This window comes from Vigna radiata, unplaced genomic scaffold (assembly GCF_000741045.1).
Source record: "Vigna radiata var. radiata cultivar VC1973A unplaced genomic scaffold, Vradiata_ver6 scaffold_86, whole genome shotgun sequence".
NCBI classification, from domain to species: Eukaryota; Viridiplantae; Streptophyta; class Magnoliopsida; order Fabales; family Fabaceae; genus Vigna; species Vigna radiata.
Genome location: NW_014543269.1, coordinates 1,331,302 through 1,403,390, shown reverse-complemented (window position 1 = coordinate 1,403,390; position 72,089 = coordinate 1,331,302). Strand labels below are relative to the sequence as shown.

The window sequence follows — 72,089 nt, the reverse complement described above, 5'->3', positions numbered from 1 at the left end:
AGCTCTCCTTGGAACATGCAACTGAAATAAATTAGCCAAACGTAACAATATCAGACAACAATAAAGTATTTAAGGGTGTTTCAAAGTAGGATCGGTATAACAAGTTGTAAATGGTAAGTACAAGCATGTATGAAGTAGTCAAAGATGACATGATGGTAGTTATAAAAATGGCAATAATGTCAGCAAAGAATGTGAGTAAATGATTTAAAAAATAGACCTTTTATTAAGGAAAACATAAAGTAAAAAAAAGTCTACAACCCCTTCATGTCAACCTAAATTTCATAATCTCATTATGAGTTTCAAACAGGGATTAACACAACCATAAAATTCATAACTTAGTATTACTTGTAATGAGCTTCTAAGAGTCTATGAGATCAATGGGCTTTGTTGGGGCCCAATAAGTTAACATGTTCAATCATTTTCTTGAATAACTTGCACTCAACAAGCTTCAGTCTTCACTAAGTGAACCATCCCAATATTTGAATTCATCTTAACACTAGCAATTGTTTTCAAGCATTTCAATGAGTTACTTTTCTAAAAGAAAACAGGAACGAAACAACACCCACAGATGTTTTGTCTTACAGTTAAGTTTTTGAAAAGGATTACAACATTTACTTGCAGGAACTATTCCTAAAATACCATATTATATTTTGTGACATTTGCAGCTATATAAGTGTGTATTAATCTGGTCATGGACATGTTTAAAGGGTTGGAACTTGCCGTAACCGAAATCACGATGGGACGGCAAACTTAGAAAAGGTTTAAAAACGAGTTTGAAGTCCCCTCAGTAGTTTAGTCTAAAAAACTATAGAAAATCATAAAAAAAAAAAAAATCAAGGTTTGCAAAAACTGAATTTTAGGTTTTGAAATCGATTACATTGGAAAGATGTAAGCACCATATATTGTCCGCCAAAAGGCGATACCTTTAATTAAATTGCAAAATGGATGTAATTTCTCAAAATGTTTATTTTCCCTGGAAATGAAATGAAAAGACTAGACAAAAAAGAGACAAATGTGGACAAGGATAAACTTCACTCGTACATTTCAATCAAAATGGAATATCACCATAGTCCTAAATGAAAATATGTTCGAAAATGATTAGGACTTTTTTGAAAGTAAACCCGAAAAGGATTGAGCTTATTCCTATATATATCTATTCACAATGGCACAATGAAGAATCAGGACACATAGTTCTTATGAAAAAATTGTTTGTTTGAAAATGGTGATATTTAAGTATTGAAACTTTTATATTTTTTGGTAGTTTTTTAGAAAAGAAAGATCTAAGTAATAGGACGATACAGAGAGCCACACAAGTACTCATACTTTTATTTTGGGACACCAGATGACACAAGCAGCCATACAAGCATCCGAAAGAAAAAAGTGAAAAACTAAATTTTGAATTATTTTGAAATAAAAAATAACAAATACTAAGACGACACATACGGTCAAAAGAGTACTAGTACTTTTATTTTGGGGACATCAAACGGCATCTGTAGAGACATCCCAAAGAAAGAAGTGAAAAGCACATTTTTTATTATTTGAAAAAAAGGAAAGGTATTAAGTATTAGGACAAGTGAATGATCACAAGAATACTTATACTTTTAAAAAGCATAATTTTAATTAATTGAAGAAAAAATATTAATACTAAGACGATGCGAACTATTGTACAAGTATCCAAAATTTATTTTAAAACATGTGAAACTAACATTTGGTTAAAAGTCAGATTTTAAAATTTCAGCAAATACACATTTTATTATAAAAATAATCCGGGGCATGTCCTTACATGCGGTTGGGCCAAATATGCCAACATGCAAAATAAGTTCAGACAGAGGCAAAAAATGAAACATACATAAAGGTTTCCACAAGCATATTCCCACCATCCAAAAAATATTAATTATTCAAAACCAATAACAGATTTAGCAATTCAACATCAACAATTAAACACAATAAGCCCAAAAATTTCCCAAGGTTTCGAATCAATGTTTCCCTCCCATCTCTGTTTTCCAGGATGCAAACTCATAAATGAACCCAGAATCAGATATGCCTAATCACACTCAAAACATGATAGTAAAAGAAACAGCAAACTCAAGTTCACATTCCATTAATCCAGCCTTCACTAACCATCGAAAACGTGAATTTCAAAACGGGAACAATGTTCAAACACCATAACGGGTGAATTATTCACCACAGCATCCTCAAAATCTATCATGAACACAACTAATTGGTCTACTTTGTTTACAGATTTATCACCTGGGAATCCCACGCTGCTCAACCACAAAGTTCAGCAAACCAGGAAAAACAATCCACAAATATTACAGTTCAAACCTAATCAAATTACTCTGAGCGAGCAAGTTTCAAAAGCAATCTACTCCAAATCAAACACATGAACCACAGAAACCTTACACCAAACCAATCAAGCAGCATACACAATACCCACGCAGAACCAATTAAATACTGAATAATATTGAATCCCCCAGAGAAGCCATGACTACCAAGCACGAATGACATCAATCAAAGCAAAAAACTCAAGAACGAGAGAACAATACAAAACAAACACAACAATTCCACTGACTCGATTAAATACAAATGCACAAAAAGAGAAGCCTCGCACAGGCTTAATCAAGGGAAATAGAGGCAAACCAAATACATCTCTTCAACCAGAATCAAAACGAATCACAGGTGATTTTTAAAATTACCGAAAATAGGTTAGGCTCAAGGACCAGCTTTACTGCAAATCATAATTCGATGTGAGAACCAAGCAGTGGCAAAGGGCGAAATCTAGCGGTGAAGGGTGGGGAAGAGCGGAGGCAAATCCAAGCAGAGCAAGCACGCTGCAGTTCAAACCCTAGCGGTTGCGCAACAAGGAGGTGCTCGTGATAGCTAATGCAGAAGAGGAATATCCAACAGCAGACGCGCGGCGGTGGTGGCCATGGCAAAGTCTCTATCACTGATGCCGTTGATGGTTGGGCATCACCGGAACTGTGTGCTCTGCATGTGTGATGATGGGAAGAGATTGGATGTGGGTTTTTGGTTTTTAAGTGTTTTGTGTGAGCGGGAGCAAAGCTTACGAGTGAAGGGGAAAATAGAGCAGAAATGTTTTATAATAATAAATTTCAATTAACCTATAAATAAATTATTCATAATTTAGTATGGATAATTGAAATAAAATCATTAATAGATCAAGTATGTAACAGGGAAAACATGTTTCCAATAATTTCATAATAGGAAAATTACAATTGCAGCTTCCAACTCTAATTCTCATAACAGGGGATTTGATTTTCATTCAATGCCAATTAAATGCAATTAAAGCATAAAAGAAAAACAAATCCAAACAACATAACAGTGTCAATTTTTGAATTACTTTCAATAAACTTATCCACGCCATTTTAATTTACAATGATAAATTAATAGCATAATGGAGCGGAATATAAACCAACCCTTAAATTTTACCATAAGCATAGGAAATGATAAAATCCCTAAATCGTATCATTAAGGTTGTAAATAATTTGGGGATAAATTAGGGTTATGCCAATTTCATAAAATAATCCTTAAAATCATTATTAGAATGCTTTGGTAATATATAATTAGGGGTGGGCAAATCGAACTGAATGTACTGTCAAAAACTGAACTACATTTAAGACAAACTGAACTGTAAAACAGTTCGGACAAACTGAACTGAACAGTTTTTTGTTTTATCAAACTGAACTGAACTATACTAAATTGTACTAAATTACCGTATGAACTGAACTATTAATTGAATTGTAAACTACACTAATTGAACTATTAACTGAACTGTAAACTGCACTAACTGAACTGAACTATTAACTGAATTATAAATTGCACTAACTGAACTATTAACTAAATTATAAACTACACTAATTTTAACTAAACTACAATATAAACTGAACTGAACTACTAATTATACTAATCTTAAACTGAATTGTACTAACTTTTAAACTAAATAATATAATAATAAATGTTTTTTTTAATTAAAATTTATTTTAATATTTATTTTATTTTATTTCTAATAAATTGATTTTTAATTATTTAATATTATTATTTTCTATTTTATTTATATTTCTTTTATTATTAAAAATTATTTTATTTTTTTATTTATCTATTTTATTTTATTAATAAAAAATAACATCATACATTAATACAAAATAAATAAATAAATATATATATATATATATATATATATATATATGTGATGTTCGGTGATGGTGGTGAGTTTTCTATGTTTTTTTATGGTGAGTATTGGGTCTGATTAATGGTTTTTAGTGCTCTCTTGTGGTGATGATCTTGTGCTCTCTGTTGTGATGGTATGTTCTTATGATGGTGTGCTCGTTTTGTGATGGTTGTGTGTCTTCAATGCTCTCTGATCCAATCCTCTTTTTTTTTTTATTATCAAAATGTGGTTCTTGGATGACCCAAAAGGTGAATGCAATTGACATAATAGAGGTTCCCTTTCCTCTGGCCGTGAGGTCTACTTTTTGAATGATCGAGATCAAAACCATTTTGAAAACCACCAAGCTCTTTTTCTGCTGCACTGCTTCGTGGGAGCTCTGGCATATCCTCTGGCACCAAGCTCTTTTTCTGCTGCACTGCTTCGTGGGAGCTCTGGCATATCCTCTGGCGTAGGATTTTCTTTGTCTTTTTTCCTTCTTCATGTTTTCACTTTGCAATTGGCAGAAGCTCGTTGAAGACCCTTTCCCCTTCGATGTATGGTGGTTGCTACTGCTTAAGAATTTTTAGCAAAAAAAACAAAGATTTTTTCACGCTGCCAACGTATAAGCCTATTCTAAGCATTCCTTGTATCGCCTAAACACTGCAATTGTTCCTTCAGGAGGAGGGAACTGAGTTGACCTTGGAATTTCTATTTTTTTAAAAAATAGAAATTCCAAGGTCAACTCAGTTCCCTCCTCCTGAAGGAACAATTGCAGTGTTTAGGCGATACAAGGAATGCTTAGAATAGGCTTATACGTTGGCAGCGTGAAAAAATCTTTGTTTTTTTTGCTAAAAATTCTTAAGCAGTAGCAACCACCATACATCGAAGGGGAAAGGGTCTTCAACGAGCTTCTGCCAATTGCAAAGTGAAAACATGAAGAAGGAAAAAAGACAGAAAATCCAACGCCAGAGGATATGCCAAAGCTCCCACGAAGCAGTGCAGCAGAAAAAGAGCTTGGTGGTTTTCAAAACAGTTTTGATCTTGGTCATTCAAAAGGGAGACCTCACGGCCAGAGCAAAGGGGACCTCTATTCTGTCAATTAGATTCACCTTCTGGGTCATCCAAGAACCACATTTTGGTAATAAAAGAAAAAGGATTGGATCAGAAAGCATTGGAGACACACAACCATCACAGCACGAGCACACCATCATACCAAGAACAGACCATCACAATAGAGAACACAAGATCATCACCACAAGAGAGCACTGAGCACCATTATTCAGACCCAATACTCATAATAAAAAAAAATAGGGAACTCACCACTATCATCGAACATCACCACCACCTGGGAAGAAGGGACCTCACGGCCAGAGGAGAGGTGAACCATTTACCTTTCCCATTTTCTTTGAAAGCAGCGGAGGTAAGTTGTCTTTCCCGGCCCTTGGTCGTATGTGAATGTTGTTGATCTGTTACATGTCTATGTTACTGGAATTGAAATGAATGAAACATGTCTTTGTTACATATGAATGAAATATCCGTGTATATGGTTGTGTTCTCTTACTTTGTGATATCCTCTATCAATCAAAACTGCACCCAAAATGCAGTTTCAATGCCTGCAAAGTCTATCATATTTAATTGACAATGGAACATAGGCATGTATCCCCAACAAAAAGACCTCAATACCCTATTTACTTACATCCAGAAAATGCCTAGAAAACACACTACAAAGCTGTAAAGCAATCAAAAACTAAGAAATACAACAACACTCTATGCCAAATCCTCCTTGAAACCAAGTGATTCATGGCCTGTAACCTGTAAACGCCCAAACAAGGAAAACGGCAAGAACACGTAAAATCTCATCAAGGTGAGATTCAAACCTAAATTAAAATGAGTGTGTGTGGTAGAACAAAGTGTAATTGAGAATAAAACAGGAGATTTGTGTGGTGATTGTTGTGGCTGCGGCGATTGGAGTTTGCGTTGAATTCTGGAGGCACGGTGGTTGCTCAGTGGTAGTCCGGCGAAGGGTTGTTGTTTCTGTGACGGCGGCTCGCGGTGGTGGTCGACTGAAGGAAAGAAGCACGATGTTTCCCTGTTTTCGCGCGAGGAAGGGAAATGAGGGATTTCGCGTCTAGGCTGGCGACAACTTTGGTGGAGTTTGGTCGCCGGCGGGACCTTGGACGGAGTAGGGGCTCTGTCACAGTGGCTGGTCCGTTAGGGTGACGACAGTGTGCGCATGGTGGCGGAAGATGTAAAATCGTGGTTCTCTCTCGAAGGGTGTGGTGTTGCTGGCGACGCCAAGGCTGGTCGGGCGGCGCGGTGATGGATACAATCGGAGGTGAAGACGGCACGGTTGCCGATGTTTGAGTGTCTTAGGGTTTTCTGTTTTTCTGCAGGGAGGAAGAGACACGTGTCTCTTAGTTGCTGAACGCGCAAATGGTGAAATAAGAGGCTAGGGAGAGAACCCCTAAAACTTCTGATGAGGAAACTTGGGCCTGGGTTATGATGCCAACTTTTTAAAATAAGAAAAAAACACAAACCTCCCTTCCAATCCGCACCCCCATTTCTCATCTCTGCACCTCATGTCTTTTTTTGTGTGTGATTTGGGCTTAAGCCCATTCCGTTTCTACAAACTTTTTTTATTATTATTATTATTTGTTTTACTTACTTTGTGCACCCCATAGTTATTAGTTCTACCCTTGCATTATATATTTTAGACTTTTATCTACTTGTTTGCTTAAATATTATTATATTTTTATATTGAGAAAAAGTAATAAAAAATTTCAGAAAATATTCAAAAATAATAAAAATATATTTTTAAAAGGTTAAAGCACACGTGCGACCGTTCACATAGGCCTTGTGCTAAAAGCCTTTTCTTCTTCTTTTACAAAAACAACAAAAACATGTTTCAAAAGGTTAAAGCACACGTGCGACCGTTCGCGTAGGCCTTGTACCTTTTCTCTTTCTCACACAAAAATACTAAAATACAAAACGTCCTTTTACAAACAACAAACAATCTTTCAATCAGAACTACATGATCCTTGATTCTCCATCCAAAGTGGAGATACGTAGGAGCAAGGCTAGTCCTTGTCAGGTCACTTCCCAAAATCCAAATCTTTTCTAAACAAATTTTCTCAACAATTTCTCAGAAATTAAAAAATATATTTTGTTTCTTTATATTGTCATTTTCGGGGATGATTAAACATTTTGAAAACCACATCACATTCACATATTTAATTAAAGGTACTGCCTTAGGACAGGCGTTGCAGGGTGCTAATACCTTCCCTACACATAACCGACTCCCGAACTTGGAATCTGGTTTTCACAGACCTTGCCTTATCATTTTATGGTTTTTCCGTAGTTTTCCAGAATAAACTATGGTGGCGACTCCAAAAAAACTTTTTCAAACCCATTTTTCTTTTTGGATCGTCGTCCCGTCGCGATTCAGGTTGCGACAGATGGCGACTTCACTGGGAACGTCTAAAGAGTCAGGCCATTTAATTAAATATGCAATTTGATGTGGTTTTACTTTGCGTTTTTCTTCCCTTTTTCTATGTTTGACGTTTGAAATAATTGATGTGAATTGTTTTGATATTGAACCCTAGGGTAGAAAACATGTTTATATCTGCCTGGGATTTTTCTGGTTGTTTTGCAGGTGAGGGTTTGGGTATGCATTGCATTCTCCCTTCACACACACACACATTATGCATATCATGAGTGGGCCCTATACCCGAGTCTGAGTGCAACATAGAATTAGAGGGGTTGTGTAGCGGTGCCACTTGGGACATACTTCCTGTTTGGTCATCGTGAGAACCCCAACTCGAGTTTGTTCTCTTCATTTGTATTTTCACACCTAGTTGATTAATCGATTGTTGTGGAGATGCTGTGGAGGGGGCCATAGCTCTAGTGACCATCGATTCTTAGGCTCAGGGGAACATCCTTGTGAGATTGCATATACCTGACCTTGAATCTAAAATGTTGAACCTTCACTAGGGTACAAAGGGAGATGTGTGCAGTCTTATAACCCCCATTGTTGCTTAATAAAATCAAGCACTTTGTACATATCATTACATTTTTTTTCTTTCTTTCTTTGTTGCTCACGTTTTTATGGTCTTGTCAAATTTTGTGGGTTCTAGTCAAGAAATTATAAAGTCGTGATTACTTGAACCCTTAACTTTTTTCATTTAAATATTTAATAAAAGTTCCTCGATGGAGTCGACATCTGTCGCAACCGACGTCGCGACGGGACGACGATACAAAAAAAGAAACGAGTTTTGAAAAAGAGATTTGGAGTCGCCACCATAGTTTATTCTAGAAAACTACGAAAAAACCATATAGAAAAGCACGGTTCACAAAAACCAGATTATGGGTTCGGGAGTCGGTTACATGTAGAGAAGGTATTAGCACCCTACAACGCCTACCCTAAGACAGTACCACTAATTAAATACGCGAATGTGATGTGGTTTTCAAAATGTTTAATTATCCCAAAAACAAAATTCTAAAGAAACAAAAAGATATTTTTATTTTTTTGTGCCCGACAAGGACTGGCCTTGCTCCTACGTATTCTCAAAATGAGAAATCAAGGCTACGTAGTTCTAGCTGAAAGATTTTTTGTTGTTAGGAAAAGGATGTTTTATGTTTTGGTATTTTTATACGAGGAAGGGAAAATGTTCCCAGCACAAGGACGACACGTGCGGTCACACGTGTGCTTTAACCTTTAAACATATTTTTGTAAATTATTTTTTTAAAAGAAAAGAAAAAGGTTTCTAGGACAAGGACGAAGCGTGCAGTCATACATGTGTTGTAACCTTTAAAAATATTTTTGATTGTTTTCAGAAGAAGGAGAAAAGATTTTAGCACAAAGCCTACGCGAACGGTCGCACATGTGCTTTAACTTTTTAAAACATACTTTGATTATTTTTGTGAAAGAAAAAGGGAAAAAGACTTTTAGCACAAGGCCTACGCGAACGGTCACACGTATGCTTTAACCTTTAAAAAAATATTTTGATTGTTGTGAAAAAAGGGAAAAAGGCTTCTAGCACAATGCCTGCGCGAACGGTCGCACGTGTGTTTTATCCTTTTAAAACATATTTTAATTATTTTTGTGAAAGAAAAAGGGGAAAAAAAACTTTTAGCACAAGGCCTACGCGAACAATGGCATGTGTGCTTTAACCTTTTAAAACGGGTGTTGCTTCCTCCACCTCCCCAAGTGGGACCTGCACCTCCCCACTATTTTAAATTATTTTAAAAATATTCTACACTTCCCCACTATATTTTTTTATTCCAAACATACCCTACACCTCTCCACTATCTTTAACAATCTTTCTCTTTCTCTCTCTACATTAATAGAGCACTTACATGGCTCATTGATGGAGCACTTACATGACTCAAATTTGAACTTGTGATATATTTTCTTAAATAAGTTTGATTCAATCTAATTTTTGTTGTTGAATATATTTTTTTCTTTTCAAATTACTTAATAAATGGTAAAATTTTATTCTAAATTTCTAGAAAAATGTTATATGTGTTTTTTTTACATATAATATCTATAATTTTTAACATAAAATTCAAAGAAAACTTCAATATTAGTACTTCCATCATTTCCATTTTATAAAATTAAAAGTTAGATACAAATACAAAATAATGAACATAATAATATTAATAGTAAATAATTATATATTATTATTATATACTAACTTTATAATGATGAAAGAACTAAATAAATTCTAAATCTTTAACAAATAACTTTTTTTTTATATTTTAAGTATTTAATAATATTTTTATATTATTTATCTAATAAATTAAATATTTTATTCATGTTATTTGAGTCAAACATGTCGGTGAGTTAAAACATAATATAATGTTAAAAATTATAGATATTATATGTAAAAAAAACACATATATATAAACATTTTTCTAGAAATTTAGAACAAAATTTTACCATTTATTAAGTAATTTGAAAAGAAAAAAATATATTCAACCATAAAATAAGATTGAATCAAACTTATTTAAGAAAATATATCACAAGTTCAAATTTGAGTCATCTAAATTCTCCATTAATGAGCCATGTAAGTGCTCCACTAATGTAGAGAGAGAAAGAGAAAGATTGTTAAGGATAGTGGGGAGGTATAGGGTATTTTTGGAATAAAAGAAAATAGTGGGGAGGTGTAGAATATTTTTGAAATAAATTAAAATAGTGGGGAGGTACAGGTCCCACTTAGGGAGGTGCAAAGAGCAACACCCTTTTAAAACATATTTTGATTATTTTTGTGAAAGAAAGAGAAAATGCTTTTAGCACAAGGCCTACGCGAACAATCGCACGTGCGCTTTAACCTTTTAAAACATATTCTTATTATTTTTGTAAAAAGAAGGAAAAAAGACTCTTATTACAATGCTTACTCGAACGGTCGCACATGTGCTTTAATCTTTTAAAAACATAGTTTTGTATTTGTATATTTTTAAAAGAAAGGAAAAAAGAAAGTTTCCAGACACACGTGTGCTTTAACCTTTTAACCTTTTATTGTTTTTGACATTTATATTCTAGAAAAGTGGATAAATATTTAAAATGGAAACAAAACAAAATAATAATAAAAACAATAAAATAAAAAGATGAATAAATAAATAAATAAATAATAATGAAAATAAAATAAAAAGGAAAATGATAAAATAAAATAAATTAAATAAAAAGGGGTGCGGAGGTGCCTAAATAAGAAAATGGGGTGTCTAAACTATTTTTATAAACAGATTGGGCTTAAGCCCAAACTGGATGGGGTGAGATTTAGCAGAAATAGGGATGCAGGGAAGAAAGGATTTTTCAAACAGGATGGGCTTAAGCCCAAAGATAATGGGGGTGTAAAATGGGAGCGATGGTGCAGAAAAAAAAAAGATATATTTTTTTATAATTTTTTTTGGTTTGGCCTAGTAACTGAAACCCAAGGCTTTTCCTCAGAAACAGGGGTTCTCTTCTTCCCATCTCATTTCGCCCCAAATCTAAACTACGGAACCCTAAGGGGATTTGCCTCCTCTGCGCGCACCTCACCACCTCTGCCACGGCCTCCACCCAGCCAGACCAGCTGCCGTGACGGACCCCTGCTCAGTCTAGGGCGTCGCCAACGACCAAGCGCCACCGGAGCTACTGCCGGCCGTGGGGTTAAACTTCTCTTCTCTTGCACGAGGGAGAACGATCCCTGGGACGCATGTTCCCCGTCTCTGGCGAGACCAGCCACCGTCGTTCGGCGACCAAGACGTTGTCGTCACCATCACTGAAACTGGCCGCCGCCGTCTCCAGATCAGGAACCAGGGTCGCGCCGGCTATGCAACTCGCTGTCGGAGTCGTCGCCACTCGATCCAAGGCGTCGCCGGCGACACCAACCATCAACAGGACCAGTCGGCGGGAGAGAGAAGAATCGTTGCTTCCCTGAGTCTAGTCTCCACCACCATGAACGGATCCAACCATCGCCGCCGGCGCACGTGACTCTTTTCTCCCTCTTTTCCTATCGTGGTCGCCACCACCACAGAGGCGGAAACTACCGCCACCGAGGCCACCACTAGCGTGGTTCCACGGTTTGTATATCAGACAAAACAACCACTGAGGCTTGTCGAGACAATGCTTGGGGGTTTGGGATTTTTGTTCTGATGTTGTGATTTGTATGTAATTTTTGTTCTGTGTGTCTATTGTTCAGGAAGGTTAACTCATTTGTTGGTGGCTTGAGGTGAACAGAGGCAAGGGGACCCAATTTCATGATCTGACTTGGTTTGTGGGGTTTTTGGTGGTTGGTGGGTGAACATGGACTGTCGGCATTGACAGAGAGTGGAGGAATCGGAAAAGCTGTTTCAGTTTGTTGGGATGATGATTTATCTGCAGGGGGTTACCGGAACTTGGACTATGATGCAGGACTTTAATTCGCAGCTTTGGGTTACGCAAAGAGAGCACTGGTCTCTAATGGTTCATAGGTTTAGGATATGCATGGAAAGCACTGGTCTCTAATGGTTAAAGGTGGTGAAACGTGTTTTTGTTGTTGGGAGGGAGGCATAACAAACAATGTACAGAAGCACATCATGCACATCATGTATATTCAATATAATTACATGTTCAAGCAAACAAAGCTGTTCAATATAATTGCATGTTCAAGCAGAAAAACCCAGCATCACCAAATCAAAACCAGAAGCAGAAACGCAATCTAACATTTATAACTTGTGAGCGATGAAGCTAAGGTGAACTTACCTTCTATGTTTATGTCTTCCTTTCGTAAGTTCTTGTATCCCTTTTCCTCAACGGCCTTGGCAGTAGACTAATGAAACATCGTTTTTTGTAATTTCAAGGGAGAGTGGCAATGAGGAAAAAAATGGCTTCTGTTTGATGGCGGAGGTGAATCATTGGGAATGAAAGGGAAATGTTGTTGGGTATGTGAATGGAGGAAGTGGATTCTGTTGAGTAGAGAGTGAATGGTGAAGTTGAGAGTAGTGTTTTTTTTCAATACTCAGGCTGCCCTCTCATAACTTGGAGATGCGTTTTTGTTTCTTTTTTTTCTCTGCTCTCTCTGCCAAAGGCGACTGCAATCACTCTTCCACCATCTTTCATGCTCCCATGCTAAACCAGTTCAAAGCGCCGGTCCATACACAGTATTCGCACCCAAAAGGGGATATGGCGTGCCTGTGGAATGGTTGCTTCCTGAAACCCAGCCAAGCCATCCTGCTTGTTGTATTTCCTCTTTCAGGTGAGCCAGCTAAAGATTCTAGGTTCATGCATAAAGAAAAGATTTGCACCAGAATGGGAGATAGCGTCATGGAATGAAAAAGGAAAAGCAGCTTACTCAAATTGGACCGGATACCGTTCTTTTGTTTTGTTTCATCAACGTTTACCATAAAAATTAAAGTAAAAGAATATAAAAATAAAACTAAACAGCAAAAACAAAACAACGGAAAAAAATAAAATAACTCTAAATAATAAAAAGTAAGATAAAATAAAAAATTAATGAAAAAGAAAAAGGAAAAAAAATAAAATAAAATAAAAATTAAATAATATAAAACGAAATAAACTAATAAATTTACCATGATAAAAAGACATAAAGTAAAAAACAAAAAAACATATATTATTTAGCTGGTAAACTCTGACCAATTTAATCACATGCCACTTTTATTAAATATTTATAAAATAACCAAGTTTCCCTTATAACTCAAACATTTAATGGTGTGTACAACTGGGATCTTACAACAAGAGCGAAATATGTATGGTGCATGCGAATCATAAAACAGTATGAGAGTGTCACGCAATTGGCCTACAGGTGACACCAAACCTCTAGGAAAGTTTGCTGATAAAAAATGGCTACGACGGATTTAGATACAAGAACAAACAGAAATTACATGATGGAGCTGTAAGGAAAGACCAAGGATCTAAAATTAGGTTTATTGGATGATCAGGTCACTAGGTTGAGTAGTGATTTAAACCAGGAACAAAAACAAATGATAGTGATTGTACTCTAAAAGAATAAAGACTTGTTCACATAGACATAAACCAACATGCTCAAAATACATTCAGAGTGTTCTCTACCAAGTTGGTCATCTTCAAGTAGACTTGATCAATATCACAAAAGAAATGTCAACTGGTAGAAGAAAGGCAAAAAGCGAGCAAGGCCAAAGTAAAAGAGCTATATGAAGTGAGATTCATTCAGGATGTCAAGTACATTACTTGGCTCTCCAACGTGGTCCTAGTAAAGAAGTCGAGTGGTCAGTAGTGGATGTGCACCGACTTAACTGATCTTAATAAAGCATACCCCAAAGATGCATATCCTCTCTCTAATATTGATTGATTGGTGGATAAAGCCTTGGGCCACCAAGTGTTAAGTTTTATGAATGCCTACTTAGGGTATAATTAGATACCCATGTATCATCCAGATAAGGAGAAAACCATGTTTATCACCGAGCGACCTTTAAGTTAAGATGGAAGGGATTTTATCTCTCATCCGCAATCTAGTACCAAAACTGTCGCTAACAAGTGGGGCCGATGTCTCTCCACCCTAGTAGTTGCACTTAAGAAAGTAAGTGGAAGTAGATTGTTCACCATGCTTCCTCTTACAATTCCTTCTTTGGGCTTCATCCTCCATATCGATAGGAGCAATGAAACGATGGTAAGGGGAGGAATCTTGGGAACAGGTGCCTGGGAGGTTGTCACCCCAACCATTGGGCCAACCAACACTCCTTCCTCTGTTGTTCTAGCCTAGGGGCCCTCTTGCACACCTAGAGCGATCCCAGAACTGCTCACACCTATCGAGTACCTGTCCAACAAATTTTTGAAGAAGTCGAGGTTTTGGGGGTTAGCGTGAGTCGTTATAGTTGTAACACAAAAGAAAATTTAGCTAAGTTAAAAACCAATCATAAGTTAATTGCACAAGGAAATATTACTTACCATAAACGTCCTAATAAAGATTGCGGGACTAAAAACATTTCAGATGTTCTATGGTAGGGAGTTTGTGGGGAAGCTTGCCCAAATTCTCAATAGCAAAGCATTCTTCAAGGGTCATCATTGTCGACTGCCAAAGGTCCGATTGATTGTGATTACGAGTCCAGTACAAGGGAAAGTTCGATCAGTCGTCCCCATCAAAGAAGAATTTACGACCCTTGGCCATGATAACAATCTTAAAGAACCCCTTTAAAGCCCTTATAAGAAGCGACAAAAAGCTGGAAAAGGTTCCTATTAGTTTAATGTAGGGTTAAATATGTTTTTAGTCCCTATACTTTCAAGTGGTTTTGGTTTTAGTCCCTCCTTCAAAGTAAGGTACATTTTAGTCCTCCTCCTATTGGAAACCTTAAAAACTAACACCGTTAAAAACCAGCTGATGTGGCTAACGTCTGTCCACGTGTGTTCACAACTTTGCTTCCTATCTCTTGCCACGTGTGATTGATTGTTTGATGACATGTGTTAACTGATTTTTTTACTGGAATGAACTTAGGATTGTTGTACTTAGAAATTTAGGGATTTTTATTCGCGAATCAAATTAGGGTTCTTACACTTAAAATTAGAAACAACTGTCTTCGAAATACTTAAGGTTCGTGTTCGTGTTTGTGTTCGTTCTTTAAATTTGCTATCATATTGTTGTGGTTCCATTGTGTGTGCATTTTGTGTGAAAGAAAGGCAATTCGTTGAAGAAGGTAATTATCTAGTTTTAGTTTAATGTGGCTTGTTTGTTGTGCATTCTCTGTGTAATGTGGTTAATTTTCATTTTACCATGTAGGAAGAAATGATTTTTGACGTTTCTCTGCATCGTATGGGGAAGTTCATGAAGAACAAGAGACTAGAATATGTGGGAGGAAAGATACATGTTATTAAAGGAATTGGTCCCAACATGTGGTCATACTTTGAAGCAGTGGGATTTGTTAGAGAATTCAAGTATGATGGAGAGTTCAAGCAATGGTGGAAGGGGTCGAAACAAAAGGCAATGAACAACCTCAGACCACTCATAGATGATAGTGAAGCAATGTTGTTGGCAAACTATGCAGAGCCAAATAAGGAGAAGTTGAAATCTATGTTCAACATCTCCAACCTAGTCAGCCAGTTGAAGTTAATTTTCTTACATTTGGTGAAGAGGCAGACGAAGTACAAGTACAAGAGATGAAGGAAGAGGTTATTATGGATGAAGAATGTGGTTATGTTGTTGAAGAAGGTGAAGTAGTGGATGAAGAAGATTTTGGTGGGGTGGAGGGAAATGTGGAAGTAGAAGACTTCCTACTAGATGACGAAGAGGAAGAGGGGAATGTTGAGGGAGAAATGGTGGAAGAGTAAGAGGAAGAGGGCAATGTCGTTGAGGGCGAAGGGGTGGAAAATTTTTTATGACAGTGAAGAGGAGAAAATGGAAAATGATGATAATGGGTTTGGGATGGACAATGAGACGGTGGAGGAAGAGAGAAGAAATATTAATCCTGTTTTGGATAGGTGGAAGAGAATGAAAAAGAAAAAGAAAACTGTTAGGAGCAGAATCAAAGATAGTGAGGGGGCATTTATGATTAACGAAGAAGTTAGAGAGCATGAGATAAATGAAGATTACAATACATATGAGTTGTCTTCAAATGTAGATAGTGATAAGGATGTGAAGGAGAATAAGAGGTAGTTTACAAAGTATAGACCAGAAGATATGACGAAGGGCTTCAAATTTAGATTAGGAATGAAGTTTAAGTCTTTGAAAGATTTTAATTGTGCGCTACAGGAGTGACTTGAAGAGAGTGGGGGCAGTTTGTAAGAAGGTATGTGGTTTTCTTATTATGGCTAGCAAGGTAGGAGGTAGCCAAACCTTTAGAGTAAAAACTCTAGTTGGGAACAAGTGTGGAAGAGTTTTTGGTAGCAAAAGTACAAGTGTACAATGGATTGCACAAGTATTGGTTGACAGGTTTGTGAATGTAGGAGGCATGACAGTGATCCAAATCATAGATGAAATAAAAAAGTCATATAGTGTTGGAATAACTCATTGGAAGGCTGGAATAACTAAGAAAATTGAAATGGATTCTTTAGTGGGTGATGGAGAACGACAATATGGTCATCTTTATGATTATGTGGCTGAGTTGTTAAGAGTGAAGGCTGTCACCTTCAAGATTAAGGTCAATCAACCCCAACCCACCTTGCCACCAAGGTTTGGGTCATTTTACATGTGTTTAGATGACTGTAAGGAGGGGTTTTTAAGTAGTTGCAGACCATTCATTGGGGTAGATGGTTGTCACGTGAAGACAATTGTTGTAATCTGGGATAATATTTTCCCCTTTTTTCTTGGGTACGGGATGTCTGAAGAAAAAAGTATTCCTTTGGGTGTACAAAATGACCTACAAAATAAAGGAAGTACCTCGTGGTTGGATGGTCAAAATTACTTACAATGGAGCCAATTTATTTTAAGGATTCTCAAGAGTCGTTCAAAACTTGATCATATACATAGAGGAGGACCAACACTAGACGAAAAAAAAAATTTCAATTTGGGACAAGGAAGATTCATTAATTATGACTTGGATGTGGCAATCCATGGCTTCTGAGATAAGAAAAACTTATATGTTTCATTCTTCTGCAAAAGAAATATGGGATGATTTACAGAGTACTTTTTCTCTAAAAAAGAATCTTGTTGCTACCCATGATATCAAGAACAGGTTATTTAATACAAAACAGGGCTCCCTTTCCGTATTAGAATATTACGGGATCCTGAATGACCTTTGGATGGAACTCGATCAGATCCAAACAATGAAGCTATGTAAAAAAGATGTTGTCGTTCTTGCTGAATTCATTGAAGGGGAAAAAATCTTTAAATTTCTCTAGGGCCTTAATCATGAGTATAACCCAATCTGGGTTCAAATTTTTGGAAGAGAAAAATTACCACCCTTGTCAGAAGTTTTTTTTATGGTAAGAGGAGAAGAAACTCGAAGATCTGTCATGCTTCATGGAGGGATCTCCAACACAGGCTCTACCATGACAATTGGAAAGGAGTCCACAAGGGAACAAATGCTGGGGGAAAAACGTTTGAAAGAGGTACTCATAGGGACTATTGTTCATACTGTAAAAAATATGGATATACCAAGGAAATATGCTTCAAACTCCATGGAAGAAAGAATGTTCTCGAGCACATGGGAAACAACAAAGGGCCTACTAAAAAATGGGTAAATCATACTACCTCAGAATGGGAAGTTACCAACCAATCTAGTCCGTCCCAGTCTAATCCACCACCACCACCACCAGATCTTGATATGAAAGCTTATAAGGAGAAACTCGAGCACTTGGAAGCAATGATTGAATCAATGAGTAAGCCCTTTGGATCATGTACTCTGACCATAAAAGGTAAGATTTCTCTCAATACTGTTGGTCATGTGTCTCAAGGTATTTGGATCCTTGATTCGGGTGCAACTGATCATATGACACCTTTTAATGGGTATTTCGACTCATATGGCTAGAGCAATAAAGAACAACTTATTACAGTTGCAAATCGTCAGGGTGTACCTATATGTGGCCCTGGGAATATATTTTTGGACTCATATATTATATTGAAGGATGTTTTACATGTTCCTCAATTAGCTAATAGTCTTATCTCAATGCAAAAACTCACAAAGGATTTAAATTGTTCAGTAATATTTTTTCCAACTTATTGTGTTTTTCAGGACCTTGCCATAGGGAAGACGATTTTAACTGCTAAGGAGCAAAGTGGGTTGTATTTTTTAGAGTTTGATGACCAAAGCAACACACAAATCATGAGTCAACAAGCTACATCTAAGACGTGGGCAAAATCTCAAATATGGTTACATCATCAGAGGCTTGAGCATCCGTCATTTAGTCTTATCAAGTCCTCGTTTCCCCATTTGTTTACAAAGGAGTCTATTGAGTCTTTTAATTGAGATATTTGTCAATTGTTAATACACCACCGTGCATCTTATCCTATTAGTAATAAAAAGAGTATTTCTCCATTTGATTTAATTCACTCTGATGTTTGGGATCCTGTCATAGATTCTATTTCCGGAACCAAATGGTTTGTTACCTTTATTGACGATTGTACTCGTGTCACGTGGACATACCTTATGAAAAATAAATCTGAAGTTTTTCAAATTTTTGTTAATTTTTTCCGTCTTGTCCAAACTCAATTTGGAAAAAAAATATCAAAAGAATTAGGTATGATAATGGTACTGAATATGTGAATCATGAATTTCTCAATTTTTTGTCTCATAATGGTATTGTTCACGAACTAACCTGTGTTAACACCCCTCAACAAAATGGGGTTGCTGAAAGAAAGAATCGTCATCTTCTTGAGGTAACTAGAGCTCTTCTTTTTCAGATGTTTGTTCCAAAAAATTATTGGGGATAAGTTGTGTTAACTGCCACATATCTCATCAATAGGTTACCCACTCGTATCTTAAATGGCATTAGTCCTATAGAGTCTCTATTGTCTCTTGTTCCTTCTTCTTTCCTAATAACGAGTCTACCTAGTCGAGTCTTTGGNTGTGTTGTTTTTGTTCACTCTCATCCTCCTAATCATGGTAAATTAGATCCCAGAGCTCTTAAATGTGTCTTTATTGGGTATCCTTCTAATAAAAAAGGGTACAAATGTTATCATCCTCAGAGTCGTCGCGTCTTTATCACCATGGATGTCACCTTTCATGAAACAAAATCCTTTTATTTCAGTCCATCACTTCAAGGGGACAAAGCACTTGAAGTGGATGAACTCCCCTTCTTGTCATTACCATGTTTGCCTTTGCAGGATGCCCAAGACCTGAGCAATGAAGCTACCATAGTCCACAGTGAGGAAGAAGAGGAAGACAAATTTTTTGGCAAAAAATATGAAAGAAGAGAACAACCCACTTCGACTCTAGAGTAAGAAAAATTGTCTGATCCGGAGGTGAGGATCCCTGAAGATATCAATAAGGAGGAGGTAAGTATTACTAAGGATTTACCCATTACATTGAGAAAGGGAAGAAGATCATGTGCTAAATATTCTATTTCTCAGTATGTTTGCACTAACAATCTCTCTGATAAGCACAAAAGTTTTATTGTTGCCATTGATTCCACGGAAATTCCTACCTCAATCCAGGAGGCCATGAAACTTGAACATTGGAATCAAGCCATGAAAGAAGAGATGAATGCATTAGAAAGAAATTCAACTTGGGAGATTGTTGATAAGCCAAGAGACAAGAAGGTCGTAGGGTGTAGATGGATATTCACAGTGAAACATAAGGCAGATGGGACAATAGAAAGATATAAAGCTAGATTGGTGACAAAAGGATATACCCAAACATATGAGATTGATTATGAGGAGACATTTGCCCCAATGGCAAAGATGAATACAGTTCAAGTTATTCTCGCTTTGGCTGCCCATTTTGGATGGGACTTACACCAGCTGGATGTGAAGAATGCCTTTCTTCATGGAGATCTAGATGAGGAAGTGTACATGGAGATTCCCCCAGGTTTTGAAGTGAAAAATGAAAGAAACAAGGTATGTCTCATGAAGAAAGCATTGTATGGTCTTAAGCAATCCCTTAGAGCATGGTTTGGAAGATTTACAAAAGCAATGGTTTCCTTGGGATACAAACAAAGCCAAGGAGATTATACTCTATTCATAAAGCACTCCTCTACAGGTAAACTCACTCTATTGCTTGCCTATGTGGATGATATGATTATTGCAAGAGATGATGAAACAAAAAAATTGACATTAAAAGAAAAATTGGCAGCTCAATTTGAAATGAAAGACCTAGGAAAACTCAAATATTTTCTTGGGATAGGGGTTGCCTACTCCAAGAATGGAATTTTCATCTCCCAAAGGAAATATGTACTTGATCTTCTTAAAGAAACATGAAAGTTAGGATGTAGAACCTCAACTGTTCCTATAGAATAGAATCACATAATTGGAAGCGAAGAAAGTGCTCCTGTAGAGAAGGCCCAATATCAGAGATTGGTGGGAAAATTGATTTATCTATCACACACAATGTCGCAACCGGAATCGCGACGGGACGACCCAAAGAGAAACAATTTGAAAAAAAGGAGTTTGGAGTCGCCACCATAGTTTATTCTGGAAAACTACGGAAAAACCATAAAATGATAAGGCAAGGTCTGCGAAAACTGAATTTCGGATTCGGGAGTCGGTTACGTGTGGAGAAGGTGTAAGCACCCCACAACGCCTGCCCTAAGGCAGTACCTTTAATTAAATACACGAATTTGATGTGGTTTGCTAAATGTTTAATTATCCCTAAAATAAAAATATAAAGAAACAAAAATATTTTCTTAGTTTTTTGGGCCCGATAAGGATTGACCTTGCTCTTACGTATTCTCATTCAAAATGAGAAATCAGGGTTACGTAGTTCTTTTTGAAAGACTGTTTGTGCTTTGAAAAATGATGTTTTGTATTTTGGATATTTTTATGTAAAAAAGAAAAGGTTCTCAGCACGAGGACGATGCATGCGATCACACACGTGCTTAAACCTTCAAAACAATTTTTATTGATTTTTTATAAAAGGAAGAAAAGGTCTCAGCACGAGGACGATGCGTGCGATCNATTTTTTATAAAAGGAAGAAAAGGTCTCAGCACGAGGACGATGCGTGCGATCACACACGTGCTTAAACCTTCAAAACAATTTTTATTGATTTTTTTCTAAAAGGAAGAAACGGTCTCAGCACGAGGATGATGTGTGCGATCACACACGTGCTTAAACCTTCAAAACAATTTTTATTGATTTTTTTATAAAAGGAAGAAAAGGTCTCAGCACGAGGACGATGCGTGCGATCACACACCTGCTTAAACCTTTAAAATATTTTTGATATTATTTTAAAAGGAGAAAATTTGTTTGTGATATATTTAGGATTTATATATATATATATATATATATATATATATATATATATATATATATATATTTTATTAACCAATGAATATAACAAACCAAAATAAATTCTAAGCTAAAGAAAAAAACGCAAAGACAAATAAAATAAAAAAACATTATAGTCCAATAAACTCAACAAGAGTAGGGTGCAGAGATAAACCAGGAGTGCAACATGAAATTTATTGGCCCAGGACCAAAGGTAGGGGTGCAACAGCGCAATCTGAGGGGTGCCACTGGATATTTTGTTGACCAGGCCCAAGGCCTCTTTTATTGTTTGCCAGAAACAATATGGGCTTAAACCCATACGGAAGGAGGTGCGAATGGAGAACAGGAGGTGGCCGACAGAGAGACTGTGGCCCAGAGCCAGGCCCAAAGCTTCCTTTTGTATGCAGATAGGGAATGGGGTGTGACTAACGTTGCGCGTGGTGCCAGAAAGAAAAGGCGGCCCACCAGCCAAGCCCAAAGCCTCTTAACCTAATTTGAAAAATTAGGGGTTCTATCAGATTGCCCCCATTATGTGCAATTGACGCCTCAGACCCAAGGTCCCCTTCTCCAGTCAAAAGAAGCTAGAGACACTCATCTCCACCGCTCACGGCCGCAACCAACCTCCATCCAACCAGCCATCGCCTGTCACAGGCCGTGGCATCGTCAGCGACGCCGTTTGTCGTCGGGGCCAGCGCCACTACTAGGATCATCGCCAATCGCCTAACAGCGTCATCCACCTCTGACTGACCGAGGCCGTTCCCCGACGGCATCGTCCTTTCCAGTCGAAGTAGTGTCACCTTCTCTTCTCCTTCCCGCACGCGATGGAGAAAACCTCTTGTTTTGCGATGTGTCATCACCGTCGTGAACAACGCCGGCCGCTTGCGAAAACCACTGAAGACGAACCTGCTTCCCCATCAAACCACTCCACCATTTACTCCGACAACAAACCTCAGGAAGAAAGATCCCCCTCGTCAATTTTTGATTTGGCTCGGCTCGAAGACAGGGGCTTCCCCTTCCTCTCCTTCTCCTTTTCACGCACCGCCTAAACTCAGCGCCGACACACGCAGCTGATGCCAGATGCTGTCACCACCAACGACTTGGGATGCCAACACTGACGCTAATTCGTCCTTTTCTCTTTCGAGTTGGGAAATAGTTTCGGATAGCAATGGGAAGCGTGATGGAGAAGGAGGTTAATTTTTCCTTCTCTGTTTTTTTTTCTGTTTGTGGAAATGATGATAGACAATAGGGATTTGGGGGAAGAATTGGTGTAGGAAAGGTAGAGCCGCAGTTCGTGACTGTCTGTTCAGTGGTGTTGCCGGAGATGGTAGAAGTAGATGAAGAACACAACATTGGCCAGTGCAAGAGGCGACGGTGACGATGCGAAGCTCACCTATCTCGAAGCTCTTCGTGTTGCCCTCTTGTTCTATTGTTTTCTATTGTAAATGAGTGATGGACTGAATGGAGGGGAGGTATGGTGATTGGTGAATAACAATTGTTAGTATTGACAGAGAATGAAGGAACCCTTTTTTGCTTTTCCGGTGAGTGGTGGTTATGGGTAAGGAGAGAGAGGAGTTGTAAGTCAAAAGGGAATGTTGTCTGCGTGGGAATATAGGAATTGGAGGTCGTAAGAGGTGAATGATGGATGCTCTTGAAGCTGTGATGGTCCGGTGGAAAATGGTTTTCTCCTGTGCTTGATTTTTTGTGTTTTTGCTGATAGAAAACCCAAGATGAAGAAGGAGCATGTGGTGTGTGATGGTTGCCTCATGGAGGACCCATTCTGTTGGAGATGAGGAATTGGGCAAGAAAAAAGAACCAATCTAATTGAGTCGTTACGAGTGTCTGATGATGGTGAAATTCTTCCCTTGTAACATGATGAGTGCTTCCTCTGTGTATCATCTTAGAATATTTTTTTGCAGGGCCATTTTTCTGTTGAGCATGTAGTGAATGCCACCTGAGAGAGTGATGGTTGTTGCATATGCTAGAGGAACCATTTCTGTTAGGTCGCCTCATCCCTCATTCCAAAACGTGTCCCCCTCTTTTTTTTAACAAACTTTATTTTTTTTTCCACGTTTTCTTTTTCTCTTTCATTTTTGTTTTCTATTTTTATTATTTTTTTCCTTTTTAAAAGACTAATACAAGAAATCAAATAAAATCAAATAATAAAAACAAAGTAAAATAATAATAAAATAGAATTAAAATAAGACAAAAATAAAAACTAAATCCTATTATTTAATCACCCGGACGAAATTGGGTGTTGACACACAAGACCAAACATTTCTTATGCAGTTAGTGTAGCGAGCCAATTTATGCATGATCTAAGAGAGAGACATATGCAAGCAGTTGACAAAATTCTCCAATACTTGAAGTCAAGTCCAGGAAAGGGGCTATTATTCAAAAGGGAAGACACATTGAATATGAAGATATATATTGATGTTGACTATGCAGGTTCTATTACTGACAGAAAATCTACTTCTGGGTATTATGTATTTCTTGGAGATAGTTTAGTAACATGGAGAAGCAAAAAACAAGATAGAGTATCCCGTTCTAGTGCAGAAGCTGAATTTCGAGCCCTTGCTCAAGGAATGTGTGAAGGACTCTGGATGAAAATCATCTTGGATGATCTTAAAGTCAAAGTGGAGCACCCGGTGCAACTACATTGTGACAATAAGTCTGCTATGAGCATAACCCATAATCCAATACAACATGACAGAACCAAACACATTGAAATTGACAAACATTTCATCAAAGATAATCTTGACAGACGCTTTGTGATTACATCTCATGTTCCTACAGAAATTCAAATAGCAGATATTTTCACAAAAGGGCTTCCTTCGGGTAGATTTCAAGATCTTGTAGGCAAGTTGGGTATGATTGATATTCATTTACGAACTTGAGGGGGAGTGTTGTAATATGGGATAATATCTTTAGAATCTTCCTAATTAGAGGAAATAGATACATAATATTTTATTTTATTTTATTTTTTCCTAGGTTTCCTAGTTTACCTATTTCTCTTTTTAGGAGAACTAGATTATTACAAATAGAAGGTTTGAGAATGTATTTTTCATGATTGAGAATAATAATAAGTCTCATTTTCAACTACAACATATGGAGGTCAGTTGTTAGTGGTAGTAGCAGACCCTAATGACCAATATTTCCCACTAGCTTTTGCTGTGGTAGAAAATGAATGCAAAGACACGTGAAGGTGGTTTTTGACACTGTTGCTTGATGATATTGGAGGCATAAATTGTCAAAGGTGGATCTTTATTTCGGATCAACAAAATGTACATTCAAATTTTAATTTAGTTTAAAATTTCATTTGATTATGTAATAATGGATGATGTAATATGCTTTCAGGGATTAATGACAATTTTTTATGATATCTTGAATGGAGTGGAGCACAGGTTGTGTTTACGTCATTTGTACAATAATTACAAAAAGAAATTTGGTGGAGGCCTGCTCATTAGAGACCTTATGATGGGGGCTGCCAAGGCAACATTGTTAAGCCACTGGCAAGTGTACCAGATCGTTATCAAGTAATATAATTGGTAAACCCAATATCGTTCTTCCCAAAGGACTCTTAGGCCTTACTTTTCATGTAAAAAAAATTGCGTAAGACTTGAGAAAAGAATTAAGTTGGTGGTTGTATGCAAAGAACAAAAATAAACATGCAAATGTAGTTGATTCAATTGGTTTTAAGAAACTATGGATGAATGGTGTTGTTGGGGTTTACAATTTCATCTTATCCACTCTCATATATTTACTTTTCTTATTTACTTCACTTATTTATCCAATTGCCAGGCAAACTTTCTAGCCTATCCTTAACCCAATCCCTTGGTGAAAAGAGCCTATTATTAATTATCGGCTTGCTATCCCTAGCCTCCCCTAGTAACCAATAATGCAATGTGAATAGAAGCAAAATACAATTGATCATCCTACCCCTATCCCTAGGTGGTATTAGCATAATCAAGGAATTTCTTACCAGTTCATGACATTACCGTACGTCCCCGTATCAATAAAGACAAACAACGTTTATTGAATGAGTTAAACAATAAAAGCATTAAGCATAGATGAGAACCCAACAATTGATAAATAGGTATATGACAAGCATATGAAATAAATAAGAATTTGGATATATTAGAGTTTCAAAAGATTACATTGTTCCCCAACAACAAGGGGTTTAGTTCATCATTGTCATGGTGAAACTAGATGAAAATAATGAAAGAATGGAAAAGCAAACCCTAGATTTGATAAAAAGGAGCCTAAGCATCCAAGAAATCTTCTCCAAGGAGTGTGGAATGGCTCTGGGTGTTTCTCTCTGCCAAAAGAATCCCCTTTTGATTCGCACTGGGGCTATATATAAGCCTAGAAAGATAACAGAAATATTGCAGAATCTAGCTAATAAAAACAGACAACCACCCAGGCGCCTAAGTTCACCGCTCAGTGGTTTCCTTCTTGCCGTTTTGACCGCTCAGCGGTTAGTTTTGTCGCTGAGCGGTTTCCCTCTGAGCGCTCAACGGTCCATTCTGGCGCTCAGCGGCTCTCTTGACCCTTCTTTTCATCATTTTTCTCCTTCTTTCATGGGTCTAAGTCCACCTTACCTTACTTCCACCTTCAATTCACCTAAAAACCCTGCAAAACAATGTAAAAACAAACATAATATCTCTAAAACCAACTTTTGACTCTCACAAGACTCAACTAAGTGTTTTACTTGATTTAAAGCTCATTCTAAGCCATAAAGGGTGTGTTTTAATATCAAATTTAAGCATGAAAATAACGGTTTTTAGACCGTTATCAAACATACTTTAAGGAATGGGAAAAAAATGGGTGAGTTAAAGAATGTGAATCTTGATGCTTTTAATTTTTTTAATGACTATACCAACTAAATCTTGGTGTAAACATGCTTTTAGTGCTTATCCTTGGTGTGATGTGTTGATCAATAACATGTCTGAGTCATTTAATAGTACCATTTTAATGGCAAGAGACAAACCTATAATTACAATGATGGAATGGATTAAGTCATACATAATGAGTAGGTTTGCAACCCTTAGAGAAAAAGTTGACACATCCTGGTGATGTTATGCTTAAACCAAGGAAAAGGTTGGATATGAAGGTTAAAAAGAGTGGGAATTGGCTTCAAGTTTGGGCAGGGGATTCACAATTTGAAGTAACTCATGGCTTTACAATGGACAAGTTTGTAGTTGATTTAAGTAATCACACTTGTAGTTGTTACTTTTGGGATTTGGTAGGAATACCATGTAGACATGTTGTTGCTACTATTCATTACAAATTAGAAAACCCATAACATTATGTTCATCCTTATTATAAGAAAGATGCGTATAGAACTTGTTATGCACCTATTATAACTCCTATCAATGGACAACAACTTTGGCCTACATCTGACTTTGCACCACTACTACCTCCCATTTATAAAACACCTCTTGGGAGGCCAAAATAAATATTGGTATGAAGTGTATCAGGTGTAATGAATATGGACACAATGTTAGAAGTTGTAAAAAGGGACAGACAAGCAAGGTAATTATTCATCCTGATGTTAAATATGTTTTCATTAATTTACAAGTATGTTATTTGTAACTACCTTACACCTTTCATAGAACACAAGGGGAGCATCTGCAAGAACATCTGCAACAAGTGGAAGATCATCTAGAGGAACATCAAGAAGACACACTTCAAGTGTTGGACCATCAAGGAGGGTAGTTACAACACATGGAGGGGCAGCATCAAGCTCACAAGGTCGAAGAAGATCAACAAGGGGAGCTGCCATAGATGCAGCGGCAGCATCAACTTCACAACCTGGAGGGGCTGCAAGTATGCGTGAAGGGGGTAGAAGATCATCTCGAAGACTCTCTGCACAAATTGTAGGGTCTCAAGCTAGTAACAATTGAAATTGTAGTCTAGGAATGTCACTTTTTTTAAAGAAGTATTTAATGTACTAAATGTGACCTACTTAGGCAAACCATTTGTAGTGGGCATAATATTTGGGACCACTTCTTTGTCCTGTAGTAGCACATGCAGTGTTAATTAAAGTATGCTGGGATCACTTTTTGTACTACTTTTTATTATTGAATGCAATGTTCAGTTTTATTGTTCAGGGACCACTACAATGACCAGTTTTTTTATTGCTGATTTGTTATACATCACAGTCCACACACCTCTCTTTAACTTAAATACATGAAACACTTAAATTTGTTGCACCATCTCCATGCTTCTGCCACTTTGTTCAAACGCAGTTGTTGTGTGATTCCAGAATAACTCTTTCATTGTTGTATTTTCAGTTTATACATGTTAAGCCTTATAAATGTAGGTTATTTTTGTGCATTCAAACTGTCATGGACTATTTTACTGCATAATTTCCCATACTAAGGTCTAATCTGTGTTGATGAATTTTTTGTGCTATTTGGAAGCTGCAACAACTTTAGAATAATGTTTAAAAGTTATAATCACTGTGCATTTGGTCATTTCTTGGCATATTCTTTATTTCATTTCTTAAGTTGATTTTTGAAGCTCAAAAGAACTTACCATCTATGCAACAATTAGCAAAAACTGCTTTTCTTGGTTTTTCTAATATAGTTTACCATGTAATCATTATTGAAGATCTTATATTTGTGCTTCTACCATATGCGCAGCAGTTAGCCGAAACTACTTTAGTGTTCAAAGTCTATTTTGATATAACAACAAGCAGATTGGGTGGTAGAGTTGCCTATCCCAAGTCAAATTTTGAGATACTGTGATTATATCCCAAAAAGCACTACAAACAAGTTTATTTTCATGATTTAAACATGTTAAGATAAAGAGAATTTGATATTTAATCATCCTCTGCATTTTGACTACCTAGACCACCAATTTTAAGGCTTTTTTTTTTCTGAAAAAGCTACTGAATCAGTGTTTTTATGTCTTAATTCTGGTTTGGTGCATTCTTGGTACAATGTGTTTGAGCTACTGTGACATCTGTTTTGGTGCATCCACAACCACAAGGCTAAACCTACTAAGCTACCCTCATACCAAGTGAAAAGGGGTTACAGATGGAACACAAACAAGCCTTTGTACCAGTTTCATTATTTGTTATTCCAGCAGCTTAAAAATGTTGTTTCAAATTTTCATTTGATAGCTTCTATATTTAATTCGCTAAGAGGCTTGGGAAAATGCTCTTGAAGCAATTCCAAGTTCACATTTCAAATTTGTAATAGCTTAATTATATACGTCACATTTACATTTTGCATTTGTTGCATTGCCTCCTGAGCATTTACATTTTGCATCTTTAGTGCATTGCTTAATTGCATCTTTACTGATACAACACCAATTATATGTTTAAACTCATTTATTTCAAATCACAGCAATAAGCTTCATACAAATTAACATAACACATACATAATGGCATAATTCAACTTCAAAATTCTACTAGATCACAACATTATGGATCTTATTACAATTTATCTAGAACACAAACATAATACATAACATCACTGTCAATGCCCATGACAATACAAAGAACACCAACATCATTTTGAAAATTTTACTCACTTGCTCTAATTTCCTCTTCAACTTATCCTTCTTCTTCCTTAGATCCAATACAGTTTTTTCCATACAAACTTCAACTTCTTCACTCTTCCTTTGTAAGCTTCATTTAATTTCATTATGTCCTTCATCAACTCATTCAAAGTAGTTACAGCCTGCATTACTCTGCAAAAGAAATTACAAATCAGTAATACAAACTTCATCACAATAAGTAAAGCATTTTTTTCTCACTTACTGCCTAATTTCTATATCTATAAAATAGTCTCGCTCTATTCTGAAATGTAGTTTCCTTCAACACCAACAATCTTTCCCCACAACCACACATTTTTGAAGCTAAGTGAGAGGAGGATCCACATGTTTGGGACAATCCTGAACCAATGCTCCTTCGTGTGCAACCAATTCCTCCACCGTCATCTTTTATTTCCCTTCAAAAGTAAATCAAGAAAGAACCCTTTAGTCCCAACCAAAAACCTAATTCGAAAACTCCATCAATTTATTCACACGAAAGAGAAATATGAACTTACGTGACCAACTACACCAATGTTCAACAAGATATAATCTAACCTTTTGCTCTTGAATCTCCTTTTCACCTTAAATGATGATCTCGTCTTGATCTTGTGTTTGCTCTTCACCCTTTCACAACACACTTTCAAGTAAACTTACCAATCAACCTAATAAACCAATTTTCTCACTTTGCATTAAAAAATACCAACGTGGCAAGAGATTGGAAGCAAAGTTGTGAACACACGTGTACATACGTTAGCTACATCAGCTGGTTTTTAGCGGTGTTAGTTTTGAAGGACCAAATATTAAGGTTTCCAATAGGAGGAGGACTAAAATGTACCTTACTTTGAAAGAGGGACTAAAACCAAAACCGCTTGAAAGTATAGGGACTAAAAACATATTTAACCCTTTTAATTTATTAGAGAGACTCATCCCTTTTGGGCAATCGAACGAGTATAATAGTCGTGGAGGAACAAGGTTGGGGTAGAAGTTAGGCTTGAAGCTTTGCACAATATCTCGAATGCCTGCATGGTCGGCCTTGGATTCGAATGAAACTAAATGGAAGCGATGTTCAACTCTTGTAGGACCCCAACATGGAAGTTTTTGAATAGCACACACATGAATAAGTTAGTGAAGAAGCAGTAGTATACAAAAAAAGTCCAACTTCAAATTCTTCCAACCATAACATTATAGTGTTGTCAAAATGGGTCACTCGGTCTGACCTGACCTACCATGGGTTGGCCACTTAATTAGTCAACCCAACTCAGCTAACTTATTAGTGAATAAAAAAAAAAACTCGATCCAACCCACCTCGGGTTAGCGGTTAAATAGGTTGGCTCACTCACTCACTCAATTATAAGTTTTTTTTTTCAATTCCATAAAAAATAACAAATTTTTCTCTAATTCAAATCTAAATAAATTTCAATCCAAAATGATGTTAAACTCTAGAGATAATTGAAAATAAAAAAAAATACAATATAATCCAAATATAATTCAAAATTATCTTAAACTCCAAATATAATAAAAAATCAAGCACAAAAAGCAAAACAAATAAGTATCTAACAATGATAATTTTTGTTTCAATTATCCATCTATAAGATTAAAGTCTTAAACGGATAAATCTACAATATTTTACTCTCTTGAAGCATATTCTTTTTTATAGTCATCTACAATACAATAAAAAAAAGTGTTGACTAATAATATTAAAACACAAAGTAATAATTAGATGGGTTGCTAAGACAACCTGGTTCACCAATGGTTCATCTCGTGTAAGCTGGGTTCTTAGTGGGTCGGGTTCAAAATTGGTCCGTATTGAAATTTTAATTTTTTTTCAACCAAACCCGACCTAAAACCGTGGTGGGTCCAGTTGGTTCGTGGGTTCCAACCCGTTTTGACAACACTACATGACATACTTGATTGTTGCCCTGATATACCTAGAGGTGCACAACATCATCATCAACGTCATTCTTCATAATGTACGTCATGTCGGTAAGGTTCATTATATCATTACCCCTTTAGAAATGTGTAATGTATTGGCAAACTTCATGTGCGACCCACTCATATTCAAGAATTCTTGGAAGATTTAAATCATCCCCTTTAGCTACGGTGTTACATGAATCTCCCCGATGGTGTGGTATGCTCCTCCATGACCTTCTCTTAACCCTTATATTGATCCTCATCCCCAATCAGAACCTTATTGGTAACATGTATAAGTGTGGTGACAACATTTATTGTTGCCAAGCTTTGCTCGAATGATCCCTGATCACGTGATGACAATACGAGTGACGGTGATGACGAAGAAATGTCATCCCCATACCCCTTACCTTCTTAACTAGAGGAACCTTCCAATGAGAAGATGTTAATGACAAAAATTATTAACTTGAAACAAGAACGAATTAGAAGTTTAAAGTCTGGAATGAGATGCACGAGTAAAAGAGGTGAAATGACGGGACCACCTAGCCCTATTTATAGAAAATCTAGGGGACACATGGTGCCACCATGAGCGCCAGACCCAACATAATCCAACACCAAAGGTCACACGATGTTACACATTCAGTGTCAGCACTAACAACACGATTCAGGAGGCATCAACAAAATTCATAAGGTAATACACCACTTGTTACCAATGATCATATTTCCAAAGGGAGAACCGAGCGGTAATAAATCATTTTTGCTTATGGTCTTTACCCAAACTTAAGACTTGGGGCCTATAGATAGTATGTGTCGATTGATACACATCGATTGTAATAACATGATCAATCGTTAGGGCAGGAAGGAAACCGGTAAGTCACAGTTAAACATCTAATTAGTCTAAATAGGTCAGCAATCAGGTTTAAAGGTAATCGGGTGTCATAATTAGGCTGAACCTAAAAGAAACCCTTAGAAAAAATTATAAATACATATAAAAAATATAATTATTGGGATTTTTATTACGACATTAACTACTTTACTAATCTAGCTTTAACTAACTTTAACATTAGAATACTTTTAACATATATTCTCTGTCTGTTAGTGAATATATTACTCCTAACACAAAGAAAATTATATTAAAATATACAATAAAAAAATTGTTTTAAAAAAACATACGACTGTACACCCAAAACACCTTAAATTAACTTTAACTTGTCTTAGAATGTCTCTAGGTGAGTATATTTTTCTCTTGTCAAGGTTATATAACTTGATTCTCATTAAATCCGTTACCTTAATCAACATTGAACCTAAAGTCACTGTCTTTGAACTTATTGCCCAATGGTCATTAAGTCTAGCATCATAAAATCCTATAACCTTAGCCTAAGACTAAGAGACCTCATTCCGAAATAACCCAATTGTCATTTGTACCTCATACCACAAAAGTAACGAAATCATTTTAGTAAATATAATATATTATGTACTATTGATGTAATTTTTTATCTAAGATTAACTAAGCAACATCTGATATTGGTGAACTGACTCAAAAATTGTTGTCCTTTATGTTCATCCAAATATGCTTTAATTTTCTTTTTGTCGTTTAAAATAATATATAATAACAATTGTCCTTAATAATTTTATTTTTGATTTCTTATCTGGATTCGTGTAATTATATAGGTTGTTGATTGTTAAACTTTTAGTGGCTGTTTGTGTTACTTTATAATGACAGTCATGGAAGTAATCATAGAGCCATGTTCTTGAAATGAGGCAAATTAGTAAGTTTTACAATTTGCTATCATTTGTCTAATCAAAGAGAAAAAATGTTATGCTTTTCTAAATCGAGAAATTACTAATACCCACAAAAACACAACTAAATAAATTTATTAACAATGTTAAATTTATTTTACCAATTATAAATCGTGAATCATATCAATTTTGATCATTAAGACCTCACGGATTACTATAAAAACATTATTAAAAGTTCAATATAAATGTTATTATAATTTGTTGTGCCTTATTTATTTGATTTATACAGAGAGTTTTACTCATTCAATACATTGCAGTGAAATTAATTTTTAAGAGAATAAAAACAAGCATGTTACTATGTAAAAAAATTTGCGCCACCACATATTTGCAAATAAAATTCACAGTGGGTATCCGGGCCTTTACTGCGCACAAATTATCTCAGTTCATATTTTAATATCTATTTATAAACAAGTTAATTAAGAGTATTATATTATTCGATTAGCGAATACTCGTTATCCGTAAAAAATAAAAATAATAATTTAATTTATATTTTATTTAATCAAATTTAATTTAAAATAAAATTAATTTATATTTTTTAGATTAAATTTAATTAAAATTAAATTTTTATTTAAATTTTATTCTATTAATATATAAAATATATTTTTTTTAATATTTACATATATCTGCATATACTAGGAGATTTGGAAATATTTGTGGATTTTTTAGAAACAGATATTCATGTGGATAAGAGATGGAGTTTTCATTTTCATATCAGGTTGTGGTAGACACTTGTCATCCCTAATTCCTATACATAACACACAAATTCAATAGAATGTCGAATTTTGCAGTTTCTTTTTATATCAGTTTACAAACTTACATGAAACATTGAATCTTGTGTACAAAAAGGTCTCCATTCAATAATGTCAATGAAGTAAAATTCTTATTATTCTTTAAAGTGTTACACAACTATCGTGAAACTGGGTTGATTAGTACACTTGTTTACAAGCAGATAGTTATTCTCAAATGTCAAATTGGATCACTTAACTCAGAAAGGCAAATTCATACGTAGAATTTTTTTTTTTTCCTTATTTTACTATATTTGAATCTAATAACAATTACTGTTTACAGACTAATGATTCCAAATATTGCTTTGCAGATTGAAAGGTTAAATTTTCAGCTGGGACATGATTTGTCCCTTTTTATTATGGCAGATATATGTGCTGAGGTTGTCATGAGATATATTAAAAGGTAATGTAGTTACCTTGCAAAACAGGGTTGAACTAAGTTTTTTTCATACTAAATCATCATGTTAAAGCCCTGGTTATTGGAGCTGTTGGTTAAGGAAACTCTATTCACATGATGATGCATTCAACATGTTAAAGCTAAGTTCAAGTGAGTTGGTCAGACGCGCATGAAAATTAACCAAAAGAGAAAAAAGTCACAAACTCCAAGACATAGGAGAATGTGAAAAGAAAGCCAAACCAAGAGGGAAAAAAGGTTGTAGAATCAAATGGTATTGTAGTGTTTGCATTACTGAGGTTTACATTTGACTACCAGATACAGATTTTACTTGGCATTGATAGGAATCGTTCTCTTTTATTTTTGCAAAAAGAAAAGAAAAATCCTAGTTGCTTCCAAATGAATGAAATAACAGTTGGTGCTCAATTATACTGTGCTGAGTTACATATTATTAATGCATAGATAGAATTATTAAAAGTGAAAAAGTTTGCTTTGCTGATGAAAATAAGAACACATTGGTGGGTCTTCAATAGCACTAACCACCCAATAAAGATGTGGATAGATCCACCAAGGCCAAGAACAGAACGTTGATTCATCATTTGATCAGTGTCAGGGTGACTTGGAAAATCAATAATTTTTTCCATACTATAGTGTCAAACTCATCCACCCACTTCCACTTTTGTCCAATATTTGGAGTCTGTGTCGCTTTACGGCACCATAGTGAAACTTCATACCATGCTTTTGGTTTGGTAATGTCCAAACTTTCAGTTTTTACCATCTACTTTTCTTTTTCACCAATTGTAATTAATGATTCTCATTTGGAGCATTAGTTCTGGTGTAGTCTGTGTCGCTTTAATGAAGTTTTTTATTATCTTGGAAGAAAATATGAGTGCATTCCATTCAGACTAACGTAATGTTGATAATGAATGCTTATGTTCTAAATACTAATTATTCACTCTCTCCCTTGTACAATACTTAACCAACAAACACCACTACTGCACCAAACAACTCTTTTGCTGCTCTGGCCTTCCCCTTAAAGAAACAGAAAGCCAAATGCAATAATGGACAAGATAAAAGATGGTCACTAAAGTTGGTGCTGAGGGACTTGGCTTATTAAATGCTGATCATCCCTCCATTTCTTTTCAAAATTCAAATTGACCCTTCTAACCTTCTCACCCTTCTTTCTAACCATTTCTCTCCAATTCTTCAATTGAAAGAAGCTCAGCAACTCAAAGTCATCAGAGCAACGGAATGCTAAAGGGAGCTTTGATGTGATGTGAGGTGAGGAAACAATAGGAACTTGAAAATGAGTACTGCAAGATTCATCAAGTGTGTTACTGTGGGAGATGGAGCCGTGGGAAAAACCTGTATGCTCATCTCTTACACCAGCAACACGTTTCCCACGGTATGGCAATGCATGATTTTTAGCTGTTTGAATGTGCTGTGCTTGGTCAGTAAAAAAGTTCACTTTTTCTTTCTGCAAAAAAAAACCAGGACTATGTGCCTACAGTGTTTGACAACTTCAGTGCAAATGTGGTGGTTGATGGAAGCACAATTAACCTGGGATTATGGGACACTGCTGGTATGTAACAAAACTGCTAGTTACTATATATCACCAAGCAGTTGTATACTTGTACTTTAATGTGCATAGTTTACATATTTTGGTGACTAAAACAAGATATTGCTGAAATTAAACTCCTTAATTCCTGATAGCTACTGTTTTTCCATCCCTTACTCATTTACTGTAGCTTCAAAAATTCAGGACAAGAGGACTACAACAGGCTTAGGCCTTTGAGCTATAGAGGAGCTGATGTGTTTTTGCTGGCATTTTCCCTCCTCAGTAGAGCCAGCTATGAAAATATCTCTAAGAAGGTTCTTCTGCAAGCCTCTTAATTCTCCCTCTGGGATGACACATTTACACCTACTGACACATAACATCTCACATGTGTCTGTGAACTGTGATATGGTATAATTCTTGCCATTAGAATCTGACACTAGGCCCATTTTATGCAGTGGATTCCTGAGCTGAGACATTATGCTCCAACTGTGCCAATTGTACTTGTGGGAACCAAACTTGGTATCAGCTAATACTATGAAAATTAATTCATATTTTGGTATTATTTAAGCTACATACAAGTTCATCTGTGTAATCATCTCTTAGTTAAGGTGATCTTATAATTTGCTGCAGACTTGAGGGAAGACAGGCAGTATTTGATTGATCATCCTGGAGCCACACCTATAACTACTGTCCAGGCAAGTCATTCATGTTCTATGTTCTAACAAAGACCATTTTCTTGTCTGGCACAATTTTATTTTTTTTTTCTGGTTTTGTTTTCAGTACACCTGAATGCTGTAAATGTTTAGCAGGGAGAAGAGCTGAAGAAGGCGATTGGTGCTGCTGTGTACATAGAATGCAGCTCAAAGACTCAGCAGGTTCTGATTTTTCAGTGCTTATAGATAGACAAAATTTTAGATACATTCTAATCAAATTGCATTAAAAGGGTCCTATTGCAGATTCAATATAAAAACGTACCAAATTGTTTAACTTATGAGATAATCGGTTAAGTTATCCTAGGGAGATTGTTATAGCAGACCATGTACCGATTATAGTTTCAATATTGACCACATTAGGATATTCAAAACCAATTTGTCCACAGCATATGTTTTTGCCACTTTTGCACCATCTAACCAAGGACAGATATCTATTTATCAACATATACTATGTAACTAATGGAGACAATACAATGTTTTAACAAATATATATATATATATATATATATATATATATATATATAGAGAGAGAGAGAGAGAGAGAGAGAGAGGCTTAAACGGTAGAAAAGTGGTTCCCCAAACAAAATAGTATCAACTTCATTTCAATAGATCATTTAACCTAAAAAGTCTCTATCAATAATAAAATGCATTTATATACAGTGCAAACATTTTTTTAACGCAACTGTATAGTAACCATAGCACTTTAGTCATTTTGCTGCAGATGTCAGACCACTCTTGTGAATTATTTTTGTTTTCTAAAATTTGTTTGTGAAATATCTTTCTCAAAGACATTGAATTTGGTAAACAATACACAGCATCATTTGTCTGATAGTGTATGACATTATTAAAGTTAATTAATAATCTATCAACTTGTGCAACATGCTTGAAAGAAAGTACACAATTTGAGTCTAATATGATGTCTATGCTGCAACATTTCAGAATGTGAAGGCTGTGTTTGATGCTGCAATCAAGGTTGTTTTACAGCCACCAAAGCCAAAGAAAAAACGAAAGAAGAACAGATCCTGCGTTTTCCTTTAATCGGAGTACATGTTTGATTTGCATCTGTAACATTCGTGTAACCTTCTTCTAAGTTTTCCTTTCTCTCTTTCTGCATTGACCTTTTGAAACATATGTATTCCAGCCTCTACCCTCTTTCAGTTTTCTCATATATTTTCTTGTTGGTGGATCCAAATGATGTTCCAATGCACTCTACATATACAATTAAAGATAAATTTTGTGATGAGAAGAGTATAATAATAGCATTAATCATCACTTCTGCACCGCTCAACTTGTTTGTTTTTCTTAGCACTGTTCTCTCCTCTCTAACTAATGGTTAAACTTCCTATCATGACTTTTGTCGTTAATCGTTAATCAAATCCTTCACCAGCTGCAATAACCATAGTTTTGTACTAACTTTGTCATTTATGTTTAACCGGGACCAAAAAGTTAAGCAGCTAGAATCATTATTGATTTTCAAGTCTGAATTCACATAAAAAGCAATAACATCATGTCAAGTTACTGCTGTGATTGTTCCTTCTTAGTTATCAGTTATCTATATTGATTGAACTATTTATACATACATATAAATATATTATATTATATTGAGGGAGGACCAGGTGCAAGCAAAGTCTACTTTGGTCTGGTTGGCATTGGTGTCTTCTACATCCTACATTAATTCATCATCAAAAGCTTACTTATTTAGGTACTAAAATGTCTATTACTTCTCCTATCTTCATCATTCTTGTTCCCCACAAAAAGCAACCTCACTCACCAACTTATTTCACAACACATCAAATGGCAAGAGAATAATATATACATGCACACCAACTTTTATTTTATCAACATTATCATCATTATTTTTTTTTTTTCTATCATTGTATCATGAAATACAATATGAAATAGCAAAAAGAAATTTCGACTATACTCCTCAAATTTTTGAATTTTTATTTTGCTTATTATTATTATTCATTATTTTTGTTTATCATTGAATAGTCTTTAATATTTGAAGACATAGGTTACTTTCTAGTTTATTTATAAAATATTGGCATTAAAATATCTAGATATAAGATTTATCTATCTTTTGCATTAGTTTTTTATATGGATGATGTCATTAACAAATTTAATCCGCGACATAGAAAATAACATATTGGTTATCACCTTGTGAAATCAAATTGAAAATAAAATATCAAATGATATCTCACTTAATGTATCACATAAAAGGATAATGATATTTTCACAACACTTTTTGACAATTTTTTTTACAACGGAACACGTGTCATCATTTTATTGGTCTATTTGAATTTATGTTTAAAAAATATTTAAAACGGACCAATCACAAGCTACCACGTATGCGTTGTCAAAAAGTTGTTAAAAAAGTGTTGTTAAAAAGAAGTTTTTCCCACATAAAAATACCTAACTCTTTTACAAATATCTATGAAATATATAAATCTTAATTACTCTAAGCTACAAATTTTTAAATGCTGATATATGGTGGATGAGTGGTGAAAATGATAGGGCCTCCATCATTATTTTTCATTTTCTTGTCTCTCTCATTTATTTTGTATAGAAAACAAATATAAATTTCTTTTGAAAGAGCATATTAACATCTAAGCGCCTGTAGCTCAGTGGATAGAGCGTCTGTTTCCTAAGCAGAAAGTCGTAGGTTCGACCCCTACCTGGCGCGAGCGCATTTTATTTTTATAAATTGATTTTATTTTATTAACAATAAGGAATATATTAAATTATATTTATATCGACGTAAATAAAAAATAATATAGTGAAAAAGATAAAAAGAATATTATAATAACTTTTACGTCTAAAAGAATCAGTCTCTAATAAATATCATTGGTGTAAACGAAAAGAATAAGCAGAAAATTGCTGGATCAAAATTGCGCAAAAGTGATTTTGACGAAGTTGGAAGCAGTTTTTCGTGACACATCAATGGCTTAGCTAAGCTTTCTTTTTCGTCTTGAATGTGAAATGAAAATGATGAATCAAAACCGTAGAATAATAGTATTTGGAATTCAAAAGTTACGACCGATTCATGAAAGAAAAGTATAACAGTATTATTTTGCGATCAGATGCGTGAAGTTTCTCCTTTTACGCGTAACAAAATGTTGCATAAGTTTTCTATACCTATCAACCTGAACTTGGATACGTAAAGTAGACTTTAGTTTTATATTTATAGAAAAACTATCTTATGAGAATTAAAATAATATTATTTCTTTTTATTCTCCAATAAAATTTATTAAGCCTTTTCATTATAAAAACCTTCAAATTTATGTCTATTTAAATAATATTTACTTAATTTCGATAATTTAGTATTATAATTTAATTATATTATTATATGTTTTCATTTTAATTTTATAATAATTTATATTTACTATATTAATAAAGATTATAAACCCTATTACTAATAATAAAAGATCTCGTTTCCATCAATAAAAATTTTCAAAACATTCATTAAAATTTTATTACTAAATTTATGCATATACCATCCAGATAGGTATCATATTATCTCACATCAAGCCAATTGGATAGCCTTGAAAGGTAAAAAACAGTCAAACAGTGATTGAATGTGGCTAAACAGTTGGAGGACAAGACGACCAGAAGTAGAGACGTTCGACAACGAGCAGGTTTTGTCATAAGGACTAAGGTAAATAGTAATTAAAGGTATTGGACTGAGATTAGGTCACAATTAAGGTCTCACAACTAATGCAAAAATGTTGGTTAGCGTCACCCCTTAGACGTCGATTAGAGGTAAGCTCGACGTATATTGATGACCGGTGGCATTTTCGTAAATAAGTTGGCCATATAGACATCGGTTTGGAAGGGCCCCGACGTCTATATGGCGAAAATTAATGGTTGTTCACCAACCTATCAGACATATAGACGTCAGTTAGGATAACCCCAACGTCTATATGTCTACAGGGTAGGTTAAAAGTCATTCCTTTCCGTCATATAGACGTCGAATCCCGTCAAACGGACGTCTATATGATGGATATTAGTGGCTATTCACCTACTTGTCAGACCTATAGACGTCAGGTAAACGATAGCCGACGTCTATATGTCTATTAGGCAGGTGAAAAGTCATTCTTTTCCGTCATGTAGACGTCGGATGCCTTTTCACTGATGTTTATAATCGTATATAGACGTCAATATTTTCATCCAGGAAACAACTATTCTAAAAATATTACTTACATTTATCAAAAATATTATTGTACAATAATCTTAAATATTTAGAAACTTAAATCATACACTTAAAGAAACTTAACTTACTTAAATCATACACTTTAACAATCTAAAGTGACACCTTGTTTTATTAAAATAGATAAATATGATATCAAAATTACAAGAGTAAATTTTTCAATAATTATAAGAATAGACAAATGATACAATAATTTTAAATGAAGTTGTATATCCTTCTACAACTTTTTTTTATCATTCAATACGAAGTTAGATGGAAGTCAACAAATCTCTCCAACAACTTTAATTTATATTTTATGAAAGTCATTAAACTTATAATTTCAATAGAAAGTCATTCAAAACTAATTTGTAACTAAAAGAGCTCGATAAAAGTCATTGGGAGCTTATGACTTTTAATTTCAATAGAAAGTTGTTTAGAAGTAAAACAACTTTCAATTTTCACAAAACAATTCTACTTAGTTTATCACATATTCCATTAAACTCTTCACGTGCTCTATTGAACTCTTCACATGCTCTATCTAGCTCTTCACATACTTCATTAAACACTCTCCATGTCTCTTTTGGGACTCCATGAAATCATATCAATTACAAGATGTGTTCTAATTAGACTTATGATAGCTTGATTACAAGTGGTATTCAGACGACTTTTATTGAAATTAAAAGTCATTAACTACTCAATAACTTTCAAATTAATCATGTGTTGATCAACAGAGAAACAAAAATCAGATGAGTGTATAACTCCATGTCCATTTTCGAGCTCCATAAAATCATATAGATTACAAAATGTGTTCCAATTGGATTTATGATAACTCGATTACAAGTTCTATCAAGATAACTTTTATTGAAATTAAAAGTCATTAATTCCTCAACAACTTTCAAGTTAATCATGTTGATCAACATAGAAACAAAGATAAATTCTTCATTTGAATTCATATAAAAATTGCATAACTTATCTATTCTCATAATGTTTTTTAAAATTTACATAATCATGTTACTTTTCTAACAAATTTGCCTAATTTTATACATAAAAAAAAAAAAAAAAAACTAACACTAACACACGCTGACTTTAAATATGAAAAAGATGTTTTATTAATATATTCATAGAAAAATTGACATATACTTATAATAGTAATCTACTAATGAATTAGATATTTTCACTCAGGCTATTTCTTTAATTTTAGTAAAACCTTTAACAACAAAAGTAATATTTGTGTAAACTTTTTAGAAATTTACAAGTCTCTCTTCCTTATATTTTACTTTAATAAAAGTGATTTGCAGCTAATGACTGTCGTTCCTGGAGATAAAGAAGTAAGAATCCAGGTCTTGTTTTTCTCCAAAGCATACACTTCAACCACAATGCTCTTTTTCCAACAAGATGTAGTTATGCCATCCTCATAATATTGACTGAAGGTCATAAAATTATCTTATATAAAAAATATATGGTAATTTTGCAAACAATATCATAGTAAATTGAAAGGCGATTTTATTATTATTATTATTATTATTACTATTATTATAATATTGAAGAAAAACGTAGGAAAGTAGGAGAAGAGTCATTTTGAATACTTCTCCCTCCAACAGCCAAAGCCTACCTTCCTCGTACACGCTACACATACACCTCTCTCTCTCTCTCTCCATCCGTGTCTGCTATAACCACAATGCTCAGCAATTTACAACATATAATAAACTCACCCGTTTACCCCCTGAAATCAATTTCCTTTCTTTCACCATCCATTGCTTTTCCTTCACCCAAACTCAATGGGTGCCGACGAAGACTATGACTACTTGTTCAAGCTCGTCCTTATCGGTGATTCTGCCGTTGGAAAGTCCAACCTCCTGTCCCGATTCACGCGAAACGAGTTCAGCTTGGAAACCAAATCCACCATCGGCGTCGAATTCGCCACCCGCAGCGTCCCCGTCGATAGCAAACTCGTCAAGGCTCAAATCTGGGACACCGCCGGCCAAGAAAGGTCTCACCTTTTGCGCTTTCTCGATATGCATGTCGTTCTTGCTTTAATTTAATCTTGATGGGTTGTCTTAGTTTTGCATTTGAATAGTGGGATCTTTGTGGGGTTCTTGGTTTTGATCGTGATGATCAGGTCACTGATCGAAGAACTGAGGCCTGTTTTGACTGTATTCTGTAATATATGGTTGCTGGTTGGTTAGGGAAGGTTTTCAAGACATGAAAAAAAGTTATAGTTTGTTCAATTTGTCAGGGTTTCTTTTTCTGACAGGATCTGTTGTTCTATCTACGAAACATGCATAGATTTGGATTGGGATCACGTGTCTGTTTCTTTATCTTTTCAATTGAAAAATAACACCTTTTTCTCCGGCATTGGTGGAGACAAATCTGCACGTATTCACATAACGAAGCATATCGAGAGTGAACAACTCACATTCCTAATGTGTATTACAATGCTGATTTATCTTGATGAAATATCAGTCATCCGATCTTGATCCAACAATTCTAAAATTGCCAGATGTGTGAATGCGTGCAAAATTCTCTGCAAAAGTCCAGAATGACAATATTTTCTCATTGAAAAGGAGACAAGTGATTTGATTTCCACGTGTTGTTAATCTTTGTAAATAAAATCTTTGTTGAAATGAAGAGATGCAGAGTCATCTGTCATTGACCAGTTAAATGCAGAGTCCTCTATTATTTTAGGAGCACGAAGTTCTAATTTAATCAAATGCATAATTAAGTGATTCTTAGCAGATTAGTTAAATTTACTACTGCTATAAGAAGTGCGATTTAACAACATTCTTTGGTTTATTTTCATCTGCCAAAAGAATACTGCGATTGACACTTGGTCAACACATTGTACTAAAAAGTCTTAGACTGATAAACTTGCAATGCTTTGTTCTTTTTCCAATCTACCACGTTTTACTTGCTAATCTAAACTCCATGAATCATATATGACCATTCCTGAACCTTACAGTTCCTATGATAAATCCTAAATGCATACCAACTATGATTTCTGACTGGTAAATGAAAACTAAAAGTCCTTTTTCTGTTTACCTTACCACAGATATCGTGCTATTACAAGTGCATATTACAGAGGAGCAGTTGGTGCTTTGGTTGTGTACGATGTAACTCGACATGTGACGTTTGAGAACGTTGAGAGATGGTTGAAGGAGCTTCGGGATCACACAGAAGCATATGTTGTGGTGATGCTGGTGGGAAACAAGGCAGATCTTCGACATTTGCGTGCAGTGTCAACTGATGAAGCCAAAGAATTTGCAGAAAAAGAGAAGATATTCTTCATGGAAACCTCTGCCCTTGAGTCCTTGAATGTGGACAGTGCTTTTGTAGAAGTGCTGAGTCAGATATACAATGTTGTGAGTAGGAAAACACTTGAGACAGTGGATGAATCTCATGCAACATCCTTGCCCAAAGGGGAAACCATTGTTCTTGGAACCAAAGAAGATGTCTCAGCTGTTAAAAAGAGTGGATGCTGTTCCACATAGTTTGTTTGATTATGCATGTTCTCTCCATCCATTGTTTTATTTTCTTCAATTTTTGGTTGCTCACGTATACTATTCACATCAACAGCCCTTCATTTTGCTCATAATACATGTTTTCTATATTCAAATATCTGCCTTCTTCTGTCTTATTTATCTGGACATGCTGATCGATAAAGAAAACAGAGTTACATGATCAAAAAATAATACAGGTTTAAACTGTATGATAGTCCTTGAAAATTTGGTAAATTTTAACTTTGGTTTTTAATATTTTTTATTGATAAAAGTTAAAAAAAAATCAATTAAATGTGATTTCAGTTCTCAAATTATTATAAAAATTATATTTCTTCTTTACACTAAATTATAAAAATATTAAATTAAATTATGAAATATTTTGTTTATGTATTTTATGAAAATCACACAAAATACCTTTTTTCAAAATTATATTATAAATATAATTGCAAAAATATTAAAATAGAATACCAAACAAAAATAAAGTGTTTTTTACAAATTTTAAATTATGAGGATAAGAGTAAGATAAATATGTAAATATTCATCATCATTTTGTATTTGATTTAAACATTTAGATATAATGATACTAATATCTTATTAATATGAGTATTCTCCGTTAACATAAAGAAATTTGAATAATATCTACGAATATAAGTTTATTTGTCATTAATTTATTTTATTAAAAATATAAATGAGGTATAAGTGAGTGTATGTTGTAATATAAAAGGGAGTGTGTGTAATTTAAAGGAAGGTAAGTTCAATTTTCCATTTTTTCTTTTAAGATGAAGAGGAAAAGGGAAAAGAAGCAAGAAACGCAGAAGAAGAATATTTTAAGAACTGTTATTGTTGAGAATCGTTCGATTCTCTTCACTATCGTGTTAGGACAGTGTTTTTCTGTTTGTTTGTTTTTTTTTTTTAGTTTTATGTTTCCCCTCTTTTTGGAACTCTATTTATATGGAGTTCCTTTCCCTTTCCCCATTACGAAAATCAGATACAGATGTTCATTTCGAATTTACATCATTACAATAAAAGATTAAACTTTTCTTACCGATCTCATTACGATCTTCATTTTTCTCTTCTGCGTCAACGTCTTCCGCCACCGCGTCGGAGCTCTGCCGACCACCGTCACTCGCTTCTCTCTCTATCGCCAGAGGAAGCTTCGGGTCTTTTCTTTTCTCACTGCTCTGAACTTCAAATCTTCCACGTACACTATCTTTTGTTTTCCAATATATCACGTTCACGGGCCAACATGTATTGGGCCATAAGTGCACAATGTTGGGTCCGAAGCAATATGGTATCAGAGCAGGTCTAGTACCTGCTCTGCTTCCGTTGTCGTCGCTGTTTTTTTTCTTGGGCCGTTCTTGGTGTCTTCTTGGACTGTATTCTTGGGTTCTTTTTGCTGCCATGGATCAAGAAGATCAAGCCATCAATCCAGCCAACCCATTTTACCTACACCCGGGAGAAAACCCAGGTTTGACTCTAATCACACAAATTCTCAACGAGAATAACTACTCTTCTTGGAGCAGGGCCATGAGGAGAGGACTACTTTCGAAAAACAAGATTAAATTCATAGACGGGTCCATAAAGAAACCCCAAAAAACTGATGCTGCCTATGATGCTTGGGAAAGAAACAACGTTATGATTCTGTCATGGATAACAAAAACCTTGTCTCCACATATTGCTGAAAGTGTTATCTACGTGGAAGAGGCTAAAGAATTATGGGACGAGCTTAAGAAGAGGTTTTCCAAAGGAGATTATTTCAAAATCTCAGACCTTCTACAGGACATACACTCAATTAAACAAGGAGAACGAGGAGTCAGCCAGTTCTTTACTGACTTAAAAATCTTGTGGGAAGAACTGGAATCTTTAAGGCCCATACCCACATGCACATGTGAAACTCCATGCAACTGTGACTTATCCAAGATTTCGTTGAAGTATAGAGAAGTTGAACATGTTATTTGTTTTTTGAAGGGTTTGAATGATTCTTACAATACTGTTAGGACACAAATTCTTTTAATGGATCCTTTGCCTAACGTTAACCGTGTTTTCTCTCTTATTATGCAACAAGAAAGATAGGAAAAGCAAAGTCCAGCTGAGACTAGAATTCTAGCAAATGTTGCAGAAAGAACTAATCAATGGAAACCCGATCAGAACTGGAGAAATCAGGGACGTGGCACTAGAATTCGTGGCCAAGGCAGAGGAAGGGGAAGAAACCCAAATTTTGGAAAACAGTGTTCATATTGCAACAGGATGAATCACACTATTGATGAGTGCTATTCTAAGCATGGATACCCACCTTGGTATAAGAAAGAAGATAAAAGGAATGATTGGAATTCTATCAATGTTTGCCAAAACAACACTGATTCTGAAGGCACTTTGAAGACACAACAACAGACCATTAACAATAGTAATACCAATCACTTTACACCAGAACAGATGCAAAGGCTTTTGAGGATGTTAGACAAGGCTGAAGAACCATCAATTCATAAGATCAATCAAATTCAGAGGAGAGAAACTGAGAATAAACCAGGTAATTCTTCCTGGATCATAGAGACTGGTGCAACAGATCATGTTACACATGACAAGACCAATTTTATTGTTTTCTATAAAATTAAACCTATTTCCATAAAACTACTCAATAAAACTATAATCACTGCTGATCATGCAGAAACCGTGAAATTCAATGAAAGTTTTACCATTTTCAATGTCCTTTATATACCTAATTTTTGTTTTAATTTGATTTATGTGCCAAGTCTTATCAAAGACTTGAATTACAACCTAATCTTTTCCTCTAAGGATTGTCAGATAAGGGAGAACTACTCATTGAAGACAATTGGATCTGCTAAACCTTGGAATGGACTCTATTATCTGCAAGATTTTCCTAAAACTGACCAAAGAGATGTTTCAAAGTTGGTTTTCTCGTTTAAAAAGACTGATGTTAACTTGTGGCATCATAGACTAGGTCACCCTGGACCCAATGTTGTAAAACACATATGTGAAATGTTTCCTTATGTCAAGATTAATACTGATACTTATACTGTATGTGATACTTGTCATTTTGCAAAACAACATAAGCTACCCTTTACAAAAAGTTCCTCTGTTACGACTGAATGCTTTGAGATTATTCATTGTGATGTTTGGGGTCCCCTAAATACAATTTCTGTCCATGGGCATAGGTACTTTCTTAGCATAGTTGACGATTATAGCAGACACACACGGGTTTTCCTAATGAATAACAAGGGACAAACCAGAGACTTATTGCAAAATTTTGTCATCAAAGTTAAAAATCAATTTAACAAAATGATTAAAATTGTTAGATCAGACAATGGGCCAAAATTTAATTGTGTCAATTTCTATGATATGCATGGAATCATTCATCAAAAAAGTTGTGTTGAAACTCCAGAACAAAACTCTGTAGTTGAAAGAAAACACCAACATATTTTAAATGTGACACACAACCTTCTTTTTCATTCTAATATACCTAAGGTTTACTGGTCATATGTTGTAGGACATGTTGTCTATCTAATAAACAGACTCCCTTCTCCCACTATTGGAAATAAAACCCCTCATGATATGCTTTATAATCTTCCACCTACTTACTTAGATCTTAATTTGCTTCTACTCTTGAAACCAATAGAAACAAACTGGATCCTAGAGCTAGAAAAGGAGTTTTTCTAGGATATAAAAGTGGTGTTAAAGGTTATATTGTTTTAGACATAAACAACAAAGAACTTTTTATAAGTAGAAATGTGATATTCCATGAAGATGTTTTTCCCTATAAGAATACTCAAGACAGCCAGCAAAGCATAAACAATGAGAGAGATGAAGATGAATCTTTTATTGATTTCTCAAAGGACTACTATCCTACTAATGAAGACAGACATGATGGGCTAGAAGGATTTAATCAAGAAGATGAGTTGCAGATTCCTGTCAACATCGATAATAACCAAGAGAATCATAAACAGAGAATATCTGAGAGGGCCAGAAAGACCCCTGCATATCTGGAAGATTATGTTCATCAGGTGAACCAATCCTTAACTATGAAAAATAATTTCAAAACTCCATATCCGATTTCTAAATTGTTGTGTTGTGACAATTTGTCAGAGAAACACTCCAATTACATCATGGCTGTCACTGGAAATAGAGAGCCTCGGACTTATAATGAAGCCAAAGGTATAAGACAATGGGTTGAGGCAATGCAGAGGGAGATTAAAGCATTGCAAGATAATGACACTTGGTCTCTAACTCAGTTGCCTCCAGCAAAAACCCCTATAGGCTGCAAGTGGGTATATAAAACTAAGTATAAAGCCGATGGTAGCATTGAGAGGCATAAAGCCTGTTTAGTTGCAAAAGGGTATACTCAACAGGAGGGAATAGACTACCTTGACACTTTTTCACCAGTTGCTAAACTAACTACTGTTAGACTTTTGATAGCTCTTGCAGCCTCTAAGAATTGGTTCTTACATCAACTTGATGTTGACAATGTGTTTCTTCATGGTGATCTCAATGAAGAGGTTTATATGCAACCACCTCCAAGACTGGACATTCACAAAGAGGGGCAGGTTTGCAAACTAACTAAATCCTTATATGGATTGAAACAAGCAAGCCGACAATGGTTTGAAAAATTGTCCTCTTATCTAATTTCTGTTGATTACAAACAATCCAAATCTGATCACTCATTATTTACTAAAAGAACAGACACTTGTTTCACTGCTTTGCTTGTATATGTGGATGACATTGTGTTGGCAGGAAATTCTATGGAAGAGATCAATTGCATCAAAGAACTCTTACACAATAAATTTCGTATAAAGAATCTTGGAGAACTCAAATATTTTCTTGGCTTGGAAGTTGCCAGATCTAAAAGAGGAATTCACCTATGTCAAAGAAAGTATGCCTTGGACATACTTGAAGAAATTGGAATGGAAGGGTGCAAACCTTCTACTACTCCTTTCCTAAGGGACACAAGCCCTTTATACAAATTGGATAGTTATCTTGATGATCCTGGACCTTACAGAAGATTAATAGGGAAGTTACTTTACCTTACAAATACTAGACTTGACCTATGTTACACTATTAACTTACTTAGCCAATTTATGCAGTCACCTACAGAACATCACTATCGGGTTGTTCAACATGTGCTTAGATACATAAAATCTACACCAAGTGAAGGGCTATTTTTCTCTGCTGATTCTTCTATGCATTTAAAAGGCTTTAGTGACTCAGATTGGGCTACCTGTCCCAATACCAGAAGGTCCACTACAGGATTTTGTATCTTTCTCGGGACATCTCTCATTTCCTGGAAGTCTAAAAAGCAGAGAATTGTTTCCAGATCATCTACTGAAGCTGAGTACAGAGCCCTAGCTGCCACTGTATGTGAAATACAGTGGCTCCACTGCCTATTACAAGATCTTCAAATTGAAGAATCTAGAATCCCTGTTCTATACTGCGACAACAAATCTGCTCGTCACATTGCTCATAACCAGAGCTTCCACGAACGGACCAAGCATACCGAGCTTGACTGTCACGTTGTTCGTGAAAAATTCTAAGAAGGACTTCTGCATCTTCTCCTAGTGCGATCTGACGAACAGCTGGCCGACGTCTTCACCAAATTCCCGCATCGCGTTTGCTTCAAAGACATTGTTCCCAAGCTTGGACTGGTCAATATACACCGTCCAGCTTGAAGGGAGGGTGTTGAGAATCGTTCGATTCTCTTCATTGTCGTGTTAGGACAGTGTTTTTCTGTTTGTTTGTTTTTGTTTTTCAGTTTTTTGTTTTCCCCCTTTTTGGAACTCTATTTATATGGAGTTCCTTTCCCTTTCCCCATTACGAAAATCAGATACAGATGCTCATTTCGAATTTACATCATTACAATAAAAGATTAAACTTTTCTTACCAATCTCATCACGATCTTCATTTTTCTCTTCTGCGTCAACGTCTTCCGCCACCGCGTCGGAGCTCTGCCGGCCACCGTCACTTGCTTCTCTCTTTATCGCCAGAGGAAGCTTCGGGTCTTTTCTTTTCTCACTGCTCTGAACTTCAAATCTGCCACGTACACTATCTTTTGCTTTCCAATATATCACGTTCACGGGCCAACATGCATTGGACCATAAGTGCACAGTGTTGGGTCCGAAGCAATAGTTATCTCAGTTTCACTTTCTGTGTCATAGGATACAAATTCACTTTTTCTTCTTCTTCTTCTAAGTTGCACTCTCTTGCTAGAATCGTTTCAAAATAACATTAAACTATTTTTCTTCCTGTTATTGTAATAGAACATCTTTCCTTAGGACAACAATTTTTTTTCTCTTGTTTGCTTGATTCTCCAAAACTTTATATTCAATTATTTTTGTTGAATTTAAACGCATTTAGGTGATCTTTTGCTCTGAAGAAAAACTTCATGAACCATTAGAATATCTAAGAGTCCATCCTATATCAATGTCTTCAAGCTACATGCCCTATTGGGTTAGTAATAGTTTTGGGTTCCCATACATTAAACATATTAAAATCTTAAGTTGATCTGTCTCTAAGAGGTGTGTCCTAATATTTCCAATTTGTTGAGTAGAATCTACATTTTAAAATGTTCTTTAGAGTCTCAAGCTCCACAATGGTGAGACTTTCATATTGCATGGTGAGATTGATAAATTTTATGAATTGGACATCTTCATCTTCATATCCTTCGTAGTTGATACCTACGAATTATCATATCTCCGTAGTTGTTTTCAACTTATATCACTTATTTATTTTTTTTTAGAAAAAAGATATAAATTTGACTTTGTTGACTAACTACATGAATGTTGTAATATCCTTATAACTATTATGCATTGAGTCTCAATACAATAAAATCACATTTTGTTATGATGTTCCATGAAGAGTGTTGGTACAATGACATACATGTGTCAATTACATTCAAATGACACCGTTTTCTTTAATTTTTTCTTCCAAAATTACTCTTTTTCTTTTAAAAAATATTTAAAAAGGTGGGATCCACTGTGTCATTTCAATGTTAAAAATAAATTGACGTGTCAAAGTATCATTTTTGTTTCATGAATTATAGGGTGAGTTTAATGTACATATTCACTTTAATCATCCACTAGGAATAATTCTCTCATGTAACATGAAGACATTGTGAGTTAGACTTCTTCTTAACTATGATGTATCCTTTTAAAATTACTACGCTAGATATTTTCCTCTCTTACGATTTTAAACTTCTTGTCACTTAACCTCTTTTAATTATGTGAGATATTTTAAGACTTTCCTTTTTAGATTGAACCTAATTGGGAGAAAATATCAAACAACAATACAAACAATATTAAATGCTCATTTATAATATTTAAAACAGTATTAGCATCACCAAATAATGTTGTTTCTGAGTTCCTCTTTCAAAAATATCATTGAATTTCATTGATTTAAGTTGTATGAAGTTACCTGGTTCACGTGGTCGAAAATGTGACACATTTAAGGAAGATATGCACATCTTGTCATTGAGTTGCGAATTTAAGGAAGATATGCACATCTGTGTAATTAAGTAAAAGAAGTATGCATTTAGTTCAATGCGAAATTATGTTAGTGTTAATTCATTCCACGCCATTACACCATTTAAAATTAGAGAAACCTCAATGCTCTAAAATAAAAATGCAATAAAATTCACAAAAATGCAAAAGTTTAAAATGTTGTGATAAAACTCAAATCAAATCTAAACTATATAGAAGTTTAGCTAACAATCTATTCTTAATAAAATAATTACAGTGGAAAGTTAAATTACTTGAGAATTATTTTATATTAGTTAGAGGTGTTGAAATCAAAAGATGAAGAGGCAACTTGAGGACTTGGGTAGAAGGTTTAGACAATAATTTTAATGACACAACATTATTTTAAAACTGTCTATGTCTCGCATCAAACCAGTTTTACCAATGCGTTGGTGTCTGAGGGTAATGTCTATCTATTTCAATATTTTACCCATCAAGCTAAACCTACTTCAGAATAAATCAAAACCACTTCATTCAATCATAACAAAGATAATACCAAAAGTAGCGTGTAAAGTTTGATATTTTACATTTATAGATATGGATAATCATCACTCAGTACTAGCGTGACGTCAGGATTTTGTTTGAATGCAAAAAATCAAAAAAGTCTTCAGAAACTCAAACAGCACTTTGGTTGACAAAGATTAACAATGTTGATGAAAATGGCAGACAATTGGACGGCTAAAAAATATGGCAGTGACTTCTGACAATGACCACACGACTTTACAATATAAAAAATGCAATGACATACTAAGGAAACAATCAACATCATAAAAAAATAATTGTGGGCTTCATCTACAATGCAGCAGGAGTCACTATTTAATCTATTATTGGTGATCACCTATGGTTTAGGTACACTTTTCCAGTTTTCACTGGGTGGAAAATTTTAAAGCATTTATAGGAACTTAAAAAAACAAGGTAGTATGTCTAACTAATGAATGAACGGACCTTGGCTTAAATAACATTCAATCTGAAACAAATACACCACAACAGTAAAAAACGATGGGACCTCCTGTAAAACATATGCTCAAAGTACAGAAGGCATGTCTTTCAGAACAGTAAGAAAAAAAGTTTAGCCAGGAATTGAAAATATGTGTATAAATTCTACACTGTATTGGCACGTGTTAAAGAGGGCCAAACACCAACAGAAGAACTTGGGTGTTAAAAGCCTACAAATTTGGCTATGGGTTGGGACGTTACGTGTTGAAAATCTGCAACCTGGTCAGTTTTCGTCTTCGGTGATTTGAGATGCCTTGTGAAAATTGATGTCAGTTCCAGAGAGACAAAGAGCACTGAATTGGTATAGAGAACCCGTCTCTGTAGCAAAATTTGTTCGTCTTCATCCTCGGAAAAGAATTCAACTTCATAACCATTCTGCACAAAACACATTTTTGTCAAAGCCACGCACAAACTGACTAAACATTGAATATCTCATTCCATGCACACTATGACCAACAAAGTCCACAGTTTGTCGTACTCCTAGGATACCCTTTTACCTATTATGGACAAAAATATTAAATGAAAAGTTGAATATGGCAAATTGTGAATGTATATTGAGAAGATAATCTAGCTACCCAATTCATTTACTCAAAGTAAAACATAGATATGAAGAGTTTAGATGGTGTAAATTAACCGTACAGACAAATTATTCGTAAACCCATTATCCATATGCACCATGATCAGTATATCAATACATTGTTCCTTAAAAAATATGCTCAACTCCACAACTATGAAGAACCAGAGGGTAAAATGTAAGCAAGCAGTTCATAATAATATAAACGACTTTGACTCACCTTTAAGATGTAAAACTTTATTACAGATTTGTCTAAAAGAAACTTTTGTAAGGATTCAAGAAGAAAAGAAATAGATTTCTTTTATAATTAAAGATTTTGCAAAACTAATATGAAATGGCTTTTAAATTAACACACATAAACTTTAATTTAAGGAGAATATGCTTTCATTTTCTTCTAATCACTATCATCAAAACTCTGAAAAGGCCAAGCAAAATTCTAATCCAGCAAAGCACGTAATAATCCAATCATTCATACACAGTCCAAGTAAAAACAATTCAACAATATTGTCAATGGTGTTCGTGATGCCTACCACCACAAAACGACAACGATCAAACCCAAAACAATTGATAAAAAAATAACAAACAAGCAACGACGTTAACATACCATCCACTGGAATTGGGCCGACTCCCGCGGCCCATGATCCCCGCATCCTGCCCACCCCTTCTCATCCTCTCATGCCCACCCCCCGACTTGGGCCGCCCGTTGGGCCGAAGCGAGCCCGGCCCAGGTGGGGTCTCTTCCCGGGGCACGAACCCGGGCCGGAGGTGTGGCGGAACGAACTTGTCGGACTTGGGTGGCGGAGAGAGCATGTCCTTGTTGTCGTGGTTGATAACAGGGAGAGACGGGAGCGAGGAAGCGGTGCCAGTTCGACCGAGGGGGCGGAGCGAGATCGCATCCGGTGGCGGTTCCGAGTGGTCCTGGGTTTGATGGATCGGATTGGGTGGCGGTTGGTGGTGGGGTTGGGGTTGCGGGGTGGGAGGCGTGACGGGTTTGGGGGTGGGACGGGTCAAGACGAGGATGCGGCCATGGGCTTTGTTGGGGGCGGAGACGGAGGAATAGGAGGCGGAGGAATAGGAGGAAGAGGAAGGGGAAACGGAATGAGAAGGGTTCCTATTATGAGGGTTGGTGGCTGTGGATTTCTCGTAGATATGGTTGAAGTTAATAGAGGCGTACTTGTTGTTTTTTGCCATCCACCGCCTTCCACAGAGCACAACAGATCGAAAATGGCTTCCGCGAGATGCAAGAGACGAAAATGAAAATTATATGGAAATGCATGTTATGTTCTCCCAACGCCGCTTCTCTTCTCCTTAAACTTTTGGGCCTTCTCTTTTTACTATATTTTCAACTATTAAACATTTGGGAGGTTTACTCCCTACACTCCCACATATTGCTCCTCCTTGCACTCCCACATTTTTTTTTTAAATTTCAAAATTAATTTTTATATTTTAAAAAATTTTATGCTCTATCTTTTTTTTAACGAATGTGTGTCGATATCTGTTAAAAGAATTTTTTCTTGAACGAATATTTCATATCCGATTAAGTTTTATGTTTTTTTAATTTTTAGTTTATTAATTTATTATATTAATAATAATTATTTAATATTTTTTGTAATATATTATAAAAATTAAATAATCCATAAATAAAATAAAATATAATATTTAAATAAACTAAAAATATATATATAAATGAATGTGACTTCATGGATGTGACACATCCGTTGATTATAACTAATTAAAAAATTTATAATTTAATTAAATTAATAATTATTATTTAATAAAATAAAATACATTAATTTATTAGGTAATTATATATAAATTAATTTTATTTTGTTTAATAAAATAATAATTATTAATTTAATTTATGTATTATTATTTAATTAATTATTTAAATATTTTTTTATATAATTATTTAAATGAATGTGCCACGTTAGTTAACGATGTGGTCACATCAGTTAGGTTTTTTTTTAATTTTTAGTTTTTTAATTTATTATATTTTAAATTAATATATAAATATTATTTAAATTTTTTATATTTTAAATTAATTTATAAATTATTTAATTTTTTTTATAATATATTACATAAATAAAAAATATTATTAAAATAAAATCTAAAATAAAAAATAAACTAAAATATAAAAAAAAAAGTTAAAATATGTAAAAGGATGTCAACATCTGTTCACAGATGTTAACATATATTCATAGATGTTAACATCTATTGAAGGTTAAACGAATGTTGACATCTGTTTTATAGCAAGGGTAAATTGGGTATGGGATGATGCATGGAGCATTTGGTGGTAGTGGAGGGAGCAATACGCAACATTTGGTCCAGTACGAGCCCAATATCACGTCTGCCCTGCCCATATCAATACTTTGTTGTAACTAATTTTTTAAGAGAGTTTCTCCTTACATCTTCAAAACTTTCTCCTTACACATTTTTTTTTTCAGAATGTCAAAATTGACCCGTTATAAAACATTTTACTTTGGAAAAAATATTGAATTTTAAAATTTGATTGAGTTTTCATTCGATTTCAAAATTTGACTGGATCTTCATTAAATTTAATCAAATTTCAAAATTTGTTAAGTGTTTTTCGCATTTGGATTTCAAGAACTTTTAACAGATTGTGAAATTCGATTTAGTCTTTATCAGATTTTAAAATTTGATTGGATCTTCATCAGATTTCGAAATTCAATTGGGTTTTCATCAGATTTCAAAATCTGAGGAAGACCTCAGAACCTCACAATAATGTTTTCATACATTTGTTCCCACAGTTAACCTTACGAGAATCACCACCTCTTCGCCAGAGAACCTCTTCACGAGCAAACAACACTAACACCTCTCGAACTCATGAACTAGACCGCCACCATTGAAGCTTCTGGACCATAACGCAGGACCATAACCCACAATGCTTTGGAGGTGCAAAGTATATAAAAGGAAGGAGAGCGTTGAATTTAAGTTGGTCAAAGTTGGTGAATATTGTAACTGTTTACCCACCTTGATAAATGAGAGTATTTTCGATAACTTGAAGGTGCAACCAAAAAGCTTGAAGGTGTAGAGAGAATTGTTGGAAATTCTAAGCACCATTTACATTATTTTTGAGTGGGATATTAGTATGTATTGTAAGAAAGGCCCAACAACCTTAAGACGAAAAGTAAGAAAGGCCCAATAGCCTTAAAGTGGAAACCCAGTTCTTGAAAAGTCCATCAGAGATAAAAATATCTCCCTAGAAGCTATCAGCCAGAGCGGGTCTTCATCCACGAATAGAGAGAGAAAGGGAACGAGCTTTTTCCTGGTAGCATGAGAGAGAAGAAGCATAGGGCTTACGGGAAGCACACTGCCATGGCTGTTTGGAAGAAGAAGAAGAAGAAGAAAGGTAGATCGACACAAGAGCTACAACATAAGGTAAGAAAAACCTCAACTTTGTATTTCTGTAATGGTAGAGTGTATTGTGTTACAATCTGAAAAGGGGAAATCCTAACCTTTAAATAGGTTAGAAAAAGAGGAAACGGGAAAACAACAACTAACTTATAACCAAATAACCTAACTGATTACTACTATAAAATAATAATCTTAACAGAAACAAACATTAATAGTATGATTTATAGTATTTTTATTTATACATGAAAAATATATTTTGTTCCAAATTTCTTTTAATAGTTATTATATATATATATATATATATGAGAATCTAGAGAATGGTTTAAGAGTAATGGTGATTTAAAAAAAAAACAATATGATATCATAGTATTTTAATAACAAAATGTTGAAACTATAAATAATTTTTTTATCAATAAAAGTTCTATTAACATTGGCTTATGAGGTTGATTTACCTTCCAATTATCAAATCTTCATAGTGTGTTTGTGTCTTACTACTAAGAAAGTATGTATAAGACAAGTATTATATTGGAATGCACCAGGTTCAAATAAGAGAAGATTTATCATTAGATACCAATTAGTAATGATATATCAAATCTTCATAGTGTTTTTTCAATTAGTAATGATATATCTCTAAGATGTTTTTATCATTAGAAAAGTTTGAGCAGAGAAGAGGGTCTCGCGCGTTAAGATAAAGTGAATAAATTTTCAATCTCACGCTCAAATTTTTATTGAATTCACTAACCTTTTGACGTCTAACGTTGGGGAATTCAACGTTTTATATCCTTTTACGTCGAATTACAATTCTAAACGACGTTTAATAATTGCATTTATTTACAAAAATGCCACCGGTCATTTTTAACGCTGGCTATTGAGTGGTTCGACGTTGAACGTGTGACGTTATACGCTGTTTTTGCACTAGTGAAAGTTTTGTAGGATGCTAGGACATGTGATGTAACTTGAGGGTTAGAAAAGGACATGAGAAACTTTTATCCTCATCTTTTTCTTGGTGGTAAGTGAATTTTTAAGGTTGATTTTCTTTTTTTGTTGGGAGAATGTGAGAACCTAGGTAAGAGTAATGTTGTTTTTTTTTAAAGAATATGATACTAGAATATTTTAATAATAAAATGTTTAAATTATAAATAGATTTTCTAGTAACAGAAGTTCATTTTCACCTTTTCTGTTGATTTCTAAACCATTTTTTCTCCTTTTGAAGATCAAGAACTGTAGGATTGCTCCTGGTGCAAATTTCTATATATCTATCCTATCAAATTAAAGAACAAAAAATCTCACTTTTTACCCATTTTAAGGTCATGTTAGCCTTTTGAGTTGCATGTGGACTATAATGCAATGCATGTGACTCAAGCATGCTCAAAGTAAATATATGTGGTTTTATGATCATGGTGATATATTTAGAATTCTAATTGGGGTTTTATTTGTCTAGTTAGGTCATCTTGTGACAAATAGAGTTTTAAAGAGCAATTATAATAAAAAAGGTAATTTAACCAAGGTAAGAGAAACTAATATTAATTTGACACTTTTGACTTAGAATTGACTAAGTTGATTGTTTGGTATGTGATCTTGATTGTAAATTGGTAGGTTGCACTTGATTGAATTGATTTGATGTTTGAAAATTGTTGAATGAGAAATTTGTGCTTCCATATTAAATGGATCTCTAAGTGTGAAATTGGAAATTTAATTTATGGGTGCTATATATGGCTTCTAATAAATCATTTTCAAAGAATATATAAAAAAAAAGTAGGTACTCCATTTCCTTTAACAAGAAGAATAACATCGTTGTAAGGTCGAGACAAGGAGTTACAGTGGTTGCTGTAACATTCCGTTTTAGCATGCCACGAGTAAAGTATAAGACATTCGTAGTTGCAAAAAAATTCAAAACTTAATTCCATTGCGGAAAAATGGAGTAATAAATATCTTATTTCTTTAAGGCCAATTAAATGAAACATATTCCAATATTGAAAACCACCAAATACTATTCCAAATTCATTACATCAAACCATTTGAAATTGTTTTAAAACATAAACTAGAAAATTTCCCAAACAATCCCTATTAGTAAGGACATATGTAAGGACATTTGTTCCCGCATAACAACACGAATTATTCGATCATTGCAAGATACTAAAACAATAAAACTGAGCTACCCAAAATAATCATCCAATAAAATAACATAAACAATAAACATCAGTCGTTGTATTAATGTTATCAACATGACACATCAAACAAGGTCATATAGATTATAAGTCACACATAAAACATGCCATAACCAAGCAATTCCAAAACATGTGTTGTTCTCCCATATTTTATCGTACAAAACCTATACACCAAAACATGACACGTGTTCACCAAAACAAGGTAGTTTGAGTTGTCCTCCATCATAACTTTGGACCCATTTCCCTATTCCTCAAGGACTTATGAGTAACAACTCCGCTACTAACAACGAACATTGTACTCAACACAAACTGGAAACCTAAGAGTGAGATATCCTTCCCTTTTTACTCCCTCGAAAGAGGAAAGGGGTAGTACTCAAACTTCATCTCTTATACTGCTCAAAACCTCATATTTCTACAGCAAAGCAACATGAAAATATCTTCTGTAGACTAGAAAAAAAAACACTATAATTCCTTAATTACACCAACTAACACAACCATTTCACTACACACAAAAAAATCAGAATTTTCCTAAAAAGAATTTGCCTAAACTAAAAGATGGATTACATACCTATCTTGTTGCTCCTTTACTTACACTAAGCACTACAAAAATACAATATTATATACCTGTTAGAATTTCAAGTGTAAATCTAAGTCTCACATTGGGTAGAAATGAGAAAGTAAAGCACCATATAAGATTGAAGATCCATTAATCCATTGCTTTAAGGTTTTGGGTAGATAGTGGTGTCAATTCCTTATGTGGTTGGGCTCAGGTCTTATTGATGTTGTATCTCCCCAGTGAATCTCCTCCTCCATAAACCCAACAAGTGGTATCAGTGCCAAGTTAGGCTTAGACGAGTACAATGGTCCGTGTATTGAAAGTCTTCCTGGCAAAGGATTTCAGGTAAGTGTGTCCCGTTAAGATGAACAACAATATGAAGAGGCAGTACGCAAAGGGGTACTCGAATGCTTTCATTGGAGGGGGAGATACCAATGTGGAAGGGACTCACCCTTAAATGGGGAAATTGTTAGAGCTCCAAGTGTGGGTCTAATTTCCACATTTGGTAAAACTGAGAAAGTAGAGCACCATATGAGGTTGAATCCATTAACTTAATTTGCCTTAAGATTTTGGATAGAGAATAGTGTCGGTTAGGCCTTCGTAAACCCAACAACTCCTACCCATAAATCCAACTTATACTAATAAAATAATTCCCTACAACACATAAACCAAATTCACATTCATCATCAAAAGCAACCATAATGTGTTCCAACCAAGTACTACATGAACATCCAACCACAATTGTGTATCATACCATACTTTATAAAACTAAAGACTAAGGTTTAACACCCCTTACAAACATCACAACTGAGAAGCATACAAAACAAACAATAAGGATAACTCCCCTTACCTTTAATCCAACAAAGATTAGAATATCTAGATGGTTTCAATAACATAACACAGAGACTCCTAGGTTTTAAGCTTCCAACAATTCTCTCAAACATGTTCCTTTCCCTTCCTTTTCAAAATAAATCAATCTCATCTCAAATGCTCACCTACAACTACAATGGCTATTATCTCCTTAGTTTTAACCTAAAAACAATTTAATATATCACATGCCTAACCCTATTCGCCTAAACTGCCCACTAAACGTTTCCCTAAAATATCTCCCTCCTTTAAAAATAAGAAAAAAAAAACTTATGAGTTTCTAAAACTAATTTCCTAAACAGATAACTTTCATGAGTAAGTTCCACATTTTGATGTGAGCCGAGTCTTAGATAAGTTTCTATAAATCTTCATCTAACCATTTATGACTATAATATCTACATTATTAATAATACATAAACATAACTTAACATAATATTATAAAATTATGATATTATAAATAAGATACATAATAAAATATAATCATAGATTAATTTAACAATATAATATATTACCTTATATTTAAAGATGAGTAAGACAATGAAGAGATATATTATTCTTAGTCCAACAATAAATTAATATTGAGTTTATTATCTAAGAAAGGATTAATGTTCAACTTTTTTGTCTTTCTTTCATGTTAGTATATATAGCCTTTCTTACATTTTCAATCCTTAAATCCCACGTTTCATATATTTATTAAGGAATATTCATATTTGACTATTTTTTCGAGAACATCATAAATATGAGAAATATAAGCAAGTTTACGATAAACCTTTATCTACCAATTATTCGTTAATAAAGCTTCTTTTACAAATTGTGCATTATCTCTATTATCTTCTTTGTAAGAAGACCATTCATCACTAATAACCATCTCTTTGGTTTTTCAAAATTCTAAACCTTTTTAAGCATGACTATGGTTGAAAAAAATCTTATTGAAGCAACTAAAAGAAATTTCAATGAGTTGAAGTTATTAAACATTAATAATCTCATATAATTTCCAACATAACGTTTTTAATGAGGGTAACATCATCAATGATTTGTGTGATCCAAAAACATTCTTGATAAATAACACTATTCTTTTTAGTATTTTTTGCTGTACAAACATTTTTTAATGAAGTTTTAAAGTGTGCATTACATAAGGAGTCCAGTAGATGGAAGGAAATTATAATTTTACTATAATACTTGTTGCATTACATACTCATGCATTATCAATTATAATATTTTTGGCCCAACCTCCAAAATTGGGTCTCTCATGTGTTTATTAATGATATTCTTGTCTTTTATCATAATATATATATATATATAGTATGAAGTAATTTTATGATTCCAAAAGTAAATTGATAAAAAAAAGGCTTTGAAAGAAAAATTGCATGATGATTTTGACATGCCAACTAGTTTCTATTCCTAAGTTGTCTCGGTAAAATTGTAATGACAACCTCATGAACCATTGGATTAGGCTATAATTTTTACATAGCATTATTGAAAATAGTTTTTTACTGTGACAGGTTAGATTCACAATTGAAGATTTATGCAAAGAGAAATAATTTTCACATTTTAGTGTAAAAGTTAGGTCTTCACATATATATTGTCTATTTCTGAGTTTTCCTGATAAATATTTTATTTCCGCTTCGTTAAAATATTAATGTAATAGTGATGTTGTGAATAGGAATGAATGCAAGTATACATTTATGTGTTAATGTATTTGATAATATCTCCTTATTAATAAAAAAATGTTTTTAATAACAAAAATACTTAAAATTTTGGAAAAGTGTAAAGAGGTAATATATAGATTTATATTTTTGTCATGAATATTATTATTTAGTGATTTAGATAGTTATATTAATGGTATTAGACTTCGATTCATGATGATGGAATATAGTGTTCCATATTCTTTTAAGAAATAAAAATTTAAATTTTTTTTGTAACCTACTTAGTAATCTAAGTAACTGATATGATTTATCAAAAATTGAAAATATGTTTTCTTGTAAAATGGTAAGTATGATGATAGGTTAGCTCTGCCTTTGTATAATGCGTCATCTTGCAACGACAACTACATTTCTCTCAAACGTCCAAAAATTATGTATTAGTACTCAAATTAAAACTTTTGAAATCTAAAATCCAAACCAACATGTATGAGAACAATTGGACATATGTGGTAAAAGTTATGAGCCAAACTGTGAGAAGACGTATGTGGGTTACGTGTCCTGCCTTTGGATTATTCACCATTGAATCACTATTAAGCATTTGGGTTATTCAGGTTTTCCATGATCCTAGCTTTACTTTGTTGCATTCTTATGACTTTACTGCTTTCTCTTTTTATGTTTAATTTATATATTTGCATCAAGTATACATGTACTTTAGGGTATATCTTAGCGATGGACATTCAAAATATTGATTTGATTGTATTTTTCGAGGCTTACGTAATAGTAGTAATTAGGAACTCATTCAAACTAGATGGTTAACACATCCTACTTGTGCATATATAAGGCTAAATTATTTGAGACTGACATATTCATTTGATATACCTAATAAGGATAAAATGATTTTAAAAGAGTATATTTTTATAATTTAAAAAAAAAAATAATGTCAAATGAATATAAAAATAATATGTGTGTAAAAGTAGAGATTTGAGATAATTCTTTCATGTGTATGACTTGTTTAGTAGAATTTTATTTTATATTAACAAACATTGTTTTATGAAGAAAAAAATATCTGTCATAAAATAGAGTAACGTTTATGATCATGCTTATTTTAGAAACTTGAGTTTTATTCAGGGATGGAATTATGCAATCGGTGATGCTCTAATGCATTTATTGCACTACGATACACAATAAACCAAAGTTCATGTTTTGAAAGATAACAAAATATTTTCTAACACAAATTAATATGGTAACTTGTTTAGAATATATTATTGTTATATATTTGTTGTTTAACAATAGGTGAAAGCTTGTATTCGAGGATAGTATTTTACAATAAAGATTATTGTAAAATTTATTGTATATAAATTATTGTACCATTAATAATAATAACTAAATTATATTATTTTAATTTTTAATATAGGATTAATTCTGAAAAATGATTCTCTTAACTTGTTTTTTTTTTTATATTTTCAATTAAGAAAGAAACTTATTTTTTAACATATTATAATTTTGTCAATTAGATAATTTGATTTAGGTTTTACATTTTGGAATAATTTTTTACTCGAAATTTTATTTTATAAATAAATTGAAATGATTTAAAGTTTATTTATATCTTTAATTATATGGATTACTTGGTGAACATCTCTATTAGGAAAATGTGAAATTCAAATTCATGACAAGACACAGTTTTGAAAGAATCACTATAAAATTTCATGTGCACCCTCAAATATCCTTATGATCATACTTTAATACATATATTACATCACTTGAATCATCTAAAGCCCATCATTATGTAGATTATAACTGTAACAAACCCAACATACTACATATTATCATCATTCCACTCTTTACAACATGAATTTGTAAGGTAAAAACCCCAAATAACATACATTTGTCCTCCCTTAGCATCAATATATACTATCATGAGATAACCCAACAAAACCATTGTAACGGGGAATTTATTTCAAACAAAATGCAATAGTATCTCTGTAATTGAGTTTACAACTGGAACAAGAATTTAACAAATAACAGTATTGAAAATTTCAAATAATCTTCAATCAAAATTCCTCAAGAGTTTGCTTCAACCTAAGAAGAAGAAGAAGAGAAGAAATGGTAAAGGGAGATTCAGTTTCAAAGAGAGGGAGAGCTGAAATCAGGATTCTGCAGAAGTAACAGAAAAGAGATCATACCAGAGTCATGCTCTTCTCACCGAACAAAATCCTTTAATAGCACATTCTCCTTACGTGCTCTCCTTTCTTTACACGTGTCCATTCTCATAGTGCTTTCGTCCATGTGTATCGTGCTATCAGTTGCATTTCCCTCCACATCTCTTTCACTTGTTACAACCATACATACTTTCATAGGGAAAACCCAACACAAACATTACATAAACCCTATGCACATGCGTACATCAACCCGTACCCAACAATGTCCACAAATAATCATAACCATAATAATGTGCACATGCATCAAAAGAAGGATTATCAATCAAGATAATCAAGAACATATAACATACAACAAAAAACAAACAAACACAAGTTTCCTTATACCTTGGCCAATACTAGGACTTTATCTATACTCCAAAAACACCACAATTCTTCCCTTGCACTAAGGTTTTCTACAACTCTTCCCTTTCTCTCCTAGAAACGTCTTTTTCTCTCTTTCTCTCCTTATCTCTATCTTTTTTTTTGTTTCAAAATTAGGGTACCAATGTGCCGGCCCCTTTTACTCTTCTCCTTTTTATCTTCTTCTACTTTATCTTTTTGGTTAAAATAAGATATCACACTTAATCTATAAAACCACCAAGATTTTCTTTCTTATTTTCTCTCAATCATTTTTTTATAATATAAATATCTACTAAATCTTTTAATATTCTCATAACCTTTTAATCATTCATATTTTATTTTTATTCTTTTACCTTCTACACTCCGTAACTTAATTTATGCACCATTTAATGAAGGTAAAAAGACCATTTTGCCCCTAGTTCAAAAATACACTTAAAATCTAAGTTTCTCCTAAACTCTTTTCCTTAGGCACTGAACCTACATTCATTCTATCCTAAACAACATTCCTACCAACAAACCAACACATCAAATTAGTAATTTCACACACACACACACAAATCACCAATTTAATAACATATAAACATAATGTTGCACTTTATCAATAATAACATTAAGGTTTAATAGATTCAGTGGTCCCTATTTTGGCTGATTTTCTTCAAGTAGGTCCCTATATTTTTAATTTGATCAACTTGGTCCCTGATTTTGAAAAATTAGAACAATTAAGTCCATTCTGTTAACTTCTCTAGATGACGTTAAAAATCGTGCTTGCTGGCAAGAGGAGGTGTCATTTTCGAAACACTTGCCACATAACGTGGACTTAAATTACAATTGACAAACAAGTGTTTAGGTACTGCAAGTTTTGATTTTGGATTTGTTTAAATCCATCCCTGAGCCGGAGCTGCAAAATCCCTAATTGAAAAGGGTGCTGCATTGAGTGCCATCATAATTCCTAAACAAGCTAAAATTATTAATCAGCACACTAACATGAAACTTGATCATCTGCACACGCCCACTAAGCTATAAATTGAAATCACACCCTTCTCAAAACCCATTGCCCAAAATCGAATTTTGAGACAAACCTACGAAGAAAAAGATGAAAGACTCACTATGTAGACGTAATAGTTAGGCACTTGAAACAAAACGAGCTTGATAGATTCGACATCTTCAATTTCGCCTCCACTATATTAGTTATCCTCATCATGTTTGTATTTCATAATATGTTAATAAGTATTGAATTATATTATATAAGACGTATTTTATGTATTTTAGAAATAGAACGTTTGAATATTATTTTATTTAGTTGAAAGCGACGCTAAAGTTTGAACAAGAGAAAAAATTTATCCTAAGTTATTAATTGAAAATGAGGAGGTACACGAATAAGGGCTTGGGAGAGTACGGAAAGGCCCCAACACTGTATCCATATCCGGAGACGGAGAAATGTGAACTCCAAACCGTGTTGGTTGCTTTGCTTATCCCAATGATGCACATTTACTTCTCTTAACGGTTATAATTCGTCACTTCATGTATAAAATAATTGAATTATCATATTTTCAAAGAAATTGAAAAATTAATCTATCCATTCCGGAATGAGTAGTGTAGTGAGTAGAAGTTCATATATATGTTAGTTAATCAACCTGACAATCAGATTCCGGAATTTTATTATTCCAAAGTTCTGCAAGCTAAGTTAAGTCCATGCTACAAGACCCAAAGTTCAGCATATTTAATAGCAAAAGCTGCTAAAAAATTCCCAACGTGGTCCACAGCCAGCTGTGTTGTAATTTAAAAGTACAATTAACACCATATTTATATAAACCATGATGCTTATGAAGTTTCTAATACAAATCCATTATCTCAAATCTTAACGAACACAATTCTTAAAAAGAAAGAAAACAGTATAACAGCTCCCGACGGAGTTGGCCGTATGCTTCTCCATCAAAGAGAAGAATACACAACATTTAGCGACAATATTCATTATGTGAATGAATTGTCGTGGTGGTACCGAAATGTGAATTGATGTAGAATTTTGACTATGGCATACAACAAAACAACATTGAGAGATAGACATGGCTGAAGTGACAATGATACTCACTGAATGATCCATAATAATGTCTTCAAAGTGATTATTAAGTGCTTAATCTTGTCCCACGTGTTGTGTCTACATATGCCAGCCTGCCAAACACTATTTTACAACTGTTGTTTGTCCATACGATGTATATTCTTCAACGGCCATTATACACACATAATCATTTTGATCATCAATTATTTCCACCATTTACACATCAATCAACAATTCTTTACACATAAACCATACACAGGAATTCACTTTTTTTTTATAATTTTTGTTTTCTACCTTCTTTTCTTCGCTGCTACATCCACCAAATCAATTGAATATCAACCAAAACTTCACGCCAAAACAGAGGTAGGTCGAAAAAGAAATTAAGTTTTTACCTTTTACAAACCTTTCGGGATTGTATTAATTAGGTTTGACTTGATCTCAAATTACAAATTGCAATTCATTTAAGCTAGCCACGTATTCCCATAATTGCAGCCACGTTAAATTTCACTTCTTAATTGTAAAATTTGATGTGAGCCGTTTCGTTTTCATAACAAAGAGACCATTCTTCTCTTCTCTGGTTCGTCTCTGTCTCTCCATGTCCTACTTAAAATTAAAATCGTGTCTCCCCTGTCTAAATATTTTATCAATTTTGAGTCGAAAAGAAAAATCAGAGTGGTAATTAACACAGCATGCGTGATCCAAGAAATCAGAGCTAAGCTTCTAAACTACTGCAATATTAGGTTTGACTCGATCTCCGTGAATCAGTTTCGTTTTCGTTCTTTAATATTGTTTCTCTTTCCTAACAACAAGAGACGATTATTCACAAGGTGTCCCCTTCATACATCGTTCTCCATGTCCTACTACCTTCTTCCCTTTAACTTTTTGTACATTTTCTGGTTCTCATTTGTCAACTAAGCCATTTCTTATCGCGATTTGCAAGCCACGAGCCAGCTCATGCCAACAAAGTCTCAACAACCAAACACCAAATAAAAACCCTTCCTTTCTTCTCCAAACACCACCACACACTTTCTCTTCTCTTACCACTACTTTCTATCTACTCAACATGGCCTTCAGCTCTCTCACTCTCATTCTCTTCACTTCATTCTGCTTAATTCTTCGGGCCCAAGCCCAAGCCCAAGCCCCGGCGCCTTCCTCCGCCGCGCTGGACCTCGTTGCCATCCTCCAAAAGGGTGGCCAATACACAACCCTTCTCCTTCTTTTGAATGAGTCGCAGCAACTCACCCAAATCCAGAGTCAACTCAAGTCAAACTCCCAAGGGTTCACTCTTTTCGCGCCCACCGACAACGCTTTCCAGAACCTCAAATCTGGGGCTCTCAACAATCTCAATGATGAGAAGAAAGTGCAGCTCATTCTCTACCACGTCACTCCCAAGTACTACTCTCTTTCTGATCTCTTGACCGTCAGCAACCCCGTCAGAACGCAAGCCTCCGGCAGGGAAGGCCCGTGGGGCCTCAACTTCACCGGCCAAGGGAACCAGGTCAACGTTTCCACCGGCGTGGTCGAAACGCAGGTCAACAACGCGCTCAGGCAGCAGTTTCCTCTGGCGGTTTACCAGGTGGACAAGGTGCTGTTGCCCGCAGAGCTCTTCGGAGCGAAGTCCCCCGCGGCGGCTCCGTCTCCGAAGTCTCCTAAAAGCAGCTCTGAAACTCCGACCGTTGGGAAGGCCGGTGGCGCTCCTTCTCCCTCCGGTGACGCGCAGAACGAGAATGGTGCGGCAGGAAGGAATGTGGGATTTGGAGTTATCCTTGGAGTTGGGTTATTCTGCATGGGAGTTCTGTCTTGAGAAAACTTGGCTCTGCATGTGTCGTGTTCTTCGTCTTTTGTTTCTGAATCCGTCTCTTTTCTCTTCTACGGGCAAAAGAAACTGTGTTGGGATTGATTGAGTTTCACCCTCATTCTTTGTATTTAATGTTTCTTTCTTTCCTTATGTATATTTCATGCTTCTTTTATACTTTTTCACTCTCAAAATAACATTTTCTTTTAAAACAATTCTAACCTTTTTCTTTCATCAATATCTAAATACGATCACAAGTTTAATCATGTTAAAAAGTTGTTATTTTGAATAATTGCTTTGAATCATGTCTGAACACGAAAAATCCTGCAGATTTTACACACTCTGATTCTTCTTCACTCCAGCGCTGATCTGTTTTTCTGTTTGTTTATGTTTCTTCTTCCTTTCGGATATAAGTTTCGTTCTTGCTTTGTATCAAACTAGATGAAACATAAACAAGTTTCCTCTCTTTCCTTCTGCCTTTCTCTTTCACCATACACATGCATGCCCACAACACAGTCTGCTTCAACTACAACTTTTCTATGAAATCACACTTGATTTACGACCAAATAAACAAACATCGATTTTAAAGGGAATAAGAAATACTAAATTAGTTTTTGCCACAAGAGGAATGTGCCAGGCTAAGTATAAATAGTTGTATAATATAAAAGACAAAACAATTACGTAAATTCTTTTGCTTCGCTAGTTTCCTTTTTACAATTACACGTCTCTATCATTTTAAGGACTTTCTCTTTCAAGGAATATGTTTTAATTAAAAAATTAGTAAATAATATTTTATTAAAAATTATAATAATGTGTCTGGGCCATATATTTTCTTGTAACTTTTTATATTAATTTTAAACAATTTATTCATTATTTTAAATAATTTTAATTATCAATATTTGTCGTAATATAAGGTAAGAAATGGATCTCTTAGTTGCAAAAGTACGAGTGCTGCTCCCTCCACCATCTAAACGGTTCCTTACACCTCTTCAATTTCTTTTAATTCCAAAATTACTTTTTTTTTTTATTTTTTATTTACCTATTTTACTTTTTTTTTTGTTAAAACTCTAATTTCTTACCTCTCATTTTCACTTAGCCGCAATCTCACTCCCCACTCTCACTTTTTGTCTTTCTTTTCATTTTCTTTTCTTCCCCCTACCATATTCCTTTCTTTCCCATTCTCTATTTTCTTCCTTCTTTTTCTCCATTTTGATACGTTAGTGGTGTGCCGTTCGTAGTGGTGTTGGTTGGTACTGTGGAGTTTGGCACTTTTCATTTGGTTTGCGAGAGGTTGGGGCTTCTTTGCTATGCTTATATGCATGATAGATAGAACAATAGGTTGTTTCATTTCAATGTATTTGAACGTATATTATGTGTGTTGTGCTCTATGATGGTACGTCTGTGTTTTCTTTTTGTCCAAACGAAGAACAAGATAACAACGGACATGGCAAATCCATTAGGCCTTCATCAAGATCCGTTGAAGGCCCAATGAATTTACCTCCGAAGTTTCTTTTATTTTTTATTTTAATTTTTAGTTTATTAATTTATTATTTTGTAAATTAATTTATAGATAGCATTTAAATTAAGTGTTTTGTTTATAATTTGTTACGTAATTATATTAAATTTATTTTATTTTATTGAATGAATTAATTATTATTAATTTAATTATAGTTAATTGATTTTGTTTTGAATTTTTTTATTTTTAATTAAATGTGTAACTTTTTTATTTATTTAATTTATTTATAGTTACTGAATTACTGTAACATTCCAAAAATTATAAGCTGAGTATAATATATCAGGACATAACATTATAATAAGATGCAACAGTTGAAGGATATACATAAGATTATAAGCTTTACAGTCATCCAAAATTGATCATAAATTTAAACTTTACAAGCTTTAGAGTATTTCAAAATACATAACCAACTAAAGGTTCAAGGAGGCCTAAACAATTTTTTCCACAATACAAATCATGAAAACCGGTGGAGGTCCTAAGAATTGGAGCTGCGTCTTCTTCGTTCTTCAATGCTCGCTCCAAGGGTCCATCATCAACTATTGCTCACATCCAAAGGATTGGATGATCATCGCAAGGGGGAAAGCAACCACAGACAACAGACAGTGCAAGGGTAAGCTAGATTTCTAAAAAGGCATACAAGTTAAATAAAGCCAAACAAAATACAAGAACAAGTAATCAATAAACGTAAAAGACAGTTTTATCCAAGAGAAGAAATTTCAGAAAGGCATACTCACTTAACTACTAATGAAAACCTATTTCACATAATAGATGTCCGAACAAAATTAATTATTGTTGCCACCACCAGATCAAACAACAATTCCTGTAAATAAATTACTTGAATCGACCGCTTCTCCATTTGTCAAAGTGCAACTCTTCTTTGAGCCTAAAGTTGAACACCTCTTCTCGACTGAAACTTTCTCACTGATCGGTTTTGAGTAATTGTTCGCCTTCCCAAAAGACAATCTTTCTCCAAATGACCCTTTGTCCTTCTCCGATAACATCTCTGGTTTTCTGTAGATTGCGGACAAATTGACTTCAAATAAGGTCCCCCACAATTGTAACATCCTACCACTAGTGGAAAAATGACTTTTTATAACGTACAAAAATGACTTTTTATAACGTAGTTTCAGGAGATATAGTTCTGGGCGATATAGTAAGTGTGCGCATTTTATAACGTAGCAAAAATTTACGTTGTCATATGTCGAATCTATTATAACGTAGTTTCTAAAGTACGTTATAATATGTCGAACCTATTATAACGTAGTTTCTCAAGTATTATAACGTAGTTTCTCAAGTACGTTATAATAGGACAGAAAATATTACAACGTAAAAGTTTTTGTACGTTATAATATGTGATTTTTTTTAAAAAAAATAAAAATTAATTATTACATTTATTATCATCTCATCCAATCAATTATAATTAATATAGCTCAAATAAACAGATTTAATAAAATTAACAAAATAAAATTCATTTCAAATAGTNTAATATTTAATACATCATTCATATTATGCAAATTTAAATGATTCAGCAATGATATATTGTTGATTCACATCGTCTACCCAAGAACAAATCTCTACTTAATGACAACAATTTGCATCCCCAAGCAAATGTCCAAAAATGGAACATTATGTTCTCGAGCATACTTAGCCGCAAGAATTTTCCCTTGCACTCCTCTATCACCAAAACCTCCTGGAACTAGAACACCATCAGCGCCCTGCAGAATAAGTCCAATTATAGAAAATCAATAAATAATATATCACTATATGAGATTTTAACATATATATCAATATTAAATATCTGAAAATGGAATAAATATGTTTAGTCAAAATAGTAGGAATACCTTGAATGAAAATGACTCTGCAGAACAACCTTATATTTGTCTGGTTTATTGTTTCTAGAGAACACAGCTATTTTGTGTGCAACTGGGACAGAGCAGGTAGTTGCCCAATGGAAAATTTTAATACATAAAAGCTTAACAATATTGTAAGACTAAGTCAAAATATCATCAGGATAGTAGAAAAAGAGCACTGTTATATATAAATGGTATTGAACAATATGGTTCATGACTTATGCAGTTAAGCTGCCGGGAAGAAAAAGAAAAGAAACAAAGAAACTTCATGAAATGATATCTTCACCACAATTGCAGCATACCAAATATTGCATCAATTTACTCAATGTTTAGGTTTTCATGACTCTTCGGGTAACTTTAATTTATTTCTTTTGCAGGTCCTAATTGAGGTTCCCTATCTAGTCATTCAAGCTGTTGTATATGTGATAATCACATATCCTATGTTAGGCTATGATTGGTCTGGTTATAAAGTATTTTGGTCACTCTACAGTATGTTCTGCAATTTGTTATACTTCAATTATCTAGGGATGCTCCTTGTTTCATTGACACCAAATGTTCAATTGGCTTCTATTGTGGCTTCATCTTCCTACACCATGCTCACTTTATTTTGTGGGTACTTTGTACCACGACCTGTAAGTTTTATATAATGTTATTTTATTTTTATACTTGCATTTATGGAAAATAAACATTTTTTTAGTTTTGCTAGTAAAGGACTCGGTACCTTTGAAGAAATTAAATATATTATTTAACACACTAA

At 34.4% G+C, this 72,089-nt stretch overlaps 5 protein-coding genes, 2 long non-coding RNA genes and 1 other non-coding gene across 19 annotated transcripts in view; 5 read left to right on the top strand and 3 right to left on the bottom strand.

Annotated features, from left to right (window-relative positions):
- The window catches only part of LOC106754258 (pentatricopeptide repeat-containing protein At1g06270), a 15,754-nt gene extending 3,252 nt beyond the window's left edge, over window positions 1–12,502 (bottom strand). For 6 of the 12 annotated variants that reach the window (XM_022777859.1, XM_022777857.1, XM_022777862.1 and 3 more), the window contains exons 1-2: window positions 5,560–6,874; window positions 2,697–3,122 (exon numbers count right to left, since the gene is read on the bottom strand). The gene's annotated coding sequence lies outside the window, so the exon portion shown is untranslated. Of the gene's footprint in view, window positions 1–2,696; window positions 3,123–5,559; window positions 6,875–12,389 lie in introns of those variants that run through there. The other 6 variants (XM_014636266.2, XM_022777860.1, XM_014636267.2 and 3 more) reach the window with 6 other exon arrangements.
- LOC111241110 lies at window positions 10,826–13,099 on the top strand. The gene is made up of 3 exons (XR_002666893.1): window positions 10,826–11,728; window positions 11,848–12,379; window positions 12,488–13,099. It is a non-coding gene; the product is annotated as an uncharacterized LOC111241110 (long non-coding RNA).
- Window positions 13,100–34,878: 21,779 nt separating this feature from the next.
- Window positions 34,879–37,463, top strand: LOC106754214 (rac-like GTP-binding protein RAC2). The gene is made up of 7 exons (XM_014636214.2): window positions 34,879–35,309; window positions 35,399–35,486; window positions 35,667–35,776; window positions 35,918–35,981; window positions 36,093–36,157; window positions 36,272–36,337; window positions 37,115–37,463. The coding sequence occupies exons 1-7, from the start codon at window positions 35,211–35,213 to the stop codon at window positions 37,211–37,213; spliced, it is 591 nt and encodes a 196-aa protein (XP_014491700.1). The 5' UTR covers window positions 34,879–35,210; the 3' UTR covers window positions 37,214–37,463.
- Window positions 37,464–38,785: 1,322 nt separating this feature from the next.
- Window positions 38,786–38,858, top strand: TRNAR-CCU. Its single transcript has one exon. It is a non-coding gene; the product is annotated as a tRNA-Arg (tRNA).
- Window positions 38,859–41,933: 3,075 nt separating this feature from the next.
- On the top strand, window positions 41,934–43,974 carry LOC106754267 (ras-related protein RABA1f). The gene is made up of 2 exons (XM_014636280.2): window positions 41,934–42,351; window positions 43,411–43,974. The coding sequence occupies exons 1-2, from the start codon at window positions 42,140–42,142 to the stop codon at window positions 43,847–43,849; spliced, it is 651 nt and encodes a 216-aa protein (XP_014491766.1). The 5' UTR covers window positions 41,934–42,139; the 3' UTR covers window positions 43,850–43,974.
- Window positions 43,411–51,437, bottom strand: LOC111241111. The gene is made up of 3 exons (XR_002666899.1): window positions 51,278–51,437; window positions 49,749–50,011; window positions 43,411–43,699 (listed from the first exon to the last, which is right to left on the bottom strand). It is a non-coding gene; the product is annotated as an uncharacterized LOC111241111 (long non-coding RNA).
- An 864-nt stretch (window positions 51,438–52,301) lies between these two features.
- Window positions 52,302–54,221, bottom strand: LOC106754235 (proline-rich receptor-like protein kinase PERK10). Its single transcript, XM_014636236.2, has 2 exons — window positions 53,553–54,221; window positions 52,302–52,749 (listed from the first exon to the last, which is right to left on the bottom strand). Coding segments are annotated over exons 1-2 (588 nt in total). The 5' UTR covers window positions 54,140–54,221; the 3' UTR covers window positions 52,302–52,748.
- Window positions 54,222–66,947: 12,726 nt separating this feature from the next.
- LOC106754222 (fasciclin-like arabinogalactan protein 9) lies at window positions 66,948–68,143 on the top strand. Its single transcript, XM_014636222.2, has one exon. It carries the CDS (start codon window positions 67,235–67,237, stop codon window positions 67,973–67,975), a length of 741 nt encoding a protein of 246 aa, XP_014491708.1. The 5' UTR covers window positions 66,948–67,234; the 3' UTR covers window positions 67,976–68,143.
- Window positions 68,144–72,089: the final 3,946 nt, after the last annotated feature.

What these genes read in the sequence shown, in the direction of transcription:
- LOC106754214 (XM_014636214.2), top strand. Translation starts at nt 35,211, where the DNA reads ATGAGTACTGCAAGATTCATCAAGTGTGTTACTGTGGGAGATGGAGCC. An exon ending in ACTTGTGGGAACCAAACTTG is followed by an intron (nt 35,982 to 36,092) that starts GTATCAGCTAAT and finishes AATTTGCTGCAG; the next exon opens with ACTTGAGGGAAGACAGGCAG. An exon ending in GCAGCTCAAAGACTCAGCAG is followed by an intron (nt 36,338 to 37,114) that starts GTTCTGATTTTT and finishes GCAACATTTCAG; the next exon opens with AATGTGAAGGCTGTGTTTGA.
- LOC106754267 (XM_014636280.2), top strand. Translation starts at nt 42,140, where the DNA reads ATGGGTGCCGACGAAGACTATGACTACTTGTTCAAGCTCGTCCTTATC. An exon ending in GACACCGCCGGCCAAGAAAG is followed by an intron (nt 42,352 to 43,410) that starts GTCTCACCTTTT and finishes ACCTTACCACAG; the next exon opens with ATATCGTGCTATTACAAGTG.
- LOC106754235 (XM_014636236.2), bottom strand. Translation starts at nt 54,139, where the DNA reads ATGGCAAAAAACAACAAGTACGCCTCTATTAACTTCAACCATATCTAC.
- LOC106754222 (XM_014636222.2), top strand. Translation starts at nt 67,235, where the DNA reads ATGGCCTTCAGCTCTCTCACTCTCATTCTCTTCACTTCATTCTGCTTA.